At 46.2% G+C, this 71,464-nt stretch overlaps 1 protein-coding gene and 1 long non-coding RNA gene across 3 annotated transcripts; one reads left to right on the forward strand and one right to left on the reverse strand.

Moving 5' to 3' along the window:
• Window positions 1–16,401: 16,401 nt before the first annotated feature.
• On the reverse strand, window positions 16,402–21,084 carry LOC114681184 (CDKN2A interacting protein). Of its 2 annotated transcripts, none has more exons than XM_028854527.2 (3): window positions 20,529–21,030; window positions 19,872–20,002; window positions 16,402–19,294 (listed from the first exon to the last, which is right to left on the reverse strand). In XM_028854527.2, exons 1-3 carry the CDS (start codon window positions 20,786–20,788, stop codon window positions 17,949–17,951), a joined length of 1,737 nt encoding a protein of 578 aa, XP_028710360.1. In that variant the 5' UTR covers window positions 20,789–21,030; the 3' UTR covers window positions 16,402–17,948. The 2 variants fall into 2 exon arrangements, with proteins under 2 accessions (XP_028710360.1, XP_028710361.1); XM_028854528.2 differs by having other exon boundaries at window positions 19,206–19,294; window positions 19,903–20,002; window positions 20,529–21,084.
• Window positions 21,085–48,198: 27,114 nt separating this feature from the next.
• LOC114681190 lies at window positions 48,199–49,943 on the forward strand. The gene is made up of 3 exons (XR_003732875.2): window positions 48,199–48,403; window positions 48,790–48,873; window positions 49,298–49,943. It is a non-coding gene; the product is annotated as an uncharacterized LOC114681190 (long non-coding RNA).
• The last annotated feature ends 21,521 nt before the right edge of the window (window positions 49,944–71,464 follow it).

The raw sequence follows: 71,464 nt of genomic DNA on the forward strand, positions 1-71,464 counted from the left end.
ATACATTAAAAAAAAAAAAGAATTTTGAGCAGAGGCACTCTCCATGGGTAGATAATACCATTCCCACAAGCCATGAGTTATTCAGTGAAAATCCCAGTTTGATTCTAGGTTGTGACAAGTTGATATTTAAAACTACCATCTGAGCCGGTGGTGCGCACGCCTTTAATCAGCATGGAGCAGAGCAGGGGATCTCTGTGATTCGAGCCAGCCTGGTCTCCAAAGCGAGTTCAGGAAAGGCGAAAGCTACACAGAAAACTGTCGAAAAAACCAAAAAAATAAAATAAAATAAAATAAAATAAAAAAATAAAACTACCATCTGTCCTAGTCCTTGTTATTATTAATTATTATTATTATTGTCAACTTGGCATAAACTAGACTCACCTGGGAAGAACCTCAATTGAGAAAATGCCTCCATTGGATTGGCCTGTGGGAAAGTTTACAGTGAATTTTCTTGATTGATGATTTCTGTGGAAGGGCTGAGAGTGCAGCCCACAGTGGGTGGAGCTACCCCATGCTGATGGTCCTGGGCTGTATAAGAAAGCAAGCAGAGAGCCATGAGAAGCCAGTCAGTGAGCAGCATTCTTCTGTGGCCTCAGCATCAGTTCCTGCCTCCAGGTTCCTGCCTTCATTTCCCTCAGTGATAGACAGCGGTATGGAGGTGCAAACCAAATCAACTCTTTCTTCCCCAAGTTTCTTTTATTCAGAAGGATTTCTCACATCAACAGAAAGCAAACTAAGACACCATCACTGTACCAAAATGTATGGTATGACATAACTAAAGATAAAGTTGGGAAGACTTATTGCCGTGGCCCTTGTTATAGATAGCGAAGTATGCAACTGAGGTTTGTAAACCTCACGCTCAATCTCTTCCTGCCCAGCTATTGGCCAGTCAGCTTTTTATTAGCCAATGAGAGTAATACACGTTCATGGTATACCAAAAGGAATGTTCCACAGCAGAGGTAGGAGTATTTGTGGGGGTTATTCTAATGTGATCACCCTTACCATGTAGGATGTGACAGTGTGCCTTCTTGCTTTGATAGTAGTGACATGAGCCCTGCTCGAGATAGCAAGACAGTTAACTGAAAAGGCCAGGCCTTGTTGAAGTGGAGTACCATGGAGAGGATCCCTCGGTGAGTGAGGTCCACCATGGGAGTGTGGGGGTGCCCTGAAAATGACTGAATGACAACGAACACATTGCAGTCCCTGGAAGTATCGTATATGGGATTGCTGATGAGCCGCCATGGCTGTTGGCGTGGCAGCGGCTGGGCATAAAAGGACTTGTCGGGGAGGGGGGGGGATGTGCTCATGTAAAGGAGGTACCAAAAAGGGGAAGGGACTTATGGATAGCATCCTCCACATTATCCTCTGATTTGTCACATACGCTGGACGGAAGAGATGTGAGATGGAGGTGCCAGCTTGCTGTCCCTTACAGCTGTGGGTGGGGTGGGGTAGCAAAAGTGAAAAGAGAGTGTGGAGTTCCTCCTGGGATCCCAAAACATAGAACCCATGGGAAGAGCTGGGCAGTGAGGAGGGAAGAAAGGGGGCAGACGTGACAGAAGACAGTTCTCAGGTCTTCTCCTGAGTATGGAAGAAGAGAAAAACCCGTGGTTCCGTGTACCGATGAGGGCTTTGATAATGGGCTGGGGCAGGAAACGATGATGGTCAAGGCGTGCGCTACCATCGAACCACTTGAATCTGGAAAGGCTTTTAAGCTAGAGGAACATGTCCTAGCCTGGTCTGTGAGACTGTAGAGGTGCAGCCAGGTGGAAACTGTACGAGCGTCACAGAAGCAGAGGAACGAAGTAATAGAACTCGCCATCTCCTCTCGAAACAAAGGGCGTCATCTGAGTCAAGGTGAGGGGAACCGGTCTCTGCCGCACGGGCTTCTGTGAATCATAAAGGATGCTGGGTTATTGCCCCCATGAACACTGGGGACTGGAAGATAATAAAGGAGGGACAGGCACGCTGAGACAATAGGCGTGAGGCAGACAGTGTTTGGTGCCCAGTTCAAGGGACCTGATGGGAGTCTGCTTCACAGGAGAACGAAGAAAATAGTTCAGCAGAGACATTTGTGGCTTTTCTTGGGTACTTTTCCATTGCTGTGATAAAACACCATGACCAAAAGCAGCTTATAAAAGAATGAGTTTAATCGGGCTTAGTATTCCAGAAGGTTGGAGTGTCTGATGGCGGAGCAGGGGCATGGCAGTGGGAGCTGAGAGCTCACTTATCAGTCCTTAAACAGGAGGCAGAAAGAGAGCAGAGCACACTGGGAATCGAGGAGTCCGTCTCTAATGATGCACCTCCTCCAGTGAGGCCACGCCTCTAAATCCTTCCAGGACAATTCCACCTCCTCCAGAACAAGTATTCAAGTATTTAGGGGCCATTCTCATTCACACCACTACAGGACTAGTTTGGGATTTTAGTGGTTTTGTTGCGCCCCTGATGGGGTATGATCTTCATGAGGAAATAGAGAAATTGTAAGATCATAGTAATTGAAATGGCATGTAATGTGGGTTCACAGATGCTAAAACAATCTAAAGGAGGTAAGAAAAGGGACAAACAGACCAAAGAGATCGCTGGCCTCGCTCAGAGGCAAATGTGCCAAGGTTTGTGCCGACAGAAGTTTCTGGGAGGAGAATTGGACAGAAAGCCAAATGCTGTGCTCACGAGCCTCAGGAAGGCTTTAAAACTCGGGGAACAGTTTGCGGAAGGCAGAAATAATAACACAACACGGGTGGAAAAGACTAGGCTCGCCCCAGAGGTGTGCAGTTACCACCTCAGAGTGAGCTGTGCACAATTCTTCCTGCGAAAACAGTGTGCATGGAGAGGCGATTTCTCAGCCAGCCTGGGCCCACTCAGCAGACGAGTGTGGCTGAGGGGAAGGTGAGGGCGAAGGCAGGAGCTGTACCTTCTTGCTGGTGCAAAGTCTGTCAGCTACAAGGCCAGCACCAGCAGCAGGGGTCCCCCTAAACCCCCTTGGTCCTGGGCTGTGCTGAGCCGCTTGAACCAACCCCATTAAGCCCCCCCAGTATGGGAGAAGCACGTGCCTCCAATGAATCCCCCCAGGATGAGAAAGTGGGACAATTCATGGTAAATGATTACAGATTACAGGCAGCTAAACAACAGAATCTTGTCATGCTCTATTGATCCTTGCTAACATTTTTTAATACCCCCTTAACTAATGACTACTGACCCCAAATGGAATGTTCTTAGAATGGAGAGCAGTGGCCTTCCTTCAGCAACCCTTCTCCTCTGTAAAAAGCTTTCATTATGCAGTTGTGCTGTGGATATTGCTCTGTATGCTGTGAATATGTCGCTATGATTGGTTGATAAATAAAAATGCTGATTGGCCAGTAGCCAGGCAGGAAGTATAGGTGGGATAAGCAAACAAGGAGAATTGTGGGAAGGCTGGAAGGCTGAGTGAGGAGACGCCAGAACCGCTGTGCAGGGAGCAGCATGTCATGGCACACAGGTAAAGCCACAGAACACGTGACGACACATAGATTAACAGAAATGGGCTGAGTTTAAGTGTAAGAGCTAGTTAGTAGTAAGCCTGAGCTAATGGCCGAGCGGTTTTAATTAATAGAAGCCTCTGTGTGTTTACTTGGGTCTGAGTGGCTGCTGACCGGGTGGGACACAGGAAAACTTCAGCTGCACAATTGTAATCTTTGAGTGACTTACAGATTTGGAAAACACTAAAAACCCCAACATGGTTGGGAAAAAAGGCACACTCAAACGCATATAGATATTGAATGAAGCTCAGGGTCAAGGACAGGCTATGAGTTGTTGGCTAAGGAAGTGCCCAGGGTTCCTCAAATGACAGAGAATATTGACCCTGCTGCTGGTTGCACGCCAGAACTGAACAGTAAGAGCCTCTTGGTGATGATGCCATCTGCATTGGTTGTAGGATCTGGAGACATGACACTGGGACTGGACTGAAAGTGTCCTCCCTGCTGGCCGGCTTTTCTTCTTTCTTTTCTTTCTTTCCTTCTTTCTTTCCTTCCTTCCTTTCTTCCTTTCTTTCTTTCCTTCCTTCCTTCTCTTCCTTCCCTCTCTCTCTTTCTTTCCTTCTTTCTTTCTTCCTTTCTCTTTCTTTTTAAAAAGATTTATTTATTATGTACACAATGTTCTGTCTGCATGTATGCCTGCAGACCAGAAGAGGGCACCATATCTCATTACAGATGGTCGTGAGCCACCATGTGGTTGCTGGGAATTGAACTCAGGACCTCTGGAAGAACAACCAGTGCTCTTAACCACTGAGCCATCTCTCCAGCCTGCTGGCTGGCTTTTCTGTTGATGAAAGAAGACATCATGCCAGTTCAGTTCTGACCAAAGTTTATACAAGAACACAGTACATAGAACCACAAGACAATATATATTTTTTAAAACAGGAATATGACTTGAATTTACAGAAATATGACTTGACACAGCCATACCAGCCTTGGTGAGGTTATTGCTAACTCAGCTATTGTGTGTCGCGATGGTTCAACAATACGGCCCCACTGCTGAAATACTGGTATGAGTGTTACAAGTGCAACCAGCAACTTCCCATTTGGATTTAAGGCTCCCTCCACAGAAGGAAATTCACATCTCATACTGGTGCCCAGGGTGGGCCGTAGGCTATTGTCTGGTTAAACTGATGGGATAGTCCTGTTAATAAAAACTATTGTGTTGTGGTTATATGTGTTGTGTTCGTATGTACGCATATATGTGGGGGCCAGAAATTTGACATCAGGTACCATTCTCTGTTGTCTACCACCTTACTTTTTTTTTTTTTTTTTTTGGTTTTTTTTTGAGACAGGGTTTCCCTGTGTAGCTTTGCGCCTTTCCTGGAACTCTCTTTGGAGACCAGGCTGGCCTCGAACTCACAGAGATCCGCCTACCTCTGCCTCCCGAGTGCTGGGATTAAAGGCGTGCGCCACCACCGCCCGGCCATCTACCACCTTACTTTTGAGACAGGGTCTGTCAGTGAACTTGGGACCCACTAATTCTTCTAGACCGACTGGCCAGTGAGCTCCACGGACCACCTGTCTCTGTCCCACAGTGCTGGGGTTGCGGGTGTGAGCCGCTCCTACAGCTGGGTGTTGGGGATCTGTACTAAGGTCCTCTGCATGGCAAGCACTATACTGACCTAGTCCCTTTCCCCACAACCCAGGCCACGGCTTCTTAACTCCCCATGGGATCATTGTAACTTAACGTTGGGATTATGAAAAATTTGGCCACAGCATGATTCAAAACCAAATGTAATGAGTCTGAGGTATTTCTGGCAGTGCCCACCCATGTTGCACCATACAACTTCACACGAGCCTTGGTTCTGAACACACAACATGAATATTGGCAATGCCCATGCCATTCTGCCACGTGACACTATGAAACATTGCCTAAACGATCTCTGCTTAGAGGCACGTGTATATAATGAAATGCAGCATTTTTACTACAAAGTTTCTGCTCCTACAGAGACGCCATGGTTCAACTATGGAAGACAAGGACTTAATATTTTTATCATTATTACCATCAAATTAGGGTATCTTTGAATTGGATTGTATAGGAATGTTTGGTTGAGTTGCTTATTTGACCTTGAGTTTCATAAAACATCACTAAATGAACTTTGACCTGGGATTGTCTGAGTTTCTAAAAAGTTTTGCAATGGTCCTCAGCCTTCTGCCAGCTTAGGCTACGTATTTATGTTCATCATTGGCAATTCTAAAATCAAAATACTGATCAACCCTGAAGACTACTGAAGATTGTCTGTGTCCTTCAGTGGCGAATACCTAGCCAAGATTGATTTCTGTAAAAAATAAGCTAGCAGAGCCATCTCATTGGTGTGCAAATCAATAGTAAAGTTTGTATATTGCATTGGTTCCTTTTCTGTTGCTATGATAAAAGACCATGACCAGGAAACGCAAGGGAGTTTATTGTGGCTTATGGATCCAGAGGGATGAGAGTCCATCATGGAAGGGAGAGCAATAAGCAGCAGGCGTAGCAGCAGGGACAGGAAGCTGAGAGCTCAAACACAAGCAGGAAGCAGAGAGAACAAACAGGAAGTAGGATAAGGCTTAAAACTTCAAAGCTCCTCCCACCCTTTGCAAGTGACATACCTCCTCCAGCAAGGCTGCACCTCCCCCAAACCTCTTCCAATAGCACCACCAACTAGGGACCAAGTGTTCAGATGCCTAAGGGGGACATTGCTCAGTCAGACCATCATACACACACACACACACACACACACACACACACACACACACACACACTTTTTTAACAAAATTGTGATTATCCGTAAATGTTTGATTTGTATACCTATTTATACCTATATATGCAGGGTTTCAGGTAGGACTTGGGGTATAGAATGGTAGAATGCCTTCCTACCATGTACAAATCCTTGGTTTTGGTCCCCACTACTACATAAAACAGATGTGGTAGTGCACATCCGTAATTTCAGCACTAGGGGTTAGAGTCAGGAATATCATTAGTTCAAGGTCATCCTCAGCTACATGGTAAGCTGGAAGCTGCCTGTTTTAAAAATTTTTATATTATATAATAATAATAATAATAATAATAATAATAATAATAATAATTATATTGTTATTATAAATTTTGGGGCAAGGCTTATACGTGGAAGACGTTTAAGAAGTCCTAACTTTGACACATTTTCTTGAAGGCCTCAGAGACACTTGTTCAATGAAGTTCAGGGGATGAAGTCTTTGATGTGTAGGCTAGTTTCTGCTGCCATTATCTTCAGAGCACTCGGAAACGTCTGCAAAGTCCTCCTCCAGGTCACCTCTCAGCACACACTGTGGTTGATCCATCTGCTTTTGCTGCGCACATGGTTGCTCTTCTATGTGGGAAGTAGCTGAACTCAAGCATGTGAAACCAAAAGTGTGATGAAGCAGGGGAAGGGGAAAAGGGAAGGGCAATAGGGTTTCACACGGGGCAACTACGATCAAAATACACTGTAAGTGATTAGGAAAATGCAACGTGCTTGCCTTGTACAACTAATATAAGCTAATGAAAATTTAAAAATAACCCTAAATAATTTTAACTTTTTTGTTACAATTACGCTCTTAAACTAAACATAAGGTTCACTATATTATCTTTATTATTTTGATTTTTTAAAAATTAATTGTTGGGATAGCAATATATCATATCTAATTAACAATAGTTTAACCTCCTTTACAGTATTTAAATATGTTTCCACATTAAACAAATTTTGTTTCTGTGATTGAGATAAGCCCATTTTATCATGTTGAGAATGTATATGTATATATCAATATATGAATACATGTGAATATACATATATATGTATAGTCTTACTAAAAGTTTATGTCAAGGCTAGAGAATGAGTCAGTGGTTATGAACACTTGCTGCTCTTGCAGAGGACCCTGGCTTGGTTCCCAGCACCCCCATGGTCATTCATAGCCATCCTGAATTCTGATTCCAGGAGATGTTGATACCCTCTCCTGGCCTCTAATGCACATGGCGCAATACATGCAGGCCAAAACATTCATATACATAAGAAAAAGAGAAATAATTCCTTTAGAAAATAAATCTTAGAAAATGTTTGTGTCAGTGGAGCTGGGTGTGGTGGGTGGTGCATGCTTTTACTACTAGTGCCCATGAGGCAGGTAGGTCTCTGAGTTCAGGTGATTTCAAAGTCAGCCTGGTCTACACAGCAAGTTCCAGGACAGCCAAAGTGCAAGGTGAGACCTTGTCTCAAAAACAAAAAAAGTTTAAAAAAAGCCAGGCAGTGATGGCACACACTTTTAATTCCAGCACTCAGGAGGCAGAGGCAGACAAATTTCTGTGAATTCCAGGCCAGCCTGGTGTACAGATCGAGTTCCAGGATAGGCAGGGATGCACAGAGAAACCTGGTCACAAAAACAAAAACAAACAGACAAAAAAATGGGATCGAGAGATGGCTTGGGTGAAGAGCACTATCTGCTCTTCCAGAGGACCCAGGTTCAATTCTCAGCAGCCCCATGGCAGCTCACAACTGTTCCTGGGGACCTGACACCCTCATACAGACATACATGCAGGCAGAAACACAAATGCACATAAAATAAAGTAAAAAAAAAGTTTTGGGGGCTGGAGAGATGGCTCAGCGGTTAAGAGCACACTGACTGCTCTTCCAGAGGACACAGGTTCAGTTCCCAGCACCCACATGGCAGCTCACAACTGTAACTCCAAGATCTGACACCTTCACATAGACACACATGAAGACAAAAGCACCAATGAAAATAAAATAAAAATAATTATTAAAAAAAAGCTTTCATGCTAATGGTGGTCCACATTTTATGCTAATGGTGGTCCACATTTTGTGCTGATGGTGGTACACATTTTGTGCTGATGGTGGTAATCCCAGCACTTAGGAGATAGGGGCAGAAGAATCTGAAGTTCAAGATTATTCTTAGCTCTATAGAGAATTCAAGCCACTCTGGGGTAGAGACCTTGTCTTTAAAAAAGGAAAAGAAAAAAAAAAAGCTGGAGGCACAAAATGGCACAGCTGTGAAAAGAGCTTGGCGTGGAAACTCCACAGCCTGAGTCGGACCCTTGGACCCATGGTGGGGGAAAGCACAGACACCCTAAAATTGTCCTCTGACCTCCACATTCATGCCATGGCATGCGTGTGCGCGCATGCACGCATGCACGCGCGTGTGCGCACACACACACACACACACACACACACACACACTCAACAATAATAGAATCAATCCACCATCTCTTTTTTTTTTCCTTGCATTTTGAGATAAGGTCTCTCTATATAGTCCCAGGTGGCCTGGAACAAACTCACAGAGATAGTCTATCTCTGCTTTCAGAGTGCTGGAATTAGAGGAGTGTGTTACCACATTCAGCAAACAAAAGAAATGTTTAAAGTTTATGTCAAGAATGAACATGAGATTTCTAAGGTGCATTTAATAGCCATTTTTAGTATTTAGCTTTTCTTTTTCTTCTTCTTCTTCCTTTTTTTTTTTTTTTTTTTTTGTTTTTTGAGACACAAGGTTTCTCTGTGTAGCTTTGCGCCTTTCCTGGAACTCACTTGGTAGCCCAGGCTGGCCTCGAACTCACAGAGATCCGCCTGGCTCTGCCAAGTGCTAGGATTAAAGGCATGCACCACCACCGCCCGGCTATATATAGCTTTTTTTATGATGAATAATAAAAATTTCTGTAGAAACAGATTTACTAATGTTTGACCATAACTTTGAATCTACTAATAAACTCCATTTGATCATGATATACTTATGTAGTGGATTTGAGAGAAGGGTCACATGCTCCTTCTCCCCGCTTCTGCCTGCGAGGTGGATTTGCTCCTGGTCAGATCAGAGAACATCTTCTGCTATCTATTTCATTCTGTATTCATGAGTGTATTTCCTCAATTTATATCTTAATAAAATATGTTACCCATTTAATAAACTCACATGGACTGATCGTAATATACTTATTTTTTAAGATTTACATTATGCATGTGTGTGTGTGTGTGTCTGAGTTTATGCACACCATACTCACACAGATACCTGCATTGACGAGAGGCTGTTGGATCCTCTGGAACTGGTGTGACAGGCAGTTGTGAACTGTCAAGTTAGTGCTGAGAACTGAACCCAGGGCCTCTGCAAGAGCACTCAAGCGCTCTTAACTGCTAAAGCCATTTTCTAGTACCTTATTCTTTAAAATACTGCATTTTTTTAAATTTGTTTGAGCATTTATTGTGTGTGTGCGCACACAGCATGGGTGCAAAGGTCAGAGGACACTTGTGGAAGTCGATTCTCTCCTTTCACTGTGTGAGTCAGTCTGGAGAATCACACTCAGGTCACGTCTTGGTGACAAGCACCTTTACCTACGGAGACATTGCACAGGCTCACGACATACTCTTTGGATGTGCTGGCTTCACCTTTCCCTTTGTATCTTTATACTGCTGTTCTCAACTGAAAATAAACCAAAGTTCCTTTTCATGTGGCATCTTTGTTGAAGTTATATTAATGGTATACTTGGCTCACTAACAAAACATTGGAGATAATACTTTTTTATATGCTCTGGAACAATAAAACTGTATTAGGCACAGAACATGTTTGCACATTCCTGTAGTCCCAGCTACTCGGGGTGGGGGTCAGGGGGTGAGCAGGACAGTAGCTTAAGCCCAGGAGTTTGAGGTCAGCCTGAGCAGCAGAGAAAGATTCTGTTAAAAAGAAAAATAATTTCATCTTTACTTTGATGAACTAGGTAGAAATACTTTTTTTCTGTTTTTTTTGTTTGTTTTTTTTTTTTGTTTTTTTTTGAGACAGGGTTTCTCTATGTAGCTTTGCGCCTTTCTTGGAACTTGCGTTTGGAGACCAGGCTGGCCTCGAACTCACAGAGATCCGCCTGCATCTGCCTCCTGAGTGCTGGGATTAAAGGTGTGAGCCACCGCCGCGCCAGCTGTTTCTGTTGTTTTTTAAGACAGGGTTTCTCTGTGTATTCTAGGCTATCCTGGAACTCATTCTGTAGACCAGGCTAGCCTTGAACTCACAGAGCTCTGCCTGCCTCCTGAGTGCTGGGAAAAAAGACTAGTGCCACTACCACCCAGTGAAATACATTTTTGAGGTCTCCTTTTAAAATTTCTGTAGTAATTGGTGTTTTATGAATTATGGTAAATTGTGTTTTTCTAGAAAACTCTCCATTTCACTTGTTCTTATAGGACGTTCTCTGTGTATCAGTGGTCATTTTCTCTTTGTGAGGAGACTCTTGATCAGCCATTTGTACATTCTTCCTTCTGTCTTTGATTAGATTAACTCATGGTTTGTACTGTTGTTTAAGAACAAGATTTTAAATTCAGTTTTTTATTCTACTCATTTGTTTTAAAGAAGGTTCTATTCCATCAACTTTCAATTCTATCATTTTTCTTTCCTTGCTTTAAAAAATTTTTTCCTTCTTAGTTTTTATTTAACCATCACTTGAACTATGTCCTATGTATCTGAATGTGTTCCTGCTCTATTAACTAATTTGTGGTCTCTATCCTTCATTACAGAATCCTTAAAAGATTTCAGATTTCTATTAGATGCCAAGCTGAGCTTAGTGTCCTATGTCTATTGAAAGACCATAGCCCTTCAGGCTTACACCCCCAAGCCTTGGGAAAAGAGAAACTTCAGGCACCAGGAAATGAGAAACTAAAAATCTAGTTCCAAGGGCCACCTGACTCAGCCATACTCAATCTCCCCTGCAACCATATAACAATGTAAAGAGATTTCTGTTAAGAGAAATGTGGCTGGGATAATTGCAGGTGTTCCAGGAGGGACCAGTGTGACCTTTGTGTAAACTCCACTCCGTCCTGATACCCCCCCTTGAGGTTTCAGGAAGAATGTACCTGTTGACGTAACTGTACCCCCTCTGTGATCACTCTGTGATCAGGCCATGAAATTGTATAGAAATTATAATCTTGTGGGTTTTTCCTTTAAAAACCCCCATGTGGCTGCAGTAAGATGCGGCTCTTGGGGCTGGAGAGATGGCTCAGAGGTTAAGAATACTGCCTGTTCTTCCAGTGTTCTTCCAGACGCCCTGAGTTCAATTCCCAGCACCCATATGGTGGCTCCCAACCATCTGTAATGAGATCTGGCTCCCTCTTCTGGCCTGCAGGGATACATGCAAACAGAACACTGTATACATAATAGATAAATAAATCTTTAAAAAAAAAAAGATGCGGCTCTTGCTCTCAGGACAAGAGTTTGCCCTTCTGTACAGAAGCTTTAATAAATTCCTCGTGCTTTTGCATCAGCTGGACTGGAGTCTGGGTTCTTGGGGTGCCCACTTGAGACCCTAAATTTTGGGGCCCAACATCTATCATCTCAGCTGCTCGGGAAGCTGAGGGGAGGAGGAGTGGGAATTAGGTTGGAGGCCATCCTGGCAATTCAGTGAGATTCTATCTCAAAAAACGGTTTCTAATTCAGCGGCACTGCAGAAAAACTGTTGTCTATACAGTTATTGCTCATTTAGTAAAGGTTCTGTGCTTGTAAAAGTAGGTGTTTGGCTCTTTCAGCAATTTGTGTAATATTTGGATGAATGTTTGATGTATTCTATTATTGTCTACATCCTCAGCAGCCTTTTTCGTTCAACTAACATCACTGACCTGGAGAAGCGAGTGACAGCCATTATATTCTTATGTCTAATCTTCTGGTACCTCCTATTATGTTTAATGTCAGTATTCTAATATTTCAACTCTTGGCAACTCTTGTATTTATACTGTGAATTCGGTTTGTTTTTCTGAGACAGGGTTTGTGTTAACAGCTCTCACTGTTCTGAAACTTGCTTTGTGGACCAGGCTGTCCTCAAACTCAGAACTTGGCCTGCCTCTGCCTCCTGAGTGCTGGGATTAAAGGCGTGTGCCACCATGCCTATTGTGATTTTTTTCTTTTTTCTCAATTAAGCCATTTCTAATAGTAGGAGTTTAACTTCTTTCTTCTTGGTATATTTTCACTTTTGGTCAACATTTGAACAGTAATTGTTCTGTGAAAGATAATGATGTAAGCACTTGACCTCTCATTTAGTGGCTTTTATGTTTTTTGCTCATCTATTTGCATTATGAACAACCACTAAATGCCAGCTTGCTGCTGTTTATTCCAGGTAGCTCTTGAAAACAGGATATTGCCGAGAACACTAAGACTTAGTGGAGGAAGAACACAGAAGTCACATGGTTAAGACTCCTGACCTTGTCTAAGAGTCTATTGCTATGTGTCTCTTACTGGCCAACAGTTCTATCACAAGTAACTTTTCAGTAAGGGTGTAATAGGGAGGATTGAATGACTTGCTCACTTCACAAATAACCAGATTTAAAGGAGTGTGCTCTGTTTGTGATTGCCATCTAACTATGGGATTCTAAACACGTCATTTCAGTAGGTACAGCTTCTCCAGAAAGGCAATGATAGGTGAAAATTTAGCGTATGGAAGGAACTAAGGGAGCCCATGTAGGCTGTCAGGTAGCACCGTCCACCTCTCAGCAGCACTTACCCATGTCTTCATCGGCAGGCATCTGAATCAAAGGCTGCCGCCCAGGCAGCTTAGGCAGCTAAGTTGGGATGACAGGAAGCAGGGGAAGCTCTGCGGTGGGGCAAGTTTTTCATCAGTTTTCTTTTGCGAGTGTAATTGGGGGACTTGGGAAGAACGTGAGACAGGAGAGAAACTCAAACCTGGAGTAGGCGGAGGGCTTTCGTGGTCCTCTTTGTAAGTGTGGGATAAGGCAAACACCGGTTGGAAGTCTCTGCAGCCATACTTTGACACTGAGCATTCTTTATCTATTTCGGCCTGCCTAACACACATCTTTCTGTGGTTAAGGCTTCACTTGGGAGAGCTACCCTTGAAGCAATGAGAACTTTGAACTATATCCACTATAATCTGATGCAATAGGTCCAACCGTGGAGAGTACAAAGTCAAAGACAGCAGAGCGGCAGGACGTGGTGGTGCTCACCTCAAGACCATGGAGCAGACTTTTAAAGGAGTAAGGGGGAAGACAGGGTGGTCTCTGTGCACACTCAGCTTGCATTTTACAAGTTTTAACTAAAAATAAACTTCAAGGGTACATGAACACACCTATAAATCACTCTGGAGGCTGAGCCCTGAGGGACACAGTTTGAGGCCAGTATAGGTTACATAGTACTAGACTAGCCAGAGCTACATAGCAAGATCTTGTCTCAAAAAACAAAACAGTAGCCGGGCGGTGGTGGCGGCGCACGCTTTAATTCCAGCACTCGGGAGGCAGAGGCAGGTGGATCTCTGTGAGTTCGAGGCCAGCCTGGACTACCAAGTGAGTCCCAGGAAAGGCGCAAAGCTACACAGAGAAACCCTGTCTCGGGAAAAAAAAACAAAAAACAAAACAGTAGTTAGCCCCTAAATGTGCTTGCCTCTCTCAGCAGCTAACATTACAACCTACCCATACCCAGCCATGTGGTGTCAAATGAAATTACAATCGTAACATGCAGATAGGCTGTGTTTGAATGATCTACTGTCAACTTCTAGGGATGAGTAAGTCATCTCTGCTCCAGTGACATGGCTTAGAATTCAAGTTGTCACCTTTGCTAAAGCCATGTTACCGTTGTATAGTTAGTTATACATGCATGTTAACAGCAATGTTTGAAGCTGTTTTGCTGTTTGGGTTATTGTATGGGGCTGACAAGAAGGTTCAGTGACTAAAGGTGTGTGTCAGCCACCAAGTCTGATGAGCCGAGATCTATCCCTGGGACCCACATGGCAGAAGACAGATTCACACAACCTGCACACTTACTATGGCACACATGCAAAGTAAAATGCAATAAACAATTACAGCTATTTTAGTTTGCAACAGAGGAACATAACTTCAATGGGCACTCAAGAGGTGGCACTATGGGGCAGGTTACACGTTTACAAATGATAAATGCCATCTTCAGTGACGTTTGCAAGTCCATCAAAACTAAAGATATATAAGATACCCTCTGGTCAATGCACTTTGTACTTGAATATCAAGTAAACACCAAATTAATTTATAAATTACTTATCACTTAGACTTTGAAACAAAAGGAGACTGTGAAAGTAATTCTTTTAAAATTACAGAACCTGGAGTGAAATGTGCTATCACCTTACTCTTTAACTTTTTTAGGATCTTTGCAATAATTCTAAATTTGGCCATTCAGGTGTAATATCAGCCATCTTTCTTATTACCATGACCAAATATCTAACAAGAAACAACTGGAGTGTTTTGTCAGCAGCAGTAAGTTTGCTGCCTTCATTTTAAATGCCCTTTTTTGTCCTGTCCCAGTTAAGTTGTGTGGAAAATGTGCAGTTGGGTTCTGGAGGGTGCTGGGGATCAGTTCCCCTGTGGTTTTTCCTGTTTGGAAAAGTGTCCAGCTTGCCTACAGATGCACAGTAACCATTCCTTGACTCCTGCTGTTAGAGGGGTATATAAGCCCATGTTGGTACGAATAAAGAGAGCTGCTTCCCTGACGAACTGAAACTGGGTGTCTAGAGTGCTGTTTAACCTTGGCATCCCTCGCCAGCTTTCGGGCTCCAGCTGCGCTGGCGCAACAGTGTTTATTTTGGCTTATGGCTCAAGGGGACAAAGCCAATCAAGGCAGGGAAAGCATAGTGGCAAGGGCATGGGACAGCAGGTTACACTGTCTAACCAGGATGAAAACAGGACATGAAGAGAAGCCAGCCTGGTCGATATATCAAATCCCAAGTCACCTAGTGTTACAGAGTAAGAGCCTGTCTTAAAGAAAATGGGGCCGAGATATTAAACTTCAAGGCTCACCGCCAATGACTCAAGTCCTCCAGGACGACTCCATCTTCTAGAGGTTCCACTACCATCTCCCCACCCCACCCCATGCAAAACGCCTAAGGCCATTTCCCATTCTAAGCCAAAACAGGTTGTATTTGTTAAAGACTATATGAATTGCAACAGCATTTTAACAATCATCTACCTTTGGCAATTTGTTCAGCTGTACTGGGAAGCTACAAGTTTTAAACAGGTCTTGAATCTTTTTTCCATGTGGATGTTTACACATGACAAGTTTTAAACAGGAAATCTTTTTCCATGTGGATGTTTACACATGAAGGTGTGTGTGGAAGTCAAGTTGACCTCAGGTGTTTTCCGCAATTGCTCTCCACCCTCTAAACTGAGGCTGCGGGGTCTCTGGCTGAGCCTGCAGCATCCTGGGAACCATCTCTGCTTCCTCAGTGCTGCACTCAGACACTGGGCCAGCATTGCCACCCAGTGTTTCCATGGAAGCAGCAAGTCCTCTACTCACTGAGCCACCTCCACAGCCCCAGGGATCTTTCATTTTTTACTAAGAGCATACATCCGTTGTAAATAAATAACCATGTGAGTGGCCACACATCTGCAACCCCAGCACTGAGGAAGCAGAGAATGGAATACTTTGCAAGTTCAAGACCAGCCAGGGCTATATAATTAATATACCTACTTTCTCAAAAACCAAGAAAATATATTGGGTTTTGTTCTTGTTTTGTGGAGGTACCTGAAATTCAACGTAGGGTTTCTTTGCATGCTAATAAGTAAGCATTCTATTACCTACCTTTGGAGCTTCTAGGCAGCTTTCTCTGTGTAGCCCTAGTACTCACTCTGTGGACCAGGCTCAGAGCCACCTGCCTCTGCCTCCTGAGTGCTGGGATTAAAGGTGTGTGCCGCCGCAACCAACTATCACTGCACTTAATCTCAGGATCCTTTGACTTTCTCTTTTCAGACAGGGCCACACACTGCTCTGTAAAGCTCCAAGGCCTTTAACTTCACTCTTTCTGACTCAGCCTCAAGTAGCTGGAATTATAGGTCTATTAAGAGAACAGACTCTTCCACATCTAAAGCTGATTGCAATTTAAAAGATTTTCAATAGAATAGCCTTTATAAATTTGTTTAAAACAAGCCATTTTAGGAAATTACCCAATCATCTAATCAGATGTATTTCAGACATGTATTTATTCTAATATTTGGCTCACTTTTCTGGTAAGCATTGGTTCACAAAATACAGCACAGAAGAAACTCGAAGGTGTTTTTACAATTTACTTATGTTATTGCTCTCCACAATATATAAAGATAGCCCACTTACAGAATATAGATTTTGCTCTGGTATCCAATGAGCCATCCCCAAAAAACAATTTTAAAAGGTTATCTGGCAAAATACAAATGTCCCTGATTATTTCAGTTCAAGCACAGGAAACTAAGCATCTTTATTATTCCTAAACTACAAAGTAATTTTTACACACTTAAATTGTGCTTATTTTCAACCATCGGATTCCAGTACAACTAGTAAACTCTGAGATCCCCTTTCTTTTCTGTACATTATCACCATTACTGTTCAGTGTGCAACACCTAGAAAGCCAAAGCCAATAAGATCAAACACCTTAGACCAGACTTTTAAAAAAAAAAAAATCAAGCACACCAGATTAGTAAAATCACCTAAGACAAGTCTACTTCATTACCAACAGATGCAATTCACATGACTACAATCATTAAGAACTGACCATGGCTCTCTAGTCTTCTCCACATTCTTCTGAAATCTGCAAATACAAAACCACCTGGTTCTAATAGAAGCTCTAATTTCCTGCCCATAAAAATGTGTATCACTATGAAAACTACTTGCTTTTGTACTTTACTATAAATAGCAGGGAGAAGTCAGACTGGGTTGATTCCAGGGCAGGGGGAAAAAAAAAACACAACTTCTTGAAAAGGTAAAATAGCTTAAAGCATTTAATATCTAAACAAATCAATCTGTTAATATTAGTAGTCACAAAATATGTTTAATATAGAAACCCACATTTATGTTTTAAGAAAGTGTAAACTGCATTTAACCTTAAAACATAAATTAACCTGCTTAAGAATCAGCAGCAGTCAAAATCATGGTGATTTTAAACAACTTCAGAATAAAATAACAGTAAGTACTTTATACTGTTTTGTATCTTTAAAAAAAAAAGTTTACAATGCCTCATGAAAATAGTTTTGAGGCAACTACTCCCTTTTATTCTTTAACAGATGTTCAACATTATGAGCAACATTCTTAAAACCTTGCTTTAAGGATTTCTCACATTCAAATACTGTGGTCCCCTTTTCTTTCATGTGATTTAATCAAGTTAGAGAAAAAAAAAACAAAACAAAACAAAGCATGGTAGACAACTTAATACATTTCCACCAAATTGGTAGTACAAAAATTTTGAGATTCTACAGAACTACACATCGTACCTAATATATCATTAAAAATAGAAGACAGTATTTTCCTCAGCAAATAAAACAGCACACTGGTATGCTGTCAATGTATGCCTTTTAATAGGTACTGTCACTCATAAATTATTTACAACTTCTACTTCGGTGAAGAGAACTAGAATTTAAATTTTCTGCAAAACTGGAAAAAAGCAATACAAAATCTGTGAAAGCCAGTGTCTTGTATTATATAAAAGCCAGTTCTTCTCTTCAAAGACCAGATACTGGATGCAGTGATAACTTGGAGAAATTACAGTAACTCTTGAGGATGTTTCAGTGCTGGAGGTAAGTTTACAGGTCTCGATTCTTCATCAAGGAGCACTAGATCTTCCACCTCAGTGCCCCTGTACTTCCTTTTACATATCTTTACCACCACCTTCTTCTTGAGAAATAACTTCAGTGCTTCTCTGGAAGCAACCGCCTTTGCATTTTCTTTACTTTTTCCACAGCCAGTGCCCAAATACACTGACTTACACCTCAATTCACAAACAATACTTTCTTGAGAGCTCTTATTTTGAGGCAGATCTGCCAGTTCTTTTAATGGGACGAAAAACACATCCAGGGTTGCTTTCAGAGCCTCAATGGCTGCAGTTAGCAGCTCTCCATGGTTGACAGTGGGGCTGAAGCCACCAACAGCCACTAACTTCCACGCCACCGTTTTGTACAGTCTGTTGAAGAAAGGCTGCTTCTGCTTTACATCCTCAGCGGTCAGCTTTCGACAGAACTTGACAGCACTCTCACTGGACTGGGAGGCACTTCTAGAAGGCAGCTGGGAAGTGCTACTCTGAGAGCTACTCTTAGAAGCTAGCTGAGACACGCTCGCTAAGGAAGTGCTCTTGGAAGCCATGGATCCACTGCTCTGGGAGCTGCTTTTGGAAGCTAACAGTGATGCAGCTACCTGAGAAGTGCTTTTGGAAGTCAGCAGGGATGAATTTGTTGAACCGCTCTTGGGAGCCAGTGAAGAGGTGCCTGATGAGGAACTGTTTTTAGAAGCGGAGGACGAAACAGTTGCCTCTGAGCTTGTTTTGGATGTTAACCCACTTGAAGCCGTCTCTGAACTAGACTTAGAGGACAGTAATGGCAACTCTACTTCTGAACTTCCAGAGGAACCCAACAAGGGCACCTCAATCTCTGAGCTGCTCTGAGAAGCTGAGACTGAAGAACCTTCCAAAGCACTCTTTTTAGGCGATCCACTCTGCTGCCTGGAGTCAGTGGACTGGGTCACGTGACTATTCATACTGGATTTCAGCAATGAAGAAACAAGTGATGCTGACCCGTGTTTATCTGGAGCTTCTGGGTCAGAAGCTTTTCCAGCCCCTGCTGCTGCTGTTACCTGAGAGGAAGTGCTGCTGCTCTGGCTGCAGACAGATCGATCTCCTTCACTGGTGGAGCTGTTCTGATTGGAGACACCAGAGCTGCTCCGAGCCGAGGCCCCACTACTCTCTGATTTGGTAGACGACCCTGTGGATGCTGAACTGTTCTCCTGCTGAGCCGATGAACGATCTGTTTTGGCAGATTTCTTTCCATGATCTCGCTCAACCGAAGAATTGTTTTTTCCTTCTACGACTCGTTTTTTGGATGGCTCTTCTATCCCTTCTAGAAAGAAGAAAAACACAGGCATTTCACTAGGAGACCCGTATACATGTTAATCAACAAACCATTCATAAAAAAGCACAAAGGTGAGCCCGGCAGTGGGGGCGCAGGCACGCCTTTAATCCCAGCACTTGGGACACAGAGGCAGGTGAGTCTGAGTTCGAGGCCAGCCTGGACTATAGAGTGAGGTCCAGGACAGCTAGGGCTGTTACACAGAGAAACCCTGTCTTGAAAAACAATAAATAAATAAAATAAAAAAGCACAAAGAAAAGCATTTCAGGACTAGTAGTTTAAGATAGGGAAAAACTTCATTAATATCTTTACAAAGTAGTATTAATACGGATTAATTTCTAATTTAAGTTAACAGCATCAGACATTGAACCTCAAAATCTAAAGCAGTCAAAGGAAACAAATTCAGCACTGAAAACAGACAGACATACAGTTTAGCTTAAACATTTCAACTAAATTAATACATTATACAAATTCTGGCTTGTTAAAAATTAGTAATTACAGTAATTCCTAATTTTATCAAGCTTATTTTCTAAACTCCTATGTATGTTCACATCTATGATCTGCTAACCATTGCTACTCGATATCCCTCTTTTCTTCACCTTGGCAACCAGTTCGTCTCGTGTGGTATGGATTGGAGCATCTGTCACTTTGATGCCTTCAGCCATACTAAGAATTTTATCCATAACTTTTTGAGGGTACCTGAAAAAGAAGCAAAAGTCGCTTTCAAGAAGTGTTTTTTGTTTTGTTTTCCAAAGTACCCGGCAGTGTTCGAGATGCGGGGCCCGCGGACGCTGCATTTCCTGGTTGCCACCACAGCGTACCAACCGCGCGCGAGCAACAACTTTTGTTTCCCCGGGATGCCACCAACAAATGCCGGAGGGCTCGGGAGGCGGGTCTGTGCCCGCGAACCTGGACATCGGGGGGTCTCCCGGGTGCCGCGAGCGGGAACGCTAACAACTCCGGCTGCCCCGCGCCCACCCTCCAAGCCCCCCGCCGCCAACAGTCAGGTCGGCGCTGCCACCGATGTCCTCGGGGGCTGGGGGGGACACGGACCGGCAGTTCCACCGATTCCCGCGCTTCCCGCCCCGCCCTCCCCAGCGCCACCGGTCCCCGCGATCGCTCCTCGGGCACCTGCCGGGGGTGGGGTGGGGTGGGGGTGGGTAGGGGGGAGGGCGCGCGGACCCCAGCCCGGGACCAGCCGGCTAGCGACGCTTTCCTCACTCACCGGCACCCTAGGAAGACGTGGTTGGCCCAGGCCATGGAGAAGGAGACGAGTTGCTGGAGCTGCCGGCTGCGCATCCCGCTCTCGGCGGCCGCAGCCGCGGCCTCCTCGGGCGTCGCGGGGACCAGGTCCCCGGCATTGCGGAGCAGGAACTCCCGGCGGTGGCGCCAGTGTTTGTCCGTCTCGCCCTCGCAGCGCAGCGTCTCCACCCAGGCGGCTACCCGCGGGTTCTGGCTCAGGTACTCGGACACCTCCTGCGCCATGTTGGGGCCTGGCGGGGACGGGCGGAGCGCGCGAGCGCACGCACGGAGCCAAAGGGCGGCGGGCCGGGCTGGCGGCGGCGGCGGCTACCGCGGCGCGAGCGGGCGGCCTGCACCGGCACCGGCACCGGCAGCGGCGGCCCTCGCTCCGGAGAACGCCCCTCCGGCAGCCTCCCAAAAGCCCCCAAACAACAGAGCCCGGCGCCAACGAACCGCCCACTTCCGCCGGCCGCGGCCTCGCTCCCTTTTATAACCTCGCCGCCGCCGCCGCCTTCCGGCGCGAGCGCCGCCTCCCAGGATGCCTTGCGGGCGCCGGGGGGGTGGGGGGGCGGGCCGGCCCGCGACTTCGGCGGTTTGCGTCCACCTCGGAGGGCGCGCCCGGCCGGGGCGGGCGGGGCTGAGGCGACTGAGGAGGGAGACGTGCCTCCCGTCCCCCGCCGTCGAGAGGCCGCGTCGGCGTCGGCGTTGGCGTTCCGGCGGCGCTTTGTGACGCCGACGCTCGGGTTTCCGCCCGGGAGTCGGGCCGGGTCGGACCGCGCGACGCGCCCGGGGGGCGGGGGCGGGGGTGGGTGGAGACAGTGGGCGGGGCGTCGCCGCTTCCCCGCCCTCCCGACGCTCGCCGGCGCGCGTGCGCGTGGGCGTGAGCGAGGCCAACATAAACAAAAGCTGGCTGCCGTGTGCCTGGGGGGAAAGCGGACCGAGTCTCGTTCCGAGGCTCGGGCGTTTTGGGGGAACGTGGGGATGCCTGCGGGATCGGGACATTCAAAACCGGAGCAGGCCTGGGTGCCACTTTCTCCCAAGCGAGCAGCAAACGTATTTGCAGGCAGGCCTAGCACTGACGTCGCAGGCTCTGGGCTCGGTTTCCGCGGTTTCTTAGGTCCTGGGGAGGGGTCAACCCCGACCATACCGGCTTCCTCTTAACGTCTCTGAGCCAAGAACTGTCACCAGCCCTGCGCCCGCAGGCTCTGCGTGTAGCTGGATTCCTTGTGGACAGGAACTGTTAACGCCAGTTGGGCCACAGTGGAAAGGTGCCTGTTTATCTCATCCGCCCGGCCTCTCTCAGGGCAACTGTGCTTTTGCATCGTTTTTCTAATTTACGTGTGTGGCTGATCTGCTTGCATGCACGACTGTGCATCATGTGCGTGCCTGATACCCTTGGAGGCAAGAGGGCAATGGATCTCCTGGAGCTGGAGCGCTACGGGTTTTCGAGCGCCACCCATACGGCTGAGCCATCTCTCCAGCCCATGGTTTTGTTTTTTTTGGTTTTTTATTTTTACTTTAGGTGGTCACAGTTGAAAGTACTGGCAGTTCTGGCTTGTTCGTTAACATTTCCAAGTCCACAGATACATCTAAAATTAATGAAATCAAAGCATTGAGTGTAGTAATATGTAATAGTGATAAATTATGAAATTGAATTTTCCTCACTAGATATTTGCGTTTTTGTTGTGAAAATACTTGTCAGAATAATCCAAGCAAAATTAGTCATTTTGTTACTAAACTTGGGTAGCCATGAGCCTGTGCCCCAACACTGTTCAGCCTCAATAAATCATGTGAAAAAGTCAAATTAGTGGTGGGAAGCAGGAAATGACTTTCAGTGTGGCCACATGGGAAAGAGGGACAAAGATCCCCAGGGACACCCACCCCACCCCAAGTGGGTCTTTGGAGCCCTGAAATAAGATTGAAGTTTAAATAGAAAGCCAAGGATATGCACATTTAAAATATGTGCATCTAAATAAGGGTCAAGGCGTGGCCCTGCCCATTATTGTCCTATTATTGGGTCTCATCCGGTAAGGAGGTTGGGACAATGGTTAGAACCATGAACTCTTTTACAGGAAGATAAAAGACCCACTCTAGCTGGAGCCTTTTCCGTAAGATTCTTGGGGAAATTCCCATTTCTTAGGGGTCCATTGTTTTAATAGTCTAATAGAGTGAGAATCAAGAGCCTCTTCAAAATACTTTGATTTTGGTCTGGCTTGGTGCCCCACACCTTTAATCCCAGCAGTTGGGAGGAAGAGGCAAGTGGATCTTTATGAGTTTGAGGACAGCCTAGTCTACAGAGCAAGTTCCAGGACAGCCAAGGCTACACAGAAGAGTCCTGTGTTGAAAAATAAAAGACAGAAAGAAAAACCAACCATCCAAAAACTTCATTTCTCTCTCTCTCCTCTCCTTTCCTCTCTTTTTCTTGTGACAGGGTTTCTCTGTGTAGCTTTGGAGCCTGTCCTGGAACTCACAAAGACCAGGAAAAACTTCATTTCTACCAGGCTAGTTACAATCTTAGATAACATCTGTAAGCAGCAAAAACACTATGTAGCAGGTGGCGTGGCCCACACCTTTAATCCCAGAACTTTCGAGGCAGAGGCAGGCGGATCTCAGGGCTTGAGGCCAGCCTGGTCTATATAGTGAATTCCAGGACAGCCAGGCCCGTCTCAGATTACAGGCACGTGCCTTCCCAGTTTGCCTTCATTCTCACAAAAAAAAAAAAAAAAAAAAAAAAAAAAAAAAAAAAAAAAAAAAAAAAAAAAAAAAAAAAAAAAAACAGAATAAAAGCCCAATTAGTCTGAAAACTAGAGTATTGATTTGCAAAAGTCGGGTACTTTACAGGAAAGATATATGTATTTTTGCTTTGGATTTTTTTTTTTTTTTTTTTTTGAGACAGAGTTTCTCATGGGCTGGCTGTTCTGGAACTTAGACCAGGCTGCTGGCCTCAAACTCAAATCTGCCTGCCTCCATCTTCCTAGTGGAATTAAAGGCCTGTGCCACCACTGCTGCAGCAGCTTGTTTTTTTTTTTTTTTTTTTTTTTTTTTTTTTTTTTTTTTTTGTTTTGGACTCTTCAAAGCTCCAATTTAGGACTAGTGGGTGGCTCAATGGGTAACAGCAGGGTCCTCCAAGCTCCACCTCTGGGTCCCACAGGATGAACAGAGAACCAACATCTACAAGTTGTCCTCTGTGGTGGTTTAAAAGAAAACGGCCCCCAAAGGGAGTGGCACTATTAGGAGGTGTGGACTTGTTGGAGTAGGTGTGGTCTTCTTAGAGGAAGTGTGTCACTATGGAGGGAGACTTTTTGGGGGTCTCATATATGCCCAAGATAAGCCCAGTGTTTCAGTTCACTTCCCGTTGCCTTTGGATCAAGAGGTAAAGACTCTCAGCTCCAGCACCAGGTCTGCCTGTGTGCTGCCATGGTTCCCTCCATGACAATAATGGACTGAACTTTGTAGCCCTAAGTTTCTCCAGTCCCACCCGGCCCCACAGTCCTGCAGCCGCTTATAAAATAATCACTCAGAGGCTTAATATTAATTGCAAATTAATGGCCTATGGTTCAGGCTTCTTACTAGCCAGCTTTTATAACTTAACTCAACCCGTGACTATTAATCTATGTATTGCCATGTGTTCCGTGGCTTTACCTGTGTCCCATTACATGCTGCTCCTTGGACAGAGGTTTGGGGTCTCCACAATCTCCTTTCTCCTCTCACTATTCCCTCTTGGATTCTCCTGCTGGCTCCATTCTCCATAGGCCAATGCAGCTTTATCAACCGATCAGAGCGACACATATTCACAGTGTACAGAAAAAAAAAAACGTCAACAGTTTTTTTTTTTTTTTTTTTTTTTTTTTTTTTTTTTTTTTTTTTTTTTTTTTTTTTTTTTTTTTTTTTTTTTTGTTTCGAAAGACACCCCACAGCAAAATCTCTGAACTGTCAGCAAGCAGTTTTAATTAAATGTTTTCTTTATAAGAGTTGCCGTGGTCATGGTGTCTCTTCACAATAAGAGAAACCCTAAGACATCTTCTGAACACTCACGTGTGCCTTATGGCACCTGTGTACCCTCCCCCCCCCACACACATACACACTAAATGATGTAATTTTTTATTATAAAGATTCAAGGCATAGTCCATAGACCACAAAGTTGAGAAGAATAGTATATATTAAAGGAAAAAAAACCAACAACAAGATAGCATTATGATTTAAATGTGAAATGTCCCCTCCAGGTTCATATGTCTGAACAATTGGTCTCTGGCTGACAACACTATTTGGAGGTTGTGGAACCTTTGCAAGGAGGTGAGACCTGGGAGGATCACTGGGCATCGGGCCTTGAGAATTATAGCTCGACTGGGCTTCCAGTTGGCCTCTCTGCTTCCTGTTCTGCTCGGAGTTAAGGGGTCCTGGCTGCACAGCTGTGTCTCTGTGGAGCGGAGCTGCCTGCTGCCACGGTGCCCGCTCCGTGATGGACTGTATTCCCTTACCATGAGCCCATGTACATCCATCCCTTAAGTTGTGTTTTTCAGGTATCTGTCACAGTGCGGAGAAAAGCCACTGTTTCAGTTGAGTGCGTAGCTCAGTAATAGAACACAGTGCGAGCAGTGTCCTGAAGTAGCAAGGGTTGGCCCCCAGGACAAAGGAGCAGAGAGGAGGGTCCTTGTGTCAGAACCTACCACAATGCTTTTTTTTTTTCCTCTCCCAACATATGCACCTCACGCAAGCACATATACCCATGTACAGAGAGACTGAGTGTGTATTTGCATATGTGTGTGCAAATGTGTGCATATAAGAGTGTCTTAGGATCTAGAGAAAATCTTGAACCTTTTCCTATTGCTAACTGAACTGAACGGTGAAGTGCTTGCCAGCAAGGAGGAGCCCTCAACGTACCCTGACCTGAACAGAAATTGTCCTGCTTGGACCGGGAGGCCAGGTGGCGTCACTGTCGGCCCAGGACACCTAAGCCTGTCTCCACGAGAAAGCTGGGCAGAACTAAAAGGAATATCCGCCCCCACTACCTCGGATAACTGAGTTCAAGCGCCAGTATAATGGCGTCCTCTTCGCCTCACAAGGTTAGGCTTCCTGCTGTCAATGGAAGGGCATCCATTGCAGCTACTGTGGGATCCTGTTTCTGAAGGGATCTGTTAAAAACCCAGCTTTTCTCCAGGTGGCATTCCGTGGAACAACCTAAAGGGAAGAACTTCTGTTTTTGACTGTGACCGTGGAAGCCACAAAGGTATGAAGACCTATATAAAGAGTGAGGAGCAAGTAAGTACTCCAGCCCAGGGGCCATGGCTGAAGTTCTGGATTCGTTTGAAAAACACCTCACAGTGAGGGGGAAATTTTGACACAAAATATGTGAGGTCACAAGTCATGCAGATCGAAGTGATAAGGCAAGGAGTCCCGAATGTCAAAGCCAGAATTTTTTAATATACATTTTATTTGATTAATTATTATTATTTTTTTGAGACAGGATCTCTCTACATAACCCTAGCTGTTCTGTATAGACCAGGGTGGACTCGATCTCAGAGAGATCCTCCTGCCTCTGCCTCCTGAGTGCTGGGATTAAATGTGTATGTCGCCATGCTTGGCATACATATTTAATTAACATATAGTTGCACCATTTTATCCCTTCCCTCCCTCCAGCCCCTGCCAAGTACCTCCCTCATGCCCTCCCAAGTCTCCTCCCTCATCACCTCTGAGACCTCTCTCTTCAACTCCTTACATGTCCCCCTCACTCTGAAATTGGTGGCCTCTCTTCCCCAATTATTACGGTTGCATGTGTATGTACAAGAGCTGTTTTAACAAGAGTGTGCCCTGCGTTAGAAGCAACAGAGTCAACTCAGAGGAAAACTGGTGTTCACTGCTGTCTCAGTTCCGTCACTGGGAGGGACATCGTGATCACGGCAACTCTTGTAAGGAAAGCATCTAATTGGGGCTGGCTTACAGTTTTGGAGGTTTGGTCCATTATCAGCATGGCGGGAAGCAGGACGGCACGCAGGCAGATATGGTGCTGGAAGAACTGAGAGTTCTACATCTGGATCCACAGGCAGCGGGAAGAGAGAGATACCAGGCCTGGCTTGAGCTTTTGAAATCCCAAAGCTCATCCCCAGTGACACACTTCCTCCAACAAGGTCACGCCTACTCAAAAAAAAAAAAAAAAAAAAAAAAAAAAAAGCCACACATCCTAATCTTTCCAAATAATGCCACTTTCTATGAGCCCATGGGGGCCATTTTCATTCAAACTACCATCATTTAGATATTGCATCCATTGGTGAGCTGAGCTTAAGAGTTTCTGTTGGAGTGATGGTGTAATGAACATTTAATAGAAGTAGGGAAATTATATATTAACATATACTAGATAGACAGCAGAAGAAGGAAATGGAGAGTTTTAGCTGGAAAAGAGAGAGGAGAGATGATCCAGATGGTCATGGGTAGCCAGGCATGGTGGTGTAAGCCTTTAAATCCAGTACTCAGGAGGCAGAGACAGCTCCCTGAGTTTGAGGCCAGCCTGGTCTACATAGAGTTCCAGGCCAGCCAAGACAGCTTCTGAATTTAAGGTAGGAACAGCTTGAACATGATTTACAAATGCTGGTTGGTAGATCTAAGAGAAGAAAGTGAAGATCCTAAAGAAAAACTGGGTAACTAACTGGGCCTGGAGAGATGGCTCAGAGGTTAAGAGCACTGCCTGCTCTCCAGAGGACCTAAGTTCAATTCCCAGCAACCACATGGCGGCTCACAACCATCTATAATGAGATCTGGTGCCCTCTTCCGGTGTGAAGGCATACATGCAGGCAGAGCACTGTATACATAATAAATAAATCTTAAAAAAAAAAAAAAAGTAGAATGGGTACTGAAAGCCATGCAGGTAGAGATTGTTTTTAGATGGCTGCCGCTCCTTCCTCCTCCTCCTCTTTCCTTCTTGCAATTCAGCGTACACAAGCACACCATTACAGAGTATATCTCCAGGCCAGTTTCTCTAATTTAAAAAAAACAAACAAACAATAAAAATAAAAAAATAAAAAAAACCTGTACCAGTCAGTTTTCTGCCACTGTGACAGAGCATCTGAGGAAGTCAAGTTAAAGAGAGGAAAGGTTGATTTGGTCTAGGGTTCCAGCCTGCTGTTTCTTGACTCTGTCACTCTCTGCCTGTAACTGGATAGAATATAGCGTAGAGAGTTCAAGGTGGAGAGAGTCTGCTGGCTTCATGGGTGCTGAGGAACAGAGAAAGGTAGGCGTTGGGGGTCTCAATATTTCTTCAAGAACATACCCTTCCTAATGATCTTCTGTCCTTCAACTGGGCTCCACCCAGAGAGATTCTACCCCTTCCCAGTAGTGCCGACAGCTGGGACACCAAGCCTTTAGGATACTTGAGCCTTTCGGAGGCTCCAGGTTCAAACCACAGCAGGAAGATTTACAATTCTGGAGGTGGACAGTTGAGATGGAGTTGAGAATGAAATGTGTCTGGTGGAGTTGAGAAGGCTTGAAATGGACATTCTGGAAAGCAGAAAAGAAAGTTCCTCAGATAAACACAGCTTAAGCTGTGGCCAGTTTTTAGTAAATTGTAAAGTACACATGCATGGATGGAAAAATGAATGTTTAAGTAAAATGAAAAAAAGCATTAAAGGAAAATGGAAATCTCCCTGACTTCTGGTCCCACTCCACCAGACCAGCTTTGAAGACAATTTATGTCTTTCTTATTCTTACACTTCCATTTCTTAATCTTCCCCCCAACTTTGAACATTATTTTTCTGTTGGGGCTGGAAGGATGGCTCAGTGACTCTGCTCAGAATTCCAGACAACCTGGATGCAATTCCCGGCACCGACATGGCATAAATCCAGTCCAGATCCAGGGGATCCGCTCTCTTTTGTTTTCTGAGCGCACCAAGCAGACGTGGTCCACCTGCTGACAAAACACCCTCACACATTAAAAATAAACGAATCCACTTGGGAGGCAGAAGCAGGCGAATCTCTGTGAGTTCCAGGCCAGCCTGGTCGACATAGCGAGTTCCAGGACAGCCAGGGCTACATAGAGATTCTGTCTAAACAACGAACAAGAAGTTTTCTGGTTGGTCACCTTTCATAAATTCAAATATTATGTTTCATCTTTCTTTCTTTCTTTCTTTCTTTCTTTCTTTCTTTCTTTCTTTCTTTCTTTCTTTTTCTTTTTTCTTTTTCTTTTTTCGGTTTTTTTGAGACAGGGTTTCTTTGTGTAGCTTTTGGAGCCTGTCCTGGAACTCTCTCTGTAGACCAAGCTGGCCTTGAACTCACAGAGATCCGCCTGAGTGCTGGGATTAAAGGTGTGCGCCACCACCGCCCAGCCATCTTTACTTCCTTCATCCATCAGTTTTAGGCAAATAATTCTTGCCTCTAATATCATATGAGGAAATTCTAAAGGAGAGTCCCCATTGTCCATATCTGGGTAGTCCAAAATATGCCTTTATGATAAAAATTTAATCCCTGTGGTAAATTAGCAGTGTGGAAAACGCTACACTCATCCACCTGGTTTGTACTAAGGCCTCTGGTTTTGCATTAAGACAATAGTAACAAGCTAGGTTGTGGTGGTTTCACACCTTTAATCCCAGCACTCAGGAGGCAGAGGTAAGCGGATCTCTGAGTTTGAGGCCAGCCTGGTCTACGGAGTGAGATCCAGGATAGCCAGAGAAACTCTGTCTTAAAAAAAAAAATAAATAAAAAAATAAAATTTAGCATTAACAGATGTTAATCCATTAATCCACTTTGAGGGCTAAATGAGACTATGAAGCGACCCTTTATGTGGGTTCGTTTCTAAAATTAGCACACACCTGCGTCATATACAATGTGAGCCCACATTACCTCCTTGTCTGGTGCCATAGCAATTGACTTCGATCATATTTATTTTTGTCTTTCATGCTGACACATGAGTTCATATAACATATAAGGCTGACCTCAATTTTCTTTTTCTTTCTTTCTTTCTTTCTTTTTTTTTTCTTCCTGAGACAGGGTCTCTCTTCATAGCCCTGGCTGTTCTGGAACTCAAAATGCAGACTAAGCAGTCTTCAAACTCATGGAGATCTGCCTGCCTCTGACTCATGAATGCTGGGACAAAGGTGTGCGGCATTGTGCCCAAGTGAGTTCAGTTTTCATGAGGTCCCTTGGGTGTCTCCTCTTGAGAAGTCACTTGACTATAAACACTCTCCACAAGTCCACACATTCTAGCTTGATTACTTATAATTACAAGTGACAATAATAATTATGCAAGCTGGGTGTGGTGGCGTGTGTATGGCAATCCCAGTGCACAGGAAATGGAGGCAAGAAAACCAGAAATTTGAGGTCTCACTGACAGTGATGCAGAGACTCACCCTGTCCCAAGAAACCAAGGGTTAGAGATTTTATCTCAGTGCTTACCTGGAACTCAGCAGGCCCTGGGTTCAATCCCCAGCATTGGAAAAAGAATGTGTGTGTGTGTGTGATTTAAAATGGCATCTGTTTAAACAACAACAACAACAACAACAAAGAGCATTGATTGGCCACCATAGTTAAGAGGACAGATTGTAGGAGCCAGGGATTCAGTATAACCAGGAAGCCTGTTTCTCTGGATCTGTTGACCTTGCTTTCTCTGAGTGGCATGGGTCTCAATCAAGCTTTTCAAGGGAGTGGCAAAATGGTTCTCTTAACTCACTGCATACACTCTTCAGGGCACAGCAGTCTCTGGAGGGAGAGAGCTGGTAATTCACGACAGTTTTCACTGAAAGACCCTAGCCCTTCAGGCTTACACCCCCAAGCCTCAGGAAAAGAGAAACTTCAAGCACCAGGAAATGAGAAACTAAAAATCTAGTTCCAAGGGCAACCTGACTTAGCCATTGTTTAATCTCCCCTGCAACCATATAACAATGTAAAAAGATTTCTGTTAAGAGATGTGCTCAACTGTGACTGGGATAGTTGCAGGTGTTCCAGAAAGGACCACTGTGACCTTTGTGTAAACTCCACTCCTGCCCTTATATGCCCCCCTTGAGGTTTCAGGAAGACTGTTCCTGTTGACATAACTGTACCCCCTCTGTGATCAGACCATGATCCTGTGAAACGAAATTGTATGGGAATTGTAATCTTGTGGGTTTTTCCTTTAAAAGCCCTCGTGGGGCTGCAGTAAGATGCAGCTCTTGCTCTTAGGAGCAGAGTTTGCCCTTCTATATAGAAGCTTAATAAATCCTCCTGCTAGTGCATCAACTGGACTGGAGTTTGGGTTCTTGGGGCGCCCACTTGAGACCCTAAACTTTGGGGTCCAACATCACCTCTCTGCTGAGGCTTGGTTGGGAATTTGTTGGATTTGTCGGCTCATGTCTCTATGCCTTAAATAAACACTCTGACTAGGGGTATGAAATCTTCTCATTTATAAAGGTCTGAGTCATGTTTCTACCCCAAGAATAATAAGACAAGAGCAAGGTCAATATCATGGAAGAAGAATAACACCGCCAATAAATTCGTGAATTTACATTGGAGGAAGCAGAGACAATTGCACTGTGAATATGGGAAAAGGTTTTCTTTATTTACTGGAGTAGGGGGGTGTCTCACCCTGTAGTCCAGATTTGAACTAGTTAGTGGTCCTTCTGCTTCTCCCTCCCAAGCACCGGAGCTCCAGGCATACACACCATGCCCAGCAACCTACAAAGGTCTTACAGAGTAGACAGTTTCAAGGGCCACAGGACAGTGTTCTGGGAGATGCTGTGGCCAAGAGAACTTCCTGTTCTCCACATTTTAACCAAAGTGACAAACGTTTTTTAAATAGAAATCCTTTTATTTCTTTATATGGTAGTATACAATTTCATCATATCGATTTCCACACTCCTTTTAATGGCAAAAAGATGAGGCATTACTGGACATTTCCTTCCCGTCCCTTTGTGAAATTCTGTAACTTATCCTCGAATAGGTAAGATCTAAACCTAGAAAGAGCACACGGAGGAGAGTTAATGTCTGGAGGTGTGCAGTTCAGGATGGATAAGATAATAAACCTGGCCCTGATTCTCCAGAAAGTCAGACCTCAATGGGACCTTAAAGACGTTTATTTTCTACACAAGGAAGCCAGTCTTTAGAAGTGGTTAAGCGACTGGTTAGTGCTAGAAAAACAGTGGAAAGCCAGCAAACGTAGATTTCTCACCGTCTGGTTCAAGATTGGGCTGCCTACCTCTTATTGCTCCTTGGTGACATCTGACTAGTCACCCATGAAGGGTGTCGATTAGGAATCAGCTAGGAATAAACCAAGACTTAGTCCAGGTACTAAGATGGCAGCAGGAAAGAGGTTGGAATGTTGCAGGTCCAGAGCTAATGGAATGACCTTATCTCGGGCTAGTTTGAACCCTCTAGAATAGCCCTTTCTTGCCCACCTCTGGTTCTTAACTAACATCTTGTAGCTAATAGATAAAATCCTTTTGGAATCTATTAACTTAGCAGACCACTAGCTTCCGCCCACCCAAAAGCTGAGAATACCATCTGGTAGCATCTTGGTCCCATAGAAAAGCTTCCCTGATCTTGCTGTCACTGTTGGTCTGATGTACCCACTGTTTATTTTAAATTTGCCTTGTCATGGCTTTATTTGTTGCACAAAACCATAAAAACTCAACAAAACTCGTTCCACATTGTAGCATGGAATTTAGGGCGACCTAAGTCTGTGTTCCCAGGCCATGGTCGTTGAACGCGGCTCCAGAAGGAGCCACATCTTACTCCCTCTAAGATCAGAGCTGTGGGTGTTTTCTGTCAGCTCCATCAGGAGGAAATGGGGGACTCTTTGCTCCCAGGGCTCCAGCAAGGGAATGTGTGGTGGCTACAAACCTGTAAGCCGTGTGTTAGCAGGAAGGAATGTTCTTGAAGAAATCCAGGGGCCCCATGAACATTCATCGGGCCACTTAACTTGGTTTAAAGAAGTACTGTCCTTAGGAGTCAGACATTCCTGAGTTTGAATCTCAGCTCCACTGTTTAACAATACTGTGGGCTTAGGCAAATTATTTAGCTTTTCTAAATTTGTTTTTATATGTTAGATGTGGATACAGCCACTTATGACGCACGAGGAAAAAGCAATGCTGTATGTAGAAATATACAGTGCATTTACTAAACAGATGAACATGTGTTGTCTTGTGAGACAGAGTCTCATGTAGCCCAGGCTGGCCTTGAGCTCCCTCTACAGCCAAGTACAACTTCAAATTCCTGACCCTCCCATCTTCCCCTTCCAAGTGCCGTGACTCAGGTGTGCAAACCCATGCCTGGACTCAGTGAATCAACTTCAGACACCCAGTGGGTTTTTTACTTGGCAATAGTAATGTGGTCGTAATCTTGTTTTTATCCGATTGAATTTATGTTCTGCTTTTAAGGTCCCTTCCACCAGCTGATGAAAGATGATTTCCGGCCTCTCAAGGTTTTGCTTTCTTTACTAGTGAGTCTGAGTAGCACACACAGGTAGCACACACAGCGTTGGGGCAAAGGAACTGAGAGTCAAGGTGAGGCGCTCCCGGACATCCCCCCAATCCAGTGATTTTTACTGTTGTCTCTGTCCCCTTCATCCCTGTTGCTGACATCTGTCCCCGACTCAGAGTTGCTACAGATTGGGTGAAACCGCGGTTTCTCAGGCGGTGCCTCGCTCTGAGAGGTTCCACTTACCAGCAGCTTTGGACTCAATTTTGAGGGTGGCCCTGCAAACACCACCAGCTGTCTGGCCCCACCCAAAGGCAGGGCAGACTGATAAGTGACTTATTCCTGGGAATAGGAAGGGCGCCACCCTGAAACATGATCCAAGTGAGTTGAGGCTCCAGGAACACGTGGGCGCATTAAAATCCTCTCAGAGACACCAAGCCAGAGAACTTCTTACACTCAGCGGACTGAGGAAAGGGTCTGCCCCCCCCCTCATCTGGAGCTCATCACGTGATGGGTATCTAGCACTGAGATGGCTTGGCCCCACCGAGCTGCCGTCTAATACCTGGCATTGCGTCGAAGACCCACAGGCAGAGAACTCTAAGGTTGTTCGCTGTGGGGCTTTAGCTCAGGTTGGCCCCCACGGTTGATGCAGCCCGGTCAGCTGCCACCTGCCCCTCTTCCTGCTCATTCTCTGGACATTGGCTTCCCGGCCCTGCCTTTCACCTCTGCGTCTGGTTACATCTTCGCCCTCACAACTCTTTAGTGGCCCGGGGCATCGGTTCTCAACCTGTGGTTGACCGCCCTTTTCACAGGGTCGCCTACGACCATCCATCGGAAAACACAGAGATTTACATTGCAATTCACAACAGTAGCAAAATTACAGTTACGAAATAGCAACGAAAATCATTTCATGGTGAGGGCGTCATCATACCGTGAGGAATTGTGTTCAAGCACCACAGTGTTAGGAAGGTTGAGAACCACTGCTCTATGCCGGCAGCTGTTTCCCTGAGACTGGTTTGGGTTCACTATCCTATCACGACAGACTCTACTTAGATTTATTCCTTTCTTTCTTTCGGGTTTTTCGAGACAGGGTTTCTCTGCGTAGCTTTGCTAAAGTGAGACCAGGCTGGCCTCGAACTCACAGAGATCCGCCTGCCTCTGTCTCCCGAGTGCTGGGATTAAAGGCGTGCGCCACCGCCGCCCGGCCCAACTCTACTTAGATTTCTAACAGCCTGCTTCCGGGACCTCTAGAACTCTGCAGTAGAGCCTCTTTAACAAGTATCCATCCCATAACCCTCACATACGCAACATCTTAGTTGCTTCTCTATTGCCGAGACAAAACACCATGGCGAAGACAACTTAGAGAAGAAAGTGGTTAGTGGGGGGCTGACAGAGGGTAAGTCCATGACCATCATGGCAGGGAGCATGGCGGCAGGCAGGCATGTCCACGGTGCAGTAGCTAAGAACTTGAGTCTGATCCACAAGCACAAGGCAGAGAGAAAAAGATTGAACTGGGAATGGAGTGAACTTCTGAAATATCAAAGCCCACCCCCAAGTGACACAGCTCCTCTATCAAGGCCACACCTCTTAATCCTTCCCAAACAGTTCCACCAACCAGGAACTAAGTGTTCAAACACATGGAGGCCAATCTCATTCAAGCTGTCACATGCATATACTGAGATAGATATATTCACTGCATCCTGTGTGATATGACAGTTTATATCAGTAACTAAGATCACAATAAAAGAACCTGCATTCACCTCAGCCAGATTACCAAGGTAGGTAGGATTATCCGGCAGGTTGCTGCCTTTGGAACTTTACCTTGTGGACTTACTGTTTTTCAATAAATTCTAACACTGTGAAAAGACACAAACATGTTCATTTATGTTTCTGACTAGCTCACTAATGACACTGCAGAGGGACCCCCAGGATCACCGCTCTCTCCCTTCCTGTCTCAGGCACACGTGATCTGTCTGTTGTCATTGGACCTGCTGGGGGTGCTGTATGAGGCTGCTTCTGGCCCATCTGCCCAGACACATCATGCAGTTGTTTCTATTCTATTCCTTGTGTTTGTCACTTTTTGTCATTCTGACAAAATACCCGAATCAAACAAAACAGCTCGATGGATGATTGATTTGGGTCATGGTCTCAGCAGCCTGTGGACCACTTGGCTCTGTGGTTTCTCGGCGATGGTAAGGCAGGACATCCTGGTAGAAGACTGTAATGGAGAAAACCGATTCTCTCACAGCAGCCAGGAAATATGAAGACACAAGGGACAAGACACTTTTCAAAGGCACTGCTGCCTCAAAGACAAGCTTCCTCCAATCAGATCCCTCCTTTCACAGTTTCTACTGTCTTCCAGTACACTATTCAACTATGAACCCATCAATGCAGATGCCTATTCCTGAAGTCAGAGTGCTCACGATCCAATCACTTGCCCAAAGCCTCTGAACAGTGTGTTCAAGACCAAGCCTTCCCTACATGAACCTTTCGGCAGGACATTTAGTATCCAAATCACGGTCCATGCCATGTGAGGAAAAGAATATGTTCCATGGTATCCTTGGGTTCTGTTGACAGTGGGGATTTGACTCACATTGCTCAAGGACCCCCAAACCTTCCTCCCCTCCCTCTGTCTTCAATTCAGCATTGGAGATGAACGCAGGACGCAGGCCCTTCCTTTGGGAAACATACTTACTGGCTGCAGAGATCTCTCGGTTCCCTGCCAGGTCTCTTTCTTTGGAGAATTTCTTTTCTGGGTGTGAGCAGCCTGCTTGTCGTTCTTTGAAACCTACCGTTAGTATGTTCTTTCTGGACTTGGCCTATGAAGTCACGACCTCACCTCTTTTGTCTACTACATCCTTCTGCGTTGTGCAAGAGCCTACTTCTCAAAAACGTCACGGTTACGAAAGTTAAAGCTGCCTCTGGAATCCCCCAGGAAGAGAGAAGGGGGGCTCTTTAGCTATTAGCTACCAAAACCCCCTCCGACATTAATACTGGAGGGTAGTTTTAATTTTTTGTCTTGTTTTTGTTTTTGTAGACTGGGTCTATGTACCTCTGGCTGTCCTGGAATTCACTATATAAGCCAGGCTGGCCTCAAACTCAGAGATCCACCTGCTTCTGCCTCCTGAGTGCTGGGATTAAAGGCGTGCGCCACCACTGCCCAGCTCAGATTTAATTTGAAATGAGCAATTGCTTTACCTCATGGAATGAGTAGACGAGGCTGTCTGTGCAAGTCATTAACGAATATCTGGGTTGTCGGAGTCCTTGCTTCACTCAAGCAAGTGTCTATTAATTAACTCCCTGCCAAGGCCTAATGTTCGAGGGCAGGGCCACAAAACATAACACGAGGGAGAGAAAAGGGTGGGGCCGAAAAGCGTCCACAGAGTGGTCTAAATAGGACGAACAGGCTGAAAGCGCTGACGGGCGACCGAAGCCAAAGCCAACATTTTAAAAATCTCATCTACTTCTCCTTTGCGCCTTCTATGCGACTGTTGGTTGAGTAAGGATGAGTTTTGAAAAAAACCTCAATTAATTTTAAGGACAGAAACAAAGTAAGTGTTTTCCTTCTCACCAGGGAAGGCAATTTTGATGTTAAACACCTCATTGATGGTGGTAATACTATGCAGTTAATTTTAAAGATGGGAACAAAGGCAGTGTTTCCCTTCTCACCAGGGAAGGCAGTTTTAAACACCTCATTGAGGGGAGCACCGCCAGGCTCACTGGGGACTTGATAATAGCGCCTATTGACAAGACAATATGGAAAACACAGGGTGAAGCCCGCCAGTACTTAGGCAGCCATCACCCCCACCTACGAGCAGAGGCACACTTCTCTATTTGCTGAGAGAAGTGTTAAGAGTGCAGCACATTCCAATTATTTTTACAATGCCAAGTCCTGTGGAAATGAATTCCAGAGCTTATTGTTGGGGGAGGGGCAGGGAAGGGGGGCACGTGGTGTGGTAGAATTGCATCCATGGGGCCTTGATGTGAGTGGGGCGTTTCTATTCGCATTTAATTTTTTCCAAGCTTAGGCATAAGAGGAGAAAGAATCTTGGGTTTGTCACTGCCATCTGTAGCTAGAATTACTAAACAGGAAAAGAATGGTGATATTCCCCGCATGCTCATAGATTTGCTTTGGCTTAGACTCACGAGCAGAGTGTTTGGTTCAGGGTAAGACGTGCTGTCATGGTCTCAGCTGCTGGGGGTCAAAGGATGCCCTACCCAGTATCACCCCAGGTTGTCCTCAGAGCCAGAGCTCATAAGTGCTCAGTTTATTGGGTCAGTAAGACGATACAATATATTCAGTAAAAACTAAAGTAATCCAGTTCTAACTACCTAACTGTAAACATTTGAATGGCCAGATGTGGAATGGCCGAATTGTTTGTATGCGGTCTTCTTGGGCATGACTGAGACGAGGCCCTTATTTTCAGGAAACTTGAACAAGATTAGGAAACGGGCGTGGGACAGACATTGAGCAGTGACCAACACTTGACTTCTGGGACGCCTTCTTTCTTTTAGCTTTCATTTCCAGAAGAGAAGAGATCAGTGGCTAACCACTTGAAGCCCTCCATTCAGACACAAAGATCCTTGATTCCCAGTGTTTATCACCTTCTGGTCATTGTAACGAAATATTTGAGATAATAAGCTTAAAGAGACAAAGGGTTTTGGTATGCAGGTTTTTGTTTTTTTAAGATTTACTTATTTGTATGTACGTGTGCGTGCCTGTGGGTAGGTATGTTTGCTGCATGTGCACCTGGCACTCTCAGAGGCTGAAAAGGGCATCAGATCCCTTGAAACTGGAGATAGTGTCAGGTTCAAAAGAAACTCCATTTCGGCATATTCCAAAAGGCAGAAGGGACAAATGGCTGTCTGTGGTGTCTATTGTCATACCAAAGTGCACGCTGGCCTCCAGGCTCCCTCACTGTCACAAGCACCTGTCACGCATTTCAGAGTCCGTGTGAGCACCCTGGCCTTTGTCCCCTCCTCCCCTCCCCCAAACTCCCCCACTACTCATTCTCCTTATAACCCTGCTAATCTGGCTGTATTTTCTCTTTGTCTTCCTCTCTTTCCCTACCCTCCACTCTCCCTCTTTCTATCTTCTTATTCCTCTTCCTCCTCTCTGTTTCTCTGTCTCTGTCTGTCTGTCTGTCTCTCTCTCTGCTTTGCTCCTTCTTTTCTCATGGCCACGACCAGTCTGCTGGCCCTGTTTAGGCTACTTCTTTCTCTCTCTCTGCTCTGGACTCTTCCAGATGCCTCTGGCTGTTCTCTTTCTCATAGCTACAAGAAAAATCCTTCCCTTTAACCATACCATAAAGTAGTCACATTGTCAATTTATCCAGTTACAACTGTTGTGAGCTGCCATATGGGTGCTGGAACTGAACCCCTGTCCCCTGGAAGAGCAGCCAGTAATCTTAATGGCCATCTCTCCTGCCCCATGGGTCGTTGTTGTGAAGGTTCCTGTTTATGGTCTTTTGCCTTGGGCCTGTAATGAGGCATATCATGGTGAGAACCTGTAGTGTAGCAAAAACATTTACTTTACGGCCAAAAAGCAAAAGAAGAAAAAGAGACTAGGGTTCTACAATCCCCACGGAGGGCACTACCCAATAGATACTACCTTTCTCCCAACAATCTCATCCTAAGGACCGAGCCTCCAAGCCACAGGCATGTGGGAGATGCTCAAGATCCCAACCATAATGTCCAGGGCATAATGTGGTTTATAGATAAACTCATTTTGGAGACTGATGGTGATTGAAAAGGCAAGAAGACAACAGAAAAGAAGCCTGCCCACACCCAGATCAGATGGAACTGAGCCCAGGGGGAGTGGGAGGTAGAATCCAGGACCCTGGTTCTGTCTCTTCCCTTGCCTGGGAAGAGAAGTTTACATTAGAAGACTCCATTCCCGCCAGGCACTCTTGAATGAGGAGTAGGTTTGAATACATTACAGGATGTTTTTATAAAGGAAATGTGATAAAACAATAAGATGATGTCAGTCAAATGTTCTGGGTTTGAGATCCTCGAAACTACATACATGCTCTCTAGAAATAGAAAGTATATTATTTTTATTTTGTTTCATAATACTGTGGATGCTACTGCATTAGCTCTTACAATATTAGGATGTTTTTCCCTCTCAGAGTGTAGTGATATCTCCCTCAAAACAACAGATGAGCTTCCATAGCTTCAAATGTGAACTGATTATACAATCAATCCACTCTTGGAAGCTTTCATTTCCCTCGTGTGCCTGCGCGGGGCGGGGCAGGTGGAGGCTTTCATGGCTGCTCTGTGCTTTCTCAGCTTCAGGGAATCAGAGGGCCTTTCTGATGGTCCTAGGCTCCATTTCTTTAGTTGCTCTCAATTAATACTGTTAACACTTCTGTGATGTTGAAAGAAACCCTGCCTGCCAGGAGGTGCCAGGGCCCAGTCAGTGCACCCTCCTGAAAGGAGTTCAAAGGGCACGGTGTCCCTCTTAGCCCCCTCCAAAGCACAGGCTAGAGACTCATCCCAGCTCTCACAATTCTGGATTCACACAGGAGGAAAGAGACACTCGGAGACAGCTATGTGTTCCCAGGAGACTACACTCAAAGTCCCCTGACCTGATCTCTAGCTCCAGCAGGGGTCAGTAACTACTCAAGTTCAAGGCTGCTCCCTGTGGCTATCTTGTTGTCCTTTCTTGTGGAGACCTTCTAAAGACCCACAACAGACTCCCTGCTTGCTCCTTTGTCTCCTTCCCCGTCCACTGCTTGCAAAACAGAAAGGCTTCCAAGTTGCATTAGTGGAAACAAGGATAGGCCTTTTTTTTTTTTTTTTTTTTTTAAATTTGTACTTTTTTTAAAAGGTTTATTTATCATGTACACAGTGTTCTGTCTACATGCCAGAAGAGGGCACCAGATCTCATTGCAGATGGTTGTGAGCCACCATGTGGTTGCTGGGAATTGAACTCATGACCTCTGGAAGAGCAGCCAGTGCTCTTAACCTCTGAGCCATCTCTCCAACCCTCGGCCTCGTTTTTTTTACAGCACTCGGGGCACAGGGGTCAGGAAGGTTTTGGCCCAAATCCCCTCTAGCCTCTTATGGGAAATCATCTTAGAAAACAGACTACTAATAGTCTTCCTGGTGTCTTCTAAACAGTATGTTGGGGCTGCTGTGATGGTGTTGGCTGGTGGAGGCTTTGATGGATAGGGAAATACTCGTTCGTTAGTGTCTAAAGTCAAGGTGAAATGGTAATTTTCAAGAGCCGCAGCCCTCTCCCCTCACTTAGAATTTAGAAATATTTGGGTTAGATAATCCCTGGAACACCTCTTGGAGATGCTTGGATCCAAGGTCTAGCTTTGTTGATGGAGAGTGGAGGTCTGTTTAGGGATGCAGGACAGTAAAGGAATTGACTTCCCAGTCGCCAGTCATCTCTTCACCTGCCTCGTCTCCACCACTTAGATAAGTATCAGGAACAGCTGGGCTTGTACGTGTGATAGGAGGAAGGAAAGTTCTTGTATAAATATATTAAAGTACTCAAATTTCCCTAGCCTCTTAGATTTCATTTCCATGTCCTGCTATCTAAAAACAGAGTTCATCCTGGACTTGGAGTCACCATCATGAATATTAGTCATTGCCCACTGAGATATGCATGGACCATATGGTAGACTCGGTGGAGATTTAGTGCTCATTCATCACTGTTTTGTTTTTTAATACACAGTTTATTTTTACTTAATGTTCATTGGTGTTTTGCCTGTATGTATGTCTGTGTGAGGGTGTCCGAAGCCCTGAAACTGGAGTTACACACAGGTGTGAGCTGCCATGTGAGTGCTGGGAATTGAACCCTGGTCCTCTAGAAGTGCAGCTGGTGCTCTTAGAGGCTGAATCACCTCTCCAGTCCCTCATTCACCACTGTTAAAGATAGCAAGAGCTTGTGCTTAGCTTGAAGCCACATGGATAAGGCGCTTCCCCTGCTTCCAAGAGACTCACTACACAGAGTAGAAACAAAGCCATCTAATGTTCAAATGTATATAAAATATGCATAAATATCCCACAAATGCTCCAGGTGCTTTAGGATTTCAGAGTCGAGGGGGATGAACGGAGTGTGTTTGGGAATGGAATGGCAAGATTTAGTCTTGGGTCAGGGTCAGGGTCAGGGCAGGTGGGGTATATAGAGGACAGAAGCTCCCACAGAGGAGTGGATTGGATAGTAAAGCACACGAAGGGGAAGACAGGAGGAAAACCCATCACATATCATTGTTTGTCCTCAGGCAAGTTTCCTGAAGACTTGCTTGCTCATCTGTGAAGAGGAATAATAGCTGTGATTACATAATGGACGGTTCTCGTGGGGACGGCGACAAGAAAAATTCCGTTCATTTCTTAGTACCCAGGATTTTGTGACTCTTCAGTAAAGAGGACTGCTATTAATCATGGACAATTTTAATTGGACTCAATGCTCTGTGTTGGTGAGAACTAAGAGGTGCGATGGAAGACAAATGCAGAAGGTTAGCAAGACAAGACCATGCTATGATGTTTGTGATGGTCTTGTCCCTGCTCATAGACAATTTTAATTGGACTCAATGCTATGTGTTGGTGAGAACCAAGAAACATGGTGGGAGACAAACGCAGAAGATTAGCAAGACAAGACTATGTTAGGATGTTTGTGATTGTGCTGTCCCCGCTGCTGCATGCCTTTGCTCAGATGTCAATTTTATTTTGTCTTGTTTTTGGAGACAGAGTTTCTCTGTGTAGTCCTGGCTATCCTGAACTCACTCTGACTCCCAGAGATCTACCTGCCTTTGTGTTGGGATTAAAGGCGTGAGCCACCACTGCCCGGCCCTGGATGTCAATTTTCAGAACCCCTACTGTGTCTCTGTTAGTCAGCTTTACATTGCTGTGACAATATACTTACAGTAGTCAACTTATCATGAGGGAAGATTTATTTTAGCTCATGATCTCAGCTGCTTCAGCCTGGGGTCAACTGGCTCCATTGCTTTGTGGCCTGTGGTGAGACATGGCATCATGTCGGTGGGGGGGGGGCACATGGTGGGGAGCAGATGAGGGAACAAACCTCTCCTCCTCCTGGTGACTGGGAAACAAAAAAAGAACCAGAAAATTCAGGTTTCAATATCCCTTCAAAGGGTATGGCTTGAATGACCTGCCATCAGGATCCACTCCTCAGAGTTCTACCACCTCCTAATAGTGGCCCAGGCTGGTGATCAAGTCTTTCTCATATAGACCTTTGAAGAACAGTTCACATCCAAACCATACTCTGCTTAATGTTTAGAACCATCCTGCTTAGAAAATAGCTGGCACAGTAGGCAACAGGTAGGCGGAGGAAAGAAAGGGGTCTTCCAGCTCAAAGAGTATTGCAGCAAATCACGGGGATGGGCAGAGGTCCCTGTAAATGGACATTTCCTGTCCTGATCACCCTATCACTGATCACCGAATAACTGACTCCGAGGCTGAATGTGAATTATACATGCTCGGTCAATAGCGCAGGCTTGTTACTAGCTAACTCTTACATTTAAATTAACCCATATTTCTATTTATGCTTTGCCACATGGTGGTACCTTTATTAGCAGGGCACGTTCATCTCCCGCTCCCTCTGTGTCTGACTGGTGACCCCTGAGTCTGCTCTTCTTCCCATCATTCTTAGTTTGGTTGCCCTGCCTATACTTCCTGCCCAGCTACTGGCCAATCAGCGTTATTAATGAGTGACAGATTTTTACAAGAGAATTATTCCACAGCAGGTTCCTTAAGGCAGGTGGTTCTAGGTAGCCTGTACCAGAGACATCTGCCAAAGTTCAGGCAGACAACCAACCTATCCTGGGTATTAGGATTATTTACATTTCTTCATTGATCACAGATGTTCATGGAGCACCTTCCCCTGGGCCTAGCAGGCAAGGCAGAAGCAATCGAGCTCTCAGCCTGTGATGATCTGGCTAGACCTTAGGGCAGTGCCAGGTATCAAGAGCTACTTCGTGTCAAGGGCCAGAACCACTCACCAACCACATGGTCTTCAGCTAGTTATTTAACATCTCTGAGTTTCACTGTTGTTTCTCAAAAGTGAAATAATGAAATCCCAGCTCCCAGAGGTGGGGTGGTATGTTAAGTGAGACATAACACTCGATCAGGTCATGGCAGAGCCCTGGCTTGCTTGCACTGGAGGTCTCTGAGTGGCTGGGGCAGTGGCTTGTGACCCACTGGCTTCAGAGATTGCTGTGAGACCATTGGAGAGTTGAACAGCTTCAACAATCCTGGCATCGATTAGGACTGAGGGCCGATTGCAGATTTCCCTCATCGCTCCTTGAATTTAGTGTCTTAACCTGCCCCTGTGTGGAGAGATGTTATCCAGTACTCTGGGCCCTTCCTACCTTGACACATTCTAATGCAGTACTGAAGGCAAAGGCTGAGGAAGAGCTGATAGATCGTGCTGGGTTTATCTAGACCCTCTGATCTCGGGATTTCAAAGACTGTGAGACGAATACCTGGCAGCAGATAAGAATCTTCCTCATTTCCTAGGTAAATAATCTGAGCCTCACTCACCAGGGAGTAATAATAGATCCACGCGTGTAATCTAGGCCAAATGCATTAGAGCAGAGAAGGGATGCCACTGATGCACTGATGTAATGGTTTTTAAATGTGTGTGTGGATGTAAAAACAAACAAACAAAAATCACACAAGAAAAGCTCTCAAACTGCACATTCATGGATTCCGTCCACACAGTTTGGGAAATCTAGGTGTTGACCTAAATTCTGAGTTTCAGCATAGGCTATTCCAAGTAGATTGTGTGTGTGTGTGTGTGTGTGTGTGTGTGTGTGTGTGTGTGTGTATCACATTTAAAAATTACTGATCTAAAGAATCAGAAGGTTGTGACCTTTGTTGGAGGCATGATCCCCGGAGCAGCCAAGGGGACCGACCACCTCTGTGGGCTTTATCCAGGAACAAAATCTATAACATTCATATTTCACAATTCTGTCCTCTAGGGAACAAGCATGACAGATAGAAACTCAAGGGTCTTAGGCTATGTGTGTGTGTGGTGTGTGGTGTGTGTGTGTGTGTGGGCAGGATCTTGATATGTAACTGAGGCTATCTCGGATTCACTCTGTAGCCTAAGATGGTCTCTGACTCAGTCTTTCTGCATCTGCCTTTGAAGTGCTGGGATTACAGGCATGCATCATCATACCTAGACTAACTGCTTTTAATAGTGACATAAGACAGTTTTCTAAGGGTGAGTGTACCCACTCCCAGGTTCAGGGTGGGACGTGTGGGAAACCACTGTGTAGCCACAATTTCCAGGCACTCTGAAGCCAGGCCATGTTGTCTAAGGCTCAGAATGAATGGTGAGTTCTGGGGTGGTACTTCCAGCTTCTAGTGGCTCCTGGTGTTCCTTGGCTGTGGCTTTGTGACTAATCTCTACTTGGCTTCCCCCCCCCCCCATCCCCATACACTCTTGCATTTCTGAGAAAAACTGTTGTGGTTAGATTTAGGTCCCACTATGAAAACCCATCAAGAACCATCTCCGCCATCTAAATGATCACATATCTGCAAAGCCTTCTAAAAGGAAGCCTAAATCAGGCCACATCTGTTTCAGATGTAGCTCTCGTACAGGGAACACAGTTCCAGCCACTGTCCTTTTGGTGACCTATCACTATATTCTCTAGTTTCTTTTGGCACAATCTGGTGTCAGTGTTCTCCACAATATGTCACCTGAAAGGCATGAGAGAGTTCTGTAGGGCCCTGTGCCTAGAACACACTAGGCCTTCAGTCTTTGTTTAATGAATGGATAAATTATATGGCATTGGTCTGTTCATTTGATAATTAACTATTAGTATAGTTTAGTAAGATATATACCTACTGTTGCTAACTAATTCCTGGATTTATTTACTCCTAAAGTTTAATAACTAATTGTGGTGGTTTGAATAAAAATGGCCCCCATGGGCCCATAAGGAGTGGCACTATTAGGAGGTGTGGCTTTGTTGGAATGGGAGTGGCTTTGTTGGAGGAAGTGGTCACTGGGGGCAGGCTTTGAGGTCTCATATGCTCAAGCCAGGCTCATTGTGGTAGTCTTCCTGCTGCCTACAGATCAAGATATAGAATTCTCAACTCCTTCTCCAGCACCATGTCTGCCTGCATGCTGCCATGCTTCCCACCATGATGATAATGGACTGAACCTCTGAACTATAAGCCAGCCCCAATTACATGTTTTACTTTATAAGAACTGTTGTGGTTATATGCTGTGGAATAATCATTTTGTACGCTGTGAAGATTTGTCACTTGGATTGGTTTAATAAAAGCTGATTGGCTGGTAGCCAGGCAGGAAGTATAGGCGGGACAACCAAACTAAGGATGCTGGGATGAAGGAGGGGTCAGAGGAGTCACCAGCCAGATACAGAATAGGTTGGATACACAAGATGGGAGAGCGGTAAAAGCCAAGTGGCAGAATGTAGATTAATAGAAATGGGTTAATTCAAGCTGTAAGAGCTGGTTAGAAATAAGCCTGAGCTATTGGTTAAGCATTTATATTAATTATAATTTATATTATAAATTATATGATATGATATGATATATTATATGATAAATTATACTATATCATATATTATATTATATATTATATATTATATAATATATTATATCATATATTATATGATAAATTATAAATTATAATTTATATTAATATATAATATTAAGCCTCTGTGTCCATTACTTGGGAACTGGTAGGTGGGACAGAAACTTCTGCCTACCATTATAGTGTCTCTTCACAGTAAAAACCTTAACTAAGGCATTAATACTATATTTTAATGTGTAACTACAAATGGTACATATTATGTATGTATACTGCAATACACATATGTATATATGTGTAAATATATATATTTACTGTGGTTCCTTGAATGGGAATGGCACCCATAGGCTCATAGATTTGATGCTTGGTCCCCCAGGTGGTGGAGCTGTTTGGGAAGGATTAGGAGGTGTGTCACTGGAGGTGAAGTTTCAGAAGCCCACACCATTCCCAGTTAGCTCTCTGTGCTTCCTACTTGCAGATCAGGATGTAAGCTCTCAGCTGCCGCTCCAGTGCCATGCCTACCCGCCTGCCTGCTGCCATGCTTCCCGCCACGATGGTCACAGATGGACTTTAACTCTCTGCAGCGGTGAGCTCCATATTAGATGCTTTCCTTTCCATGTTACCTATGGTGTTTCCTCACAGCAATGGAAAGTTAACTAAGACATATACTATCATATATTTAGTAGTTCAGAGAGACGACCCCATAGTTAAGAGCACTGGCTGTTCTTCCAGAATCCCTGGGTTTGATTACCAACACCCACAGGGTGGCTCACCATCATCCATGACTTTAGGTCCAAGGGTTCTGATGCCCACTCTGAGCTCTGTGGGCCCCAGGCACACATATGGTGCACATGCATACATGCAGACAAAACATCTATACATATAAAATTCAGTTTAATTTAAAAAATACATGGTAGCTTTTCGCTTTTTTTTTTTTTTTTTTTTTTTTTTTTTTTTTTTTTTTAACGAGACTGGATTGGCGCTGAACTTGATCTAGCCAAGAATGGTCTTGAACTTCCTCTTAAATTCTTCCTTGAAACTGCTGAGATCACAGGTGTACCCCACCACATTCAGTTTTATGCAACTCTGGACTCAAACCCAGGGCTTTGTGTCAGTTAGGTAAGCACTCTACTAATCGAATTACATTCCTCGATATAACTAGTACTTTGAATTTTCAAAAATGTACTTCAACGTTGTTGTCAAGATCTGTGCTGGTTGTTATTTTTGTTTTTGTTTTTTTATATAGGGTCTTACTATGTAGCTCTGGCTGTCTTAGAACTTACTATGTAGCCCAGGCTGGCCTCCTTGAACTCACAGAGATCCGCCTGCCTCTGCCTCCCAAGCACAGGGGTTAAAGGTGTGTGCCACCACTGCAGGCCTGTGCTGGTTGGGTTTTGTCAACTTTGATACAAGCTTAGACATACATGGGAAAAGTGACTCTTAACCGCCATAAGATTGGCCTGTAGGCTAATCTGTAGGTCATTTTCTCAATAAATGATTAATGTGGTAGGGTCCAGATCACTGGGGGTAGTGCCTTCCCTGGGAAGGTAGTTCTGAGCCTCTGAAAGCAGGCTGAGCAAGCCAGTAGGCAACACTCCTCAATGGCCACTGCCTCAGCTCCTGCCTCCAGCTTCCTGCCCTGACTTTCTGTCAGTGAAGGACTGGGACTTAAGGACTGTAAGATGAAATACCCCCATCCCCCCCCACCACCAGCTGCTTTTGGTCATGGTGTTTTGTCACAGCAGTAGAAACCTTTGCTGAGACAAGGTCCGTTATCACCCAAAGCATTCGCCATTACCCCATCTGTTTGGAGATACTGAATAAGATTCACTCCACACAGAAACGCGTTTGAGAAGAGCAACCGCGTTGCAGTCATCAGTGAGCGCCTCAGTTCAGCTGGCGTGGGTGTGGGAAGGAGGCTGAGAAGACACATATGCCAGGATAGTCATGATGCCTCCCTTGTGTGGGGACTAAACGCTGCTCAGCTTCCTCCTGCTCAGTGAGTCTTCCCTGATGCTGGATTTCTGTCCCCAGCAACTATGTATCCTCAAAGCACGCCAGGCTTCTTTTCTTGGAGAGTGAATGATCACCTCACCCTGCACACCCAAGAGCTAAAGGAGCCACGTGGGATACACTATGAAGAAAGCCACATGTGGGATTCAGACTTGCAATGGCTATGGGTTGACTATTTCCTCCGAGCTTCCTGTTGGCACCTCATCCTCAATGCAATAATATTAAAGACAGGGGTAAAAGAAACACAGAGAAGCTCTTTGCAAAGCCTCATGCGTGTGCTTAGCGTGAATTCACCCTCCCACCCTTTCCCCCTTCTCCGTGTGAGGTCACCATAAATGAGGAATGGCTTGTCACCAGGCATGGGATGTGCCAGCGCCTTGGTTTTCCCAGACTCCAGAAGATCAAGAAATGAATTTCTGTGGTTTGCAAATTGCCTGGTCTAAGGTATTTTGCTGCTGCAGCAGGAGTAGGCTAAGAACCTGTTTGCACCGTGCCCGCCCTTGAACAACGTACTTTTGCTAGGACTTGGTTTACAATTCGAGCAATGTTACTGGTCTTGTGTGGGTGTGCATGCAGCAGTGAGACATTTGTCGGATGCTGGTACCAAGGCTGTGCTGACTTCAGAAACAAAACTGGAAACCTCCCGTCTTCTTTCAGATGAAGCAGAGACTCCCGCGCAACACCCGCTTGGGCTGGCCTCGGTGAACGTGCGCGGAAGAAGGAAGGAACGAGAACTCCCTCAGCGCTTTGCTTTGCCTCGGACCGTTCTCTTTCCAGATGTTTGCCACGGGAAACAGATTGTGTCTCCACAGTGCCGCCTGACTTGGAAGGTCACCTCCACAGACATCAAAAAGCTCACTTGTCAGAATGTCGCAGACTGTTCCAGTCCATGTCCCCACCACGGCCCCGAAGCTGTGGCCTTCAGCCATACGCCACGGAAGGTAGAAATGCTTTGAGTTGCCAATCCAGAGGCAGTACTTACTGTCGCCGTGCATGTGAAGGAAAAGGGCTGTAGTGCGCAAGTGCAGAGTTCATCATTGGCTTTAAAAATAACGTTCCCACCGGGCGGTGGTGGCGCACGCCTTTGATCCCAGCACTGGGGAGGCAGAGCCAGGTGGATCTCTGTGAGTTCGAGGCCAGCCTGGGCTACCAGAGTGAGTTCCAGAAAGGCGCAAAGCCAGACAGAGAAACCCTGTCTTGAAAAATTAAAATAATAATAATAATAATAATAATAATAACAACGTTCCCAGCTCATCTTAGAAGAGAAGAGAAGGCTACAGGCAGCAGAGAGATTAGGCCCTGAATCAAGTTTTCCTTATCTTTGCAGAAGAAGAGGCTTCGTTTGAAAGGTTTTTTATCACCAGTAGGTTGACAGGCAACTACGGTCACGAGCTTCATTTCGAGGGGACTGGTAAGTCATAAAACCTGTCCCGGTGGCAGACCCACCTGCACCTGCAGGGTGAGCTACAAGTCCTGAGCAGCGGGGGGTGGTGAGAATAAATGCAGACAAGAATGAAAACCCCAAATGACTTGTTACAGCCACGCTTTTCATGCCGAGCCTGACAATTATATATGTCCATATGATAATATCGAACATGAAAAATGTCTACCTGAGGGAGAGAGGAAGTGTCATCTCATCTCATAAACTCTGTTCATTTCAATATATGGACATTTTCACTAAATTACATAATGTTTTTTTCCCTTCTAAATTTCACCTCGGGGTTTATGAACGAAATGCCATTCTGACATGGTTCTAAATGACCAGATGAAGATTTATCTTCGGAGTGTGAAGTGGCTGGAATAATACTGACATGGAAATAATTGCTTTTTGGCAGGTGGTCTTGCCATTTCATGATTAGACCTACAAATTCAATGTCAGCAAGCTGTCCACAGATGCCTTCCCGGGATCTTCGTGAAGGATGACCTGTTCCTCCTAGAATCTACCTTTGTGAGGCTCCGAGGCTCCGACAGAGCAGAACCAGGGCTTCGGATGAGCCCCCTTCCACTGTCAGAGCGCACATCAGCAGGGCACTCTTTTCGTGACCACAGGACGTGCAGCTAATGTGTTTATGTTTTCAAGCTGTACAAGTGAAGAAATGGGGTAACAGAATCATGTGCAACAAAACAATGAATGCCCCCCTCAGAAGCTGACAATATGTCAGAGAGCAAAGCCCGCTCTATGCGATCAGGCCCTGGAAAGGTTTCGGTGTCTCCAATCAGCTACGAGGGGGAGCATGTATGCATGTGGGTAGCAAGTGGTCCACAAAGGTGGGTTGCTATGAATTTGCTTTTGAATGGATCCTAGTCACTTTTTCTATTGCTGTGAAGAGATACCACAATTAAAGCAACTTAAAAAGGGAAATACTTCATTTGGGGTTGATGGATCCAGGAGGTGGTATAGTCCAAGACTGTCGTGGAGGGGAGCGTGGTAGCAAGCAAGCAGGTAGGCATGGTACTGGAGCAGTAGCTGAGAGCTTCCATGTTGAGACAACAACCATGAGGCAGAGAGAGAGAGAGAGAGAGAGAGAGAGAGAGAGAGAGAGAGAGAGAGAGAGAACTGGAATCGTGAATATAGGCTTTTGAAACCTTCTCCAACAAGGCCACACCTCCTAATCCTTCCCAAACAGTTCCACCAACCTGGGACCAAGCATTCAAACATATGAGCCTGTGGGGGCCATTCTCATTGAAACCACCACAAAATACAATGAAGATTTCATTTGGAAATTGGAAGATTTCACTCATTGGAAATTGTTATGTGCCAAGCATGGTTCTGGGTATGAATGCCAGATAGAATGAAGAGATACAAATGCCGGTTTTCAGGGAACTTATGTTTAGTGGGGGATTCAGAAAACAAGCAGGAAACGTAATGTATTCGTTGGCTCTCTTGCCTCTACGGCAGGTTGCCCGGCCTAAAAAGAGGAAGGCTCATTTGGCTCATGGACTCAGAGGTTTCAGTCTGCTGTGTGTAGGGGTGGGTGGGTGGAGCAGTGCACATCACGCCAGACAGGAAGCAGAAAGGAGAGCCTGGGGAACAGGTCTAACTCTCAAGAACTCCGTCCCCACGAGCCGCCAGCCAAGCCCCAAATCCTGAAGTTTCTACTCCCGCCCAAATTAGCGCCAGCAGGTGGAGAGTGAGCATCGATATCCGGTGAGGGAGAGTTCGCGTCCAAACCACAACAAGAAAGAGACCTAGAAGGTTCACAGTAGCCCGAGAGCGTGAGAACTGAGAGAGAGAGAGAGAGGCAGACACAAGAAGATTTCAAGGAAGAGAGAAGTAGGTGGGGGTCTAATGCAGACAGTCAATGGTGGTCCAGATGATGACTGGCAATTAGATCCCACAGGAAGGTCCCCGCGGATCTCAGGTAGACAGAAGGAGCATAAGGCTAAGCCGAATATCAAGGTTCAAAAGGAACTAAGTTTGAGCCCTCTTCCAATGATGCTCACTAAGTACCTCCTTTGTGCCTGGCTGTGTGTAGCCGCTGGCAATACCACGTTAGCCATTCATCAGTGCCATTCCAGGCGGGAAATGTGCTCCAGTCACTCAGCCTCCACAACACAATCAGAGGGCTGCACGCTGGCAGCCAATCCACCCAGGAATTATGCTGGCTTACAGCCTATTAACTTTTACCACTTCCTTAATACAAAGAGAATTTTATTACCAATTACGCAGCAAGTTAAATTAATATTTATAAGAGTCTCGGAGGCCGAGAGGCATGATGAAATTTCTAGATGTGCCTTGCTGGTGCTAGATCTCGCCTCTCCCCCCCCCCCCCCCCAACATCATATCGTGGTCCCTCAGTGGGGATGAAAAATACTAAGTAACGCAATTGCGATTCCCATGAAGGATTTTCCTCCTGCAAAGTGGAAATTGGGAAAAATCCTTTCAAACCCAGTAAGAAACTTAGTATTGCTTACATTTCTATCGTCAAGCCCACATATTAGCAACCCCAGGGAAGGCCCCACTCAAGTGCCCGGGCTGTCCCTGCTCCAGGAAGTGTGTTTGCCTTTGGATTACAGGCATCCCCAGCCCCTGGGGTTTGTACAGGGACCAAAAGTCACACCCTTTCCTGCTTTGAACTTGCCCAGGTCACTTGCCTCCTGGAAGCCTTTGCAGTTACCAGCTCCTCAGAGGCAACTGAGTTCTACATGGCTTACCCCTGGCCCCATTAGGTAGGGGAAGGTCCCTTTTGTGGGGGGAGGCAGCAGAGGAGGATTGCTTGTACTTTAAAGTCAGACTGACATCATGGTACCCGGCTCTGTATCCTCTGAGCTGTGTGAGCTTGTACGCAAAGCTGGACTTGCTGCCCCGGCCAGTTCTCTCCTCTTAGCAAGGCCCCACCCCTCTACACCCACCCCCTTCAGGGGGTCCGTTTGGAAGGACAGGGGGTGTTGAGGAGCTGGAGAAGGTGGGGGGGGGGGCGGGAAGATAAGGAGGGGGTCGGAGAAGGTGAGGAAAGCAGAGAGGCAGAAGAGAACCAGAAGGGCATGATGGGAAGAGAGGAGGGTGTTGAGGAAGATGAGGGAAGAGGTGAGAGCCTGTTCAGTGAGTGGCAGGGGTTAGGACGACCCCCGCTAAGATGAGAAACCAGTCAGGCACCGTGGAAATCCTTCCATGGTCTGAGGCCGATAGCTGTCCTCACAGACCAGACAGGGGATAAATAAGAAACACCTCCTCAACGGGCCACGTCCAAAGCAACGGCACACTGCTATTGGAGGAGCTTCTGTGTCTCCCAACCCATCCTCAGGCCTGATCGACACCGATGGCCGTGTGCTGTTTCCTGTGACGAACATCACAGCGTCCCCAGACCCCCCGGGGGCCTTTTGTGAGTGTCCGGTTGCCGTTCCTTCTCGTGGAGAGACGCGAATATCATCTGTTCAGTCCACGTAGGGCGCAGACAACAACCTTCCCATGAAATGCCTCCACGCGAGACTTGGGTGACGAGCCAGTGAGTTTATTGGGGTTACCGATCGGAGCTGGCGTGATTCAGGCAGCTGCATCCCTGAAAGTCTCACCCCAGGGTAGGTGACGACTTAGGAGAACCACATCCCAGGCGTCCTTTGTGCACCTTGCAGGCACCTCCGCCAGAGTCCTCCCACACCGGACGATTCTTTGCTGTGTGTAACCAACCCCCCGGGTGAGATCCCCCGAGTCTTGTTACGTCCCTGTGTGTTTGGGGAGGTCTCTCTTCCTTTTCTTCAGTCCCGAGGAAAGCGCCAGGCCACAGCCCCTTTGTCATTCCAGCAGTTGATCCCACAGGAATGATGTTGAGGGTTGTGGGAAGGAGCGTCCTTAGGGGTGCGAGAGAGAGAACCTTGGGAGTGGACGAGGTCTCTGCGCCATGAGGCTCACTTAGGTCCCCCAAGGCAACAGAATGGAGGGATATGGAAGTAACGGAGCAAAGTGATGTACACCACCAAGGCTCCCTAGCCTTTCCTCAGGCAAGGGAAAGCCAGGTTCAATGTTATTAACCAAGTTTAAACAAGTGGGGTATGGGGGGGGGCGGGGGAGGGACGCACAGCAAAAACAGCCACAGAGAGCCCTTTGTAACAGTTTAGTAACCCGAACAGAAAAACCTTTGATAAACTCCCCAGAGAGCTTAAATATTTCCCCTCTCTCATGGCCCACGTAGCCATGCCAGCAGGCCATCCTTGAAAACAAGATGACTTGCTCCATCCACCTCAATAAAAGCCCTAATCCTGGAGGAAGGAAGTAGGGTCTGGTTTCCACGCTCGCTTAAAAAAAAAAAGAAAAGAAATCAGGCCTTTGTTTCTCGGGGCTGCTCTTCCAGGATTTGTAACACACGGTGGTTTGATTTGGCAGGAAAGGCACCTTCTTGAAACACAAAGGGTTGTTTTTACAGATTTTTGAGCTTCGCTCTCCCGGCCGGCCGGCCGGCGGCGAGCTCCTGTCATTTTTCCTTGAGGCCACTGGGTGGCGCCGAAGGAGCCGGGATTACCAGTGAGACTGTTTGTTGCTCCCAACTCCCGCCAGAGCAAATTTGGGACAAGTTTAGTCACGCGGGTACCAGGACAGAGGAGTGGCTGCGAAGGGGAGAAGAAATCAGCTCCCCCTCGAGTCCACTTTTAATACGGACAGTCCATGCTCCGCTCACCCCCACCCCCAATATAAATAAGGAATGAAAGTGTGTTAAGCAAGGATGCTTCTATTTGGAAAATGTTCTTTTTTTTTTTTATTGGCGTGTAAAAGACCGTTAGAATTAAGAACGGGGCTGGGCGGTGGTGGTGCACGCCTTTAATCCCAGCACTCGGGAGGCAGAGCCAGGCGGATCTCTATGAGTTCGAGGCCAGCCTGGGCTACCAAGTGAGTTCCAGGAAAGGCGCAAAGCTACACAGAGAAACCCTGTCTCGAAAACAAACAAACAAACAAACAAAAGACAAGAAATGAAAGTGGTCAGGCTTTTGGTGTGTGTGTGTGTGTGTGTGTGTGTGTGTGTGTGTGTGTGTGTGTGTGTGTGTGTTTGAGCAGTGTCATGCACACGGAGGTCAAAGGACAATTTTTGGGAGCTGATCCTCTCATCCCATCAAGGTTTCTTGTGACTCAGGTCCCCTGGTTTGGTGGCAAGCCCTTTTACGCAGAGAACAATTTCACTGGCCCATGACCCGTTTTTTAAGGCCTGGTAGTGTTACGGTGTTTAAGAACCGGCAGTGTGGCACCCACCACATTCTACTTGCCAGATGGTAGCGGAGCTGACTTTCAAGAGGATGCGATAGAGGAGACTCTGCCTCTCAGAGGGGGGGGGGGGCATCAAAGAATTTGAACCTTCCTGTTCTTCTCTGCCGTCCTGGTCGGTGTGACTCAGTTTCTCACCGTGTCTTCTCACAAGACTCGGAATCAGGACAGTCCTGCTCAAGCAACCATCCCTTAGTGGATTTGCTGAACACTGATGAGAAAACGAAATGCGACTCCAGAAGAATATGAGAAGGAGAAGCCAGGCTGGCTCTCTAAGGATGGCCACAGCAGTGGAAGGAGGGTCAGGGCGAGCTGAAACTTCCCCTGTGTGGAGACTGGCACCACATACTGTCTATGTGGACCAGGCTAGTCTTGAACTTCACAAAGATCCACCTGCCTCTGCCTTCCAAGTGCCGGGAATAAAGGCGTGCGCACCATCATACCGGGCTCGGGCAGGTTTGATTGGGAATCTGATTTGCTTTTGATCTGCTCTACATAAACAAATTGGTTGGCTCAGGAACAAATTCTAATTGGTTTAAACATACAAACAAACAAACAAGCAAACAAACAAAAGGAGGCCATGTGTGATGGCACACACCTTTAATCTCCATGTTCAGAAGGCATAGGCAGGTGGTTCTCTGTGAGTCAGGGTCCAGCCTGGTGTACAAAGTGAGTTCCAGGCTAGCCAGGGATATATAGGGAGACCCTGTCTCCATTTAAAAAGTAGTAGTTTGGAGGTCATGTGTCACACTGTACCCTCACTTTTCTTGTTACTAGTGGTCCTTGTCTTTTTAAGCTAGGACTCGGGACGGGGAAGGCAGGGTCTAGAGTGGCGTACAGAAGGTTATGACCATGGCCTTACCTTCTCCTTTACGTCTCTACCCCATTCTTAGGGCTTTTCGCCCATAGCCAAGGCCAAGCTCCCGGGAAAAAGAGCGGCTGTCAGTAATTTGATTTATTGCCCTTCCAGGAAAAGGGGGGGGCAGCACATGCTGGAGTTTTAAGCAGCCTGACACTCCCCTTTGATGGCCAAAGAAAGATGGAGTCAAGGGAGAATAATGGTCAGAAATGCCGGAGCTAACAAGTCAGCGCCTGTGTGAGAGCCCAGGACCCGCGGCGGCTGACCTTCTAAGCCCACAGCAGAATTCCACCTCCTCCACGATTGAAGCAGGTAGATTATGACTATCATCATCGTTGGAATGATTTCGCTGTTTTGGTTTGTTTCAAAGGTAACAAATTCATGGTCATGAGGTCCTGGCAGGCCAGGCGTTTTCCTCTGAGGTTGGTGACCTAGTGAGATGCCATGCTAACTAGGGTAGGCCTCAGCGCAGCAGATCTTAATTTGCTGGCCCAACCCTGCCAGGAAGCTGTCCGGGGTAATGACTCCATCTCTTTCCAGACTCAGACCAATTTGAGCCCGTGACCTTTAATGACATCGTACTCTCCATAGCTATGTTCTGAAGGAGAGAGTGATGTACAGTCAGTAAAGTGACTCTTTCCAGTGACGAAGGACATAAATGTACCAAGGGCTGAGATCTGCAGGGAGAGCGGATCCATCAGTGACTGCAGCAGCATTTATACCAATTAGGTATGTCTCCCTGATACAGTCTTTCTTTGGCAAACTTCGTATTAATTTTCCTAATGCACACATACTCCTTCACCCTCATCAGCCCTGGGTTTCAGCAATGACTTTCCCCCATGGGGAATTTATAAATCGCAGTGAATAAGGTGAGCTTTCACGCCCGAGGAATTTCTCCTTGGAGGAACGAAAGAATCCGGAATGTCGCCAGATGTCAGCTTGGGATTCAGGAATCATCTCTACGGGATTCTACATCTTTCAAAACTCGCCACGTGACTTTGTGAAGGGTCTGTCCAGTCTGTGCTTCAGCCTTGTTGGAACATCTCAGCTGGAGGGGTTTGGGACATTTTGTCAGATCTCCCACGGACTTTGGCGTTCCGTTGACCTGGGCTTGGTTTTCCGCTACATTTTCAAATGATATTTATTTTTCAATTTACATTAAAAAAATTTTTTTATTTTTCATATCTATTGGCATTTTGCCTCTATGTATTTTCTGTACCTTTTGTGTGCCAGCAGAGGAGATCAGATCTCCAGAACTCTGGTCACAGATGTTTGTGGGCAACCATGTGGGTTCCAGGAATCAAACCCAGGTCCTCTGGAAGTGCCAGACCCTTTTTGCTCAAAACCTTTAGCAAGACTCTCCTTATGTCTCAGTGTCAGTATCTAAAACGCAGGGGCTAGGAACTGAAGAGATGGCTCAGTGGTTAAGGGTGCTTATTACTCTTCCAGAGGACTTGTGGAATAATCTGTTTGTACACTGTGAAGATTTGCCACTTGGATTGGTTTAATAAAAGCTGAATGGCCAATAGCTAGGCAGGATTTGGGGGCAGAGAGGATGCTGGGAAGAAGAAGAGCAGAGACACGGGGAAGAAAGCCAGACAGAGAGGAAGGGGGTGGACACAAAGGATGGGATGGAGGTAAAAGCCACGTGGTAGAACATAGCTCATTAAAGATGTGGGTTAATTTAAGTTGTAAGAGCTAGTTAGTAACAAGCCTAAGCTATCGGCCAAGCGTTCAGAATTAATAAGATGTCTCTATGTGGTTATTTGGGAGCTGGCAGGTAGGACAGAAAAATCTGCCTACAGACCTGAATTCATTTCTTACAACTGAGGTTGAGAAACTCACAACTGCTTACAACTCCAGCTCTAGGGGGATCCAACGCCCTCTTCCTTCTTCCTCAGTCACTTTCACTTATGCGACATATAGTCATATAGACACACATACATCCACATACGCAAAAACAAATCTTCAAAGACTTGGATGGGTTAAAATACTTGTATCATATAGTTCGTCAACCTAGTTACACCGAGATCCTTCTGCCTTAGATCATTTTGGCACAGGAGTATGGGGCAGGTGAGGCAGGTAGACAAGATGGCTCTGTGGTCCATGTCTCTCACCTTGGCATACCTAATAGAGAAGGAATCAAAAGAGAAGGTGAATTGAAAAAGGGAGTAATACCCATGCTTAAACAGGCCCTCAAATGTGTGTGTGGGGTTTTTTTTATGCTACTTATAAATTTGCACAAATTTTTAGGAGAGCAAGTTAGCAACTTGTATTCCAAGATCTATGGTCTTTGAGCTAATTATTTCATGTGAGTGGATTTGTTTTTAATATCTGTTTTTTTTTTTTTAAAGATTTATTTATTTATTACATATACAGTGTTCTGCCCTGTATGTATGCCTGCAGCCCAGAAGAGGGCACCAGATCTCATTCTAGATGGTTTGAACCACCATGTGGTTGCTGGGAATTGAACTCAGGACCTTTGGAAGAGCAGCCAGTGCCCTTAACTGCTGAGCCATCTCTCCAGCCCTGTTCTTAATATCTGAATTGAAGTTGGAGGACAGCAGGGTGTGGACAGCTGCAAGCTGGGGACTGGAGGGGGACACTGAGGTAGTCGTCCACGCGTGGGGTAGGAAGCGGATAAGTAGGCTGCTGGGAACCAAGTGGGAATGAGGGAGTGGCGTCTTCAGGAGCCGGAGAGAGATGACAGAGTCCAGGCAGTAGGTGGGGTGGGGGGCAATGGGAGACTGGATACAGGGAGACTGGTACCTAAGTTACTGTGCCAAGGCTGAAGGGAGCCTGCTTCCTCACGTGAGAACTCCAGGGGTGGAGAAGTTGAGTCTCATACCTGGAGTGTGGAGCGGGAAATGGGGCTGTGGACACAAATGATGGTTATGAACTCTCCAGAGAAGAGAGCCCCTTTTCCTCATCCCAAATACGTCTTTTAAAGATCAGGGGGTTCCAGCAGCTTTTGTTTGTGCTCACCTCCTGTGCTCTGACAGTGTTCCTTTTGAACACTGAGTCTCGAATCTTGAGTCTTGAATCTTGGTCAGCTTACCCCTGCGTTCCCCATCAGGGCCGGACTCTTCCTCAGCTTCTTCAATTTTGGGGCGCGCACTTTTCAGTCTATCGAGTGTCCTGGCTCACGTTTCCCATCTTAGAAACCGTTTTTCAAACGTAGAAACTCTAAGACTCTGAAGCCCCGAAACCCCAATTTGACATGGGTTGTGACGGTTTTTAATTTTTTGATTGACTAGGGAAGTACCTGGCCGATCAGGCCAGCACACTTCTGGGTGTGGCAGGGAGGGCCATCCCAGAGGGTATGAAGTAAGGAGGGGGGACTTGCCTTGTGTGGGGTCAGCGTCACCCAATCGGTGGGGGAAACTGGATGGAATGGAAGGAGAAACACTGACTGCCATTTTTAACAGTGCAGTGATTGTCTAGGAAATGGTCGCTCAAATATGGAGAAAGTTGAAGGTGTTCTGTTTGGGAAGAGTTCTCTCTCTCTCTCTCTCTCTCTCTCTCTCTCTCTCTCTCTCTCTCTCTCTCTCTCTGTTTCCTGGATACCAAGAGGTGGGAGAAGCTTCTAGCATCCCTTCCCACCGCCATGATGCTTGCCGCTCCTCAAGCTCAGTGCGACACACCCAGCTGAACTTGGGCTGAAACCAGTGAAATGGGGAATTAAAATCAGTCTTGTGTTCTTTTAAGGTGTTCACGTCAGGAATTCTGTCACAGAGAGAAAAACAAACACACGGGCATTTCCGACTCATTGAGCACTTAGTGTTTACCACCTCTGGGAGCTGGGTGGCCCGCTGCCTGGCAACTAGGGAGACCTGGATGGTTATACTTCCTTGTTCCCTGAATGGAAACCAGCACCCCCTCCACCCCCTCCCCAACCGGTTCTCTGTGACTCCATGTCTGTCCCTGTCCCTGGGGAGGCGGCGAAACCCACCTCAGAAGTGTGGGATAAGAAGGGGGGGCAGTCACTCATTTTGTTGCCTAGCAGACACCTGGCCCAGAGTAAGAAGTGCCCGACTAAATCTGTCATTTGCACTGTGCGCTACCTATCATATCACATGGTTGTGTCATGGATCCCTCAAGATGGTGGGGACTTACATCAGCCCCCCTGCCCCCATCCCTTGGTCCGGTTTGTGATGCCTCGGTACCTTCCGGCTTTTTCAGCTCTGCTGCCCTGATAGACTCCCCCGTGAGCTTTTTCAATAAAGAAAGCGACACGCACTGGCACACACAGGCACACACACACACACAATGTTTAAATAACTAACCAGCGGAGGAGGGTTAGAACAGAGAGTTCTTGCTTGGGGCTGGAGGAGAGCCAGTCTCTTTCACAAAAGAGGAGGCTGGGTGATTGTGGCAGGGCCCTGAGGGCCAAGGCCAGCCAGCCAGCCCGTGTGACTGCCCAAGGGAGGGAGATGGGAACGACTCTTGCAATCCGTGGGTGGGTCGCGCTGGCGTTCACGCCTTGCTCAGCTGACCTCGGTGATGGGTGAGGACCGAGGCAGGGGGCCCCAGATATTCATGAGCAGGCCCGCCCATCGGTGCTCTGGTTTGGTGAACAGTGGGTAGGCTGCAAGGTCTAGAGAGCCCCACGAACGGTCCTAAGTCATAAGTTCTCAGCCGGCCCTTCTTTCCCGGTGTGGCTTCTGCCACGCCGGCCAGTTTGGGGGCATGTTTCTGGGATACTGAGCAACCAGTACTTCATCTTCTTCGCTGTCAGAGGAGGTCGCCACGGCCTCATTCCCTCTTCCCTGCTTGCCGTGAATGGCAAAACGCCGCCTCCAGGAGACAGCGTGGGTCGAAGGCTCTGCCTCAGTGGTTCCTTGTGGTTTCAATATCTCCAAGCAGACGCACTTATATTTCAACTATTTCGTTCCTGTCTGTCTGTCTGTCTCTTTTTTAAAGATTTGTTTTATTTTAAATTATGCATATATGTGGGGTACACACATGTGTGTGCTTGGTGCCCCAGGAGTGCAGAGGTGTTGGATCCCCTGGAATTGGAGTTACGGGTGGTTGTGAACAACTCCCAGTGGGTGCTGAGAACTGGACTCAGGTTCTCTACCAGAATAGTACCTAACCACTGATCCATCTCGCCAGTCCCACTCCCTGTGTCTAATGGGGACAAGGAGAAAGGAGGAAGGTCAGATCCTTCGCATTTTTTATTAGACTGTGTGTGTCATTTCCCAGAATGCCCAGAGTCCCCTTCCGTACCTACTCTCCTTTTACAAACTCTTCTTTCAAAACCCAGAGGGATGGTTGAGCTGATAAAGGTGCCTGCTGCCAATCCCGACGACCCGGGTTCAATCCCTGGGACTCACATGGTGGAAGGAGAGAACCGACTCCCACCAGTTACCCTCTGACCTCCACACACTTGCTTTGGGTACACACTTAAACACACACACACACACACACACACACACACACACACACAGAGAGAAACAGACACACAGACAGAGGCACATACACACACAGACACACACACATACACAAGACAAATAGACACAGACACAGACATAGATACACACACACACACACACACACACACACACACACACACACACACACACACACGCTCGATCAGCGCTCCCTCTGAGCCTGTGTACACTGTGACCGGTGTGTTTGTTTATTACATCAACAGTTCCTAAGTTACCGGCTGGTTCCGCTCCCTGGACTCTAAGCTCACACTTCTATTTTATTATCTTAATAGGATGTCTTGTTATCTTAACCGATGGTTATATCTTCATGACCAAACCCAGGATCACATCTCAGGGGCCCCTTCTTCTTACCTCCAGAATCTTGCAGTCATTCCCGTGGCTATAACCTTTCACACCTCCCTCAGCCTGCTCCTTACATCTACGTATGGGAAACAGTTTCTTAAGGAAGACTGCCCTCGGTCGGACGAGCTAAACCTCAGGGTTTCTGCAGCCAGTTTGCTTTGCTCCTTTCAATGACGCGGCTCAAAGGAACGGGGCTAACAGGCATTTTGATCGGCTACTGAGCATAGGGGGACAGATCAGAGTGACCGGAGGGGGGTCAGAATCCCTCTGCCCTGGTTCGGTTTCATTGATGTGATAAAGCGTTGACGAAAACCCCCAGGGAGGAAAGAGTTTATTTCATCTTCGAGTCACAGCCCATGGTGGTTTGAATGAAAATGGCCCCTATAGGCTCATAGCGGGTGGTACAACTAGGAGGTGTGGCCTTGTTGGAGGAAGTGTGTCAATGGGGGGGGTGGGCTTTGAGGTGTTGAGGGCTCAAGCCAGGCCCAATGTCGTGTCTTTGTGTGCCCCCCCCCCTCCCCGTTTCCTGCTGGCCCGGATATAGAGCTCTCAGCTACCTGTCCAGCACCATGTCTGTCTGCGTGCCGCCATGCTTCCCGCCATGATGATAGTGGACTGAACCTCTGAACTGTAAGCCAGCCCCAATGAAATGTTTCCTTTGTAAGAGTTGCCGAGGTTTCTTCACAGCAATAGAACCCTCACTAAGACATAGCCCATCAACACGGGAAGCCGAGGCCGGAGGTCAAGGCAAGGCAGGAGCTTGAAGCGGAGACTCCTTCCTCAGTCTGCTTAGCTACCTTCCTTATAGAACCTAGGACCACCTGTCCAGGGGTAGCATCACCCACAGTGAGCTAAGGCTTCTTGTATCACACACACACACACACACAACACACACACACACACACACACACACACACCCCTCTGCAACAGGAAGTTAGAAATTTGCATGTCTATGAATCTCGGCTATAACCATTATCCATGGCATCTTTTCCACGTTTTACAATTCTATGAATATAGAATTCACCTATGGAAGTCTGATGAATTCTGATATTCCTACACACAAATCTGGACCATTGGAGTTGGAAAGAATCTCCATATTTGAGAGCAAGAATCTGGGCCTGCCCAATGGTTTTGGGAATTCTACATGGCCGAGAGCAACATTTTTATTGTTGTGTTGAAATATGCAACATTTTTATTCTTGTGTTGAAATATGCCTTGGTTTTGCGAACCAGGATAGCACTGGGGTTCTACTTGGGTCAAATTCTCCCTGTAATGCTTTCCTCTTCCTAAGGCTTTCTGTATAGAAGTAGGTGTAAGCAGAGATGTTCGACATCTTAGTTATTCATGGCCTTGCTCCCAAGCCAGGGATCCAAGAGACCCTGAAATTTTATACCCGCCATTTATTTTGAAGACAGACCTCGGATCTCCCTCGTACCTTTAGAGAACAGTAGTTTGCTGTCTTGAGACATTTCCAAGACAGGTCTCAGGCTCCGTGAAATGCTATCCGGGGACTGTAGAATTTTTCTGGGTGGATGCCCGAGGAAGCCGAAGAATATCTGTGTATGAGGTTTTCAACGAGATTGCGGAGCAATGCTAATAAGATTTCTCTCTCTCTCTCTCTTCTCATTCATTATCTGGGAAGTCAAGAGGGCCTTTGTCAGTCTTTTTCCATGGCTCCCTTCCCAGGCCAGCGTTGGGGGTGGTTAATCTGAACTTCGCAAACCATCAAGAGTTAGTGCATGGAAAAGTCAGCAGGTGGACCTGCCTCCAGTGCCTCTGGACACAGCAGACTCGGCAGAGACAATTGAGGAACGACTAGTTCGCTTCTCTCCAGATATAGTGTCGTGTATCTGGAGTCATTTCTGAGGAGAAATGACGAGGAGAATATTCTGTTATTAGGAGAGACAACAGCTGTCAATCCAAGATTCTGAGCCAGTTTCAAACAAAGACATGGCTCCCTCCCGAGCACCTGCCAGGAGTGGACTTTTCTGCCGGGTCAAGCCATGCCGTCCCTCAGGAGAACTTCCTTCTAGGCTCTCTCGGTCTCAGGTGCTGTGGTGAATATGTGCTGTCTTAGCTCTTTGGTCCCCACCAACACCGTGGCTTCTGTCATCTGCAGAGTTCTGCACCCTGCCCAAGATCGTACAGAAGAGAAAGGGAGGAACCAGGATCCCAGAGCTGACTCCAGAACCCTCACCCCCAAATAGGAGGCAGGGATGGCAAGGGTTGGTGATGAGCTGGGGACAGATAGGTTCCATGTGCCTAAGAAGAGTGAGGCATGGTTCATAGAGGGTGCCGGATGAGTGGTACAGGCCCTGCTTCTAGGATTGAGACCATACTTGAGGAAGAACAGCACACATGTGGGTCACTTAGCGGTACAATGTTCTGTCTGCATGCCTGCAGGCCAGAAGAGGGCACCAGATCTCATTACAGATGGTTGTGAGTCACCATGTGGTTGCTGGGAATTGAACTCAGGACCTCTGGAAGAACAGTCAGTGCTCTTAACCTCTGAGTCATCTCTCCAGCCCACGGTACAAATTTTTCTTAAGTGACTTGTCTGACCATATTCTTTTGTCATTATTCTTTCTACTGAGGTTTTTCTCTCTGCCTTAAAGATTTGTTAATTGTCTATTCCTCCAAATAAGGGAGACAGGTTTTGTCTTATGATACATATTTATTTATCGTACATGTGTGCATGCCAAGGTGCAGGTGCAGAGGTCAAGGGACAAAGTGTGAGGCCAGTCCCCTCTGGTACAGCTGGATCAGCAGCCATCACTGCAGAGTCTCCTCATGACTGCCTGGCCTGGAGCTCACTACGTAGACCAGGCTGGCCTCCAACACACAGAAATCCGTCTGCCTCTGTCTCCTGAGTGCTGGGATTAAAGGCGAGTGCCACCAGGCACAACCCTGAGTTTTGTTTTAAGACAGCGTTTTGTGTATGACTTGTGGACTCTTGTAAAGAAATAAAGACTCAAAGAAATAGTTCACTGCTCATTAGTGACCATTGTAATCATGAAAGTCATGATACAATATACTATAATCTCAAATGTTAAGAGCCTAAAAGATCAAATCCTATAAAGATCTAAAGTCCTCCAAATCAAATCACAGTCATGAAAGATTAAAATCCCAGATGTTGAAACTGTGAAAGGCCCAATCCTGAAAACCCTAGCAATCCTTGGTGTGTGTGTGTGTGTGTGTGTGTGTGTGTGTGTGTGTCTGTGTATGCATGTGTGTGTGTCTCTGTCTCTCTTTTCTTTATTATATTTTATTTTTATTTTTGGCTTTTCAAGACAGAGTTTCTTTGGGCATCCTGGCTGTCCTGGAACTCACTTTGTAGAGCAGGCTAGCCTCGAACTCAGAGATCAGCCTGCCTCTGCCTCCCAAGTTCTGGGATTAAAGGCGTGTGCCATCATTGCCTGACCTCTGTGTGTTTGTCTGTCTCCATGTGTATGTGTGTGTGTGTGTGTGCACTTATGCATGTGTGCACACACCTCTGTCTGTCTGTCTGTCTGGGCTATATAAAGAGGAGAAAGCCAGACTCTGGAGAAGGATTAGCCACACTGATTCAACAACATAAAAACCTTTGGTTTAACATACCCTTTGTCTACGTGCCTAGCTGGCAAAATCCTAGGACCTTTTCCTGTACTCAAGCTGAGTTAACCTTTTAGAAGGCAGTGAAGTCTCTGACTGGCAAACACTGAGGCTTGCCGTGGCCTGAGGGGACAGACAGTGGGTCTGTTCCTCCACAGCTGTGTGGCTTGCACCAAATCTGTGGTGTTGTGTGTGCGCATCTGGAAGAAGTCTCTATGTATAGTGACCACAGGAGAGACAAGAGCTGCAGAAGCAGTGTGTGCTAGCAGATCAAAGGAGGGTTTCATGAGGAGAAATGAATGTCAATGTGTTCTCCACAGAGACCAATGCCCTAAAACAAAAGAGCAGCTATCTCAACTTGAGGTTTCAAATATCTTCGACGATTATGAGTTTGGTCAGCTCTCAATGGATTCCCTCTATGTATTTACCTGTAGCCTATTGCTAAAAGTACACTTTTTTTTTTTATATTAAAAGAAATCATTTTTGGTTTTATTTTTTTCAAAAGGTTACATTTCTCTGGCCCTCTTATTTTTCATAAGGAAAGGCTCCCCTCCCCCTTTTTCCTGTTCTATGATTTTGTGAGCTGTTTAAAAAATGATTTGCCATACTATGCATTTCATCCTTGTGTTATTTCCAATGCTGGAAGTACCCATGGTAGAGTTGAAAGTTACTTTGAGGTGTAAAGCTTGGAGAGAATTGCAGTTCTCGCTATACACTTTTGTAAATTTGATTCAGGCAAGTGAATTACACAGTGTGTTGACTTTGTGTAAGAGCATTATGCAGGTCCATGAAAAATATTAAAATATCCTAAAAAAAAAAAAAAAAAACCAAAAAAAAAAAAACAAACCAAAATGATGTCCTTTTTCTTTTCTTTTTTTTTTTTTTTTTTTTTTTTTACATTTTCTGTATTTTGCCTTTCTGTCACTTGTAGCAGGCTGCTGATCACAGATACGCTTCTGCCTCCGAGTGCTGGATTAGCGTGCACCACCCGCCAGCTCCTTTTCTACTTTGTGTAAATAATTTCTCAGGGTCTCAGCTCTGCAGTCAATTGTGATTCTTATGGTGTTTTTGATTAGGTCATCAAAATGCTTAGTCTGTCTGTTACAGTATCTCACGTGGCTGAGGTTATAAAGTTGGACACACACAATACTCATCATAGTGATGTCTGTGCACACCCAGCCTCTTGGCACACGGGCTCCTCTGTAAATACGGTTCAGCTTCTCAAAGCTGTGGACTCACCCAACTGTTGTTAGTACATCTTAGCGTTCGTGGTTGCTAAGATATGGGTTATTATTGTTGCCTGTTTTATTATATAAAGCAACCTCTGAAATGTTCTGTTGTGTTCTTGTTTCTCAAATAAATTCCCTTTTAAAATGCAGAGCGATGGACTGGAGCAGTGGCTCAGTGATTAAGAGCACTTGCTGCTTTTCTAGAGGACGTGAGTTGGCTCTTAGCTTCCATGTCACAAAGCATCTATAACTCATCAGGGGCTCTGATTCCTCTGGCCTCTGAGGGAACCTGTACTCATGCACACACCCGCATGCAGGCATGCACCCCGACACATAGTTAAAAATAATGCAACTAGCCGGGCGGTGGTGGCGCACGCCTTTAATCCCAGCACTCGGGAGGCAGAGCAGGCGGATCTCTGTGAGTTCGAGGCCAGCGTGGGCTACAGAGTGAAATCCAGGACAGGCTCCAAAGCTACACAGAGAAACCCTGTCTCAGAAACCAAAAAAGCAACAACAACAACAACAAATTTGTTTTATTTCATTTTTTCCCCCTAGAACTTTAGTTTTGGGATTTTTTTTTTCCTTCTCTTCCTCCTCATCTCCCATTTAACCTCATCTTCCTGTTGCCTGATCCACTTCCTTCTTGTTTGTATTTTTTCTGAACATCTATTTCCATAGGTCCATCCTAGGGGCTCCGTGTCCGTAAAGTCGATCCTGAGTACCGCCCAAGAACCTAGACGTATCTCAGGTGATCCCGACATGGGTCACGGCCACGTGTTGAGAAATTCCAAACCAAGACTTACGGCTCACATAGTGGGAGATATCTGACACAGTCTGGCTAGCCCTGGAGGAATCCAGACAGGTCCGGCCGTGTGTGTGAAGAACTCAGAGTTGATCTTTATGTCTTCAGGCCTCCCTCACTCCTCCTCCTCCTCATGCTTGTACTTCCGGGAGTGCTCCCCTTCCAGGTCAGGGGTGTGACAAGACAGCCAGGCCAGTCAGAGTACCAGATCTCCTCAGCCACAGTGGTTGTTTGGGAAGACTGCTCAGTGTGTTCAGATGATGTCCTGAGCCTTGTTCAGGACTTGAACCTGAGAGTCTGGCTGCTGGAGCCACAGGCTGCCATGAGTGGGTTATTTCTTTCAGAAGAGGCCCGAGGGCTGAGTGAGCGGAAGCAAGTTCTGATGGTATTGTTTAAACCCAGGGACAGCTGCAGAGCTAAAGTCAGCCATAGACACTCTGGGTTTTGTTCAGTTTGAATGGGGGAGATCCCCTACTTTCTGTTCAAGGCAGCTTGAATGAGTTCCCGGTCCCTTGTCACCACAGAGCTCTGATATCACACGACAAGGTAGCTAATGGGGATACTTCTGGTCGCCTACTCTGTAACCACTGCCCTGGGAAGACATACATAAAGGCCACGTGTTTGCCAAGAACAGGAAGTAATTGCATTTTAATTTCGATCAGAAGAAGCTCTTGTGGAGCAGAAGCTAGTATGGGGTGGGGGGAACTAATAACTCTTATCATCTGTAGACCATTTACATATAGCATCAAAATTTCTATTCATTATTTCTTATCTTTTTAGTGGCATCTGGTAAATATCTACATTTAAAGTTGAGGAGGTTAAAACAAAAAAATAAAGATGAGGAGGTTGACACTCAGAGAGAGACCAAGGCCCTTTTCTAGGGTCACACTGCAGAGTGGGGTAGGACTTGCATTGAGACATCTCCCCTCTTTATAACCAGCTCGTTTGGGCATCTCCATGATCACATAGATGCCACGCGCCTTTGCAGCTCTTCATCTCTGCCCAGCAGACCACAGGATGCCCAGATTGCGATCTGCTAGCTTCCTCCTGCCCAGAAACTGGCACGGAAGCCCCCAAACCAGCCGGCATCAACTTTTACTTTTTTCTTCTTGAAACCGGTTTAATCCTCTTGATGAGTGAGTGAAGACTTGGCTCACGTTCCCTCAGGAAACCCTCAAGTTTTCCTCAACCTTCCTTGGAGCCAGTTGGCGCCTTCAGAGGTCGCCGCTCGGGTCTGGAAAAGCGTGGCTCCAAGTGGGTTCAGTCTTGATGTGTTTCTCCAAGTGCCCTGCTCTGCCTTGAATGTGACCCCGGCTGGCCCACACGCCGCCTCTGCTGGATGTCATTCTGTTTCTCCTACTCCTATCCCTTGACCAGTCATAGCTTACTCCATTTTCTCCCCTGTGTCCTTCAGAGGCTTCTGGATGACAGCCTGCAGGAACTGGGTGTGATCCAGTCCATCTGGGGATGCTTCAGGCAGCCAGTTCTGGGAACTACACAGGCCACCTGAGTCCTTTCCCTTCTCTGTGGTCCTCTCCCTCCCTCCCTCCCTCCCTCCCTCCCTCCCTCCCTCCCTCCCTCCTTCCTCCTTCCTTCCTTCTCCTCTTTCTCTCTCTCTCTCTCTCTCTCTCTCTCTCTCTCTCTCTCTCTCTCTCTCGTTCTTTCTTTTTTTTTCAATACAGGGTTTCTATGTATAGCCCTGGTTGTCCTGGAACTCACTCTGTAGACCAGGCTGGTCTTGAACTCAGAGAGCCACCTGCCTCTGCCTCCAGAGTGCTGGGATTAAAGGCATGCGCCCCTCTCCCCACCCCCCCACCTCCCCCTCATGGTCCTTTCTTAATTGGTCACGGTTTTTATGTAAAATAATCCCAGAGAATAATTGTGATGATATGCTTATTGAGTTGAAAACAAGTGACAGATAATATACTAAACTTAGAATATTACTTAAATCCTTCCACAAATAGTTAACTTAATGACAACCATGAAAGACCTGATTCTTCTGTATTTTAGCAAAACAGACCACTAACACTTAACACTTGTATACACTTGTATTGCTAAATACAGTGCAGGGAAGTGGCCTCTTTTCCTAGCAAAGGTAATGAATTTCTTGTCAACATACTATTCTCTGCCAGGGGTTCTGGAGCTTCTAGATTATCTGCATTACCCTGACCCTTGCTTTCTCCAAGTATCACTCCCGTCCCCACAAAAAAAGATTCCCCACAGTGGAGGATGGTCTTGAATCGAGGTATCCTTGAGGCTCTAAGGATTTTTTTTTTTTTAATAGCTTTTCTTCTGTCATCTTTCAGTCGAATTTTATCGGCATTCTGAGTGAAAAGGAACATTTTGGGTTGTGAAGAAGTAGCTGTCTGGCACTCTGTCAGGCATTAGAATTCCTGTACGCCACCCAATAAATGCTAGTTTGTTAACAGCCAAAAAACAAATGCTCGCATACATTCCCAAACACTCCTTGGAGGGCAGATACTGTTCCTGGTTGGAAACTTCTAATTATGCTAAGGGAACAGGGAGTGTCTGGGGGGCAGGGTGTGTGTGTGTGTGTGTGTGTGTGTGGGTGTGCGTGGAAGCAAACTCTCCACTCCATAGCGACGCTGGGCTCCTGAGTTGTGCTCTTCAGCTTCTAGCAAAATGCCGAGGCTGAAGAAGAACTCCCTGAATATTTGCTAATTAACTGTCACGTCTTGCTTCTTGTGTGTTCCCTGAGGCTAGAGATTTCACGTCCTTTACATCTGAAAAGCCTGAGGTGGGCTTCACAGCCAGAGCCACGGTATGGCTAGGCACTCAGAAAGTATTAATTGCTGTTAACGAAAGAGCAGACTTCTTTCACTCAGAGGCAAACAACCGAGAATGGCCACAGCTACAAACTCTTGGCTCCTTGCCTCTGTTGCCTTTGGAGAGGCCGATTCGTCCAGCGCTGGGGTTAATTTCTCGTCCTACCGTCTCAGGCACTGGGGTGTATTCAGGTCACTGAGCAGTTGAGGGGGCGATCGAGAGGTTCCCTTGGGCTTCAGCCAGGCACTCAGGCTGCTGGCCGCACAGTTATACTTTTAAGGAATGGAAAACTTGGTAAATATGCCGAAGTAAGAGAGAGGAACGAGGTCAGGTCAGGTCAGGCCCCAGAATTGGGCACCCAGAGGCGGGGAGGCTGTGAGGTGAGGTAGATGACGTGGATAGGGCAAGAGGGGCAGTTGCTGTGAGTCAGGAATAAGGTCAAGGACAGTGTGGCATGTCCCCTTTCAGGGTCCCTTTCAAGGTCCTTGACGCTCTTGTTACCACTGCAAATGTGGGCAGTTTCTTGCTGAGTGCAGATAAGATTAAGATCCCTGGTGGGCAATAAGGACTCAAATGTCCATCATTCTGAGTAAGTGGGAACCAGGGATTCTGACTCCTTGTCCACTAAGAGGTCGTAGTTTTATTCTCCAGAGAGATCACTGGAGGATAAAAATGGAAAAGAAAGAAAGAAAGAGAAGAGAGAGAGAGAGAGAAGAGAGAGAGAGAGAGAGAGAGAAAGGAAGGAAGGAAGGAAGGAGAAGGAAGGAAGGAAGAAAGGAAGAAAAGAAGGAAGGAAGAAAAGAGAGAAAGGAAGAAAGTCCAAGGTAGGGCTAAAGCTCTATAGAGTTGAGCCTGCTTCCAGTTACATAGAACATTTATTTATTTATTCTCTATGTAGGCATGAGCCTGTGTGCGTTCGCATACATGAGTGCCACACCGTGCACGTGGAAGTCGAAGAGTGGCTGGAGATGGTCCTCTCCTTCGGCCACGTGGGCCCTGGGGACAGAAACCGGGTTGTCAGGCTTGGTGGCAACCACTTTCAGAGTCATCTCTCTGGTCCCCGCTTCTGGCTTTAAAGCCAGAACATAAACTCTGACTGCCACCGGGTTGACTGGCTGAACTTGGTTTTTCAGCAGCGGCTGTGTGCGCTGGGCTCATTTGCAGACCCGCAGCACGGGCTCGCTTTTATTTCTACTCCGACACAGAGACCAGACGACGGGCCCTTGCTTCCACTCCCCCAGTCTGACTACCCACGAATACGCAGCAGGATGAAATGTGACCTCCTCTAGAGGGGATAAGGGTGGGGAGACTGCCTCTGACGTGCGGTCTGCCCAATGAACAGGCCTCTCTCCTCCCGTTAATTCCCCACCGGTGTGAATGGCGATCCCTTTTTTAATTAGTCTGGGGTGTTAAATAGCAAATTGCAAGCCGTATTTTCTTCTTCCTTCCCAGGTGCACGGGACTTGGATCAATAAATTTGGGAGAGCAGGATTTGGATCAATAAATGTTGGCAGAACCTCTTTCAGGGAGTGACTGAGGACCCAAGAGGAAGTCTCTAGACCGATCTTAATGACTTTGCTGAAGGTCACTTTCCGGGAAGTGTCAAAGGCAGCCACAGAGCAGGGAAAGGACCCACTGGTCTGGGTGATGCCCCCGGGCCACATTAGTATGCCAGTGTGTGAAACAGGCCGATTCTCGCAGAAAGGTGTGTCAAGGCGAGCTTGACACCATACAGGTGGGACAGGGGTGCCTGCCGCAGAGGACTGTCTCTCCCCTCTTACCCCTTAAGTCAGAAGGAGGTCTTCCGGGTTTCTTCTGAATGCCATCTAGGCGTGTGCTGGGAAGCCAGCAGGCTCCCCTGAATGCTCGTGGGGAAAGGAGTCTGCATGCTATGCGCATCATTCGGTCTCCTCTCGGCTATTTCCCTTCTGATTTCCTTTTAACTAAGAAGTCTTGGTTTTCCGTCTCAGCCCTGCAACATATCGGTTATTAGGTTTGGGAGAAAGTCAATAAACTCTGAAGTTCAGCAAGCACAAGAGGTTAGTGCCGGAGACGCTGGGCACACACACAGGAAGGCTTAACTCTGGTGTCAAGGCGTGGGCGGTGCTCCTGTGACTGGCCGAGCGGGCACACCTGGGAAGGAGAAGCCATTAGAAAGTGCTCTGACCTCAGCAGAGTCTTCAGAAACCTTGAACAGCACTGTAGCATGGTTGGGGACACTCTGGAAGGCACAGGCTTCCTATCACCA

This window comes from Peromyscus leucopus, chromosome 17, assembly GCF_004664715.2.
Source record: "Peromyscus leucopus breed LL Stock chromosome 17, UCI_PerLeu_2.1, whole genome shotgun sequence".
Lineage (NCBI taxonomy): Eukaryota > Metazoa > Chordata > Mammalia > Rodentia > Cricetidae > Peromyscus > Peromyscus leucopus.

What these genes read in the sequence shown, in the direction of transcription:
- LOC114681184 (XM_028854527.2), bottom strand. Translation starts at nt 20,788, where the DNA reads ATGGCGCAGGAGGTGTCCGAGTACCTGAGCCAGAACCCGCGGGTAGCC. An exon ending in CACGTCTTCCTAGGGTGCCG is followed by an intron (nt 20,003 to 20,528) that starts GTGAGTGAGGAA and finishes CTTCTTTTTCAG; the next exon opens with GTACCCTCAAAAAGTTATGG. An exon ending in AGGGATATCGAGTAGCAATG is followed by an intron (nt 19,295 to 19,871) that starts GTTAGCAGATCA and finishes TCTTCTTTCTAG; the next exon opens with AAGGGATAGAAGAGCCATCC.